Below are 72089 nucleotides of genomic sequence, written 5' to 3' on the forward strand. Positions count from 1 at the left end.
CAGACGGTAACATCACTCGACTCTTGCAGATCGTATGTAACTTCGCCAAATATATGGAAAGAAATGTGTGGCTGGACAAATGAACCAATCGCTCCATCAGAGCTTAAATAAAAATTACAACAGAAACATACAGCTTGCTTTAGGTGCTGATATACAGGATCTGATGAGCAGAAACAATATAAATGCTTTGCATAAAAGAGAACGATTTAATATAGCGTGATAATGTAAGCGAAAACAATGGCACTGAATATATACGCCGAACGAGACAAACATTGTAAAACAAAGCATACTAATGTAAACAAGGTAACTGCCATGTAAATTAGCCATATAGTTTTGACATTGTTAACTGACCATAAAAAAACATAAATCGACTAGACACTAAAATGAGAAAAATGTTAGCACTGTATCGAATAACATAGATAAATAAGTGTATGCCTAGGCTGTATCTGTCTAGAAGAGTAAGTTGTATAGATCTTTTAGAGATTTCTACATTGCGCCACTATTTTATGTACAGAAAATACCTGATAAGCTCCCAGAATTCTAAATCTAAATGGTATATAAATATTGCGCCATCAAATTAACTTGTATTACGAAACTGATCAAATATCTTGGACAAAAATTTCTTACAAATGAGACAGTCTATGCTGATGGCTCGAAAATCTCACAAAAACACACCAAAACATCCATTGCACAAAAATATAATACGGACAGAATGGGCGAATCAAGTATTTTCTGGATGAATTAATCGAGATAAAAAAGGTTATATAAAGTGGTTAAAAAGAGGATCCCTCCATTATAATCATGGTAGGATTTTAATGGTTGTCCATTATCCAGGTTAGATGACCAATTCTTTAAAAAAAAATGAGAGGCTTAGGAAATGACAATAAGTGAAGGTTGTGCCAAAGAAGAAATAGAATAAGGGAGTAACTAGCCATCCATGGTTAAAGTTTTACTTGATGAACGCAATAAAATGTAGTTTATATCGCCATTGGATCGGGTGTAAAATGTTAATCATCAAATGTAGCATCAAGTCCTGAGAAAAGTCCATCAGAAAAAACAGTTGGAATAATTCTTTCACTATCCACTATGACTATGCAATTCTTCACAAATATATAGAAAACGGAACCTTTTAACCCGACATAGTAATATAGGATAAAAAAGAGACAAAAAGACCTTAGTAAAGTTTAGTTTCCCAAACGATGTTCGGTAAAACCGAGCTGAGAGAGATAAGCCAAGGAAATACCAAGTGTTTTATACGACATGAAAATAAACGCAACAGTAAGATCTCCATTATTCCAGTGATAAAAAGAGAAAACGAGCACATGAAAACGAATTTCATCAAGTACTTGATAAATGTATTCCTTAATCCAAGTACCAGAGAGATATAAACAATTATACTTAAAAGGAACCGTTAGAATCTTAAATACAGCTATCGGTTGAAATATCTGCAATAGTGTCTGGTGTCCGGAAGGATTCTTTATCCCCATCTACAACAAAATTATAAAAAAGAAGAAAAAAGAAAAATAGAATTATTTTACATATTAAATATTTCATATACAGTTACTTTTGATGAATTATTATTTGTATAAATAAATCCATGGATATTAACTTGTAAATAAAGGAGTAAATACGCTATTAAACTACTACTACTACTACTACTACTACTACTACTACTACTACATATGGGAAGATAAACAACTACACGGAAGATCCATAAGAATAATGGCAGATAGGAATAACAAAAACACTTGGAAATGAATGAAAAAAAGGACACGTAAACCGGAAAACTGAATCCCTGATAATTGCAGCACAATGTAACGATATTAGAATAGTATTAGAAAACGAGAATCACAAAGTTCTATGGGACATGAGCATTCAAACGGACAATCCCATCCAAGCAAGAAGACTAGATGTCATAATAATTTATAAGAAAGAAAAGTCCTGTCAAATCGTAGACTTTGCTGTCCCAGCTGACTACAGGGTAAATATCAAAGAAAAGGAGAAACCGAACAAATACACAGCACTAGCTAGAAAACTAAAAGGGATATGGATGATGAAAAAATCAAGACAATACCTATAATAGTGGGAGTACTGGGAACAATTATGAAAAGCTTGAAAACAAAGAATGGGAGAAATTGGAATCATAGGAATGGCTTGAAAAGATACAACTTATAACAATAATGAAACAACTTAAATATTAAGAAAGAAAAAATCCTGGAATGCGGAGACTAATAAGCATGAGCCACATGCGCGGGTCAGCAAACTGTTGCAGAGGTAAAACATGAAGAAGCGTTGCATGGCAGCAAGAATATTGAAGCTGCATATCTATAAGTTCTTTTATCTCTCTGCCACCCCCTTCTTCGCTGCTCCTTCGAAAGAATAATGTCAAATAGTCGAGAAGGCTCAAGAAAGATGGAAAGACCGAGAAGAGAGCGCTGATCAGACCTCCGTTGGGCAAGTGCGAATAGAACTAGGACCTTGGGGAGGATTATTGCCTCTCATTCCGATGGAGACCAATGGCCGCTGTCAGCGAGAAACCAATGGTAAATTGTCGTTGCGATAACACAAATTCATTTGCGAATGTCATTGAAAGAGGTGGAGAGTACTGAGAATCTAGGAAGACTTGTTGTCACTCGGCTTCCAGGGAACACCATTGATTCTCTTCAAGGACAGATCCTTGATGAGCAGTGTGAAAGCTCATTGAGAACTAATAATAATAATAATAATAATAATAATAATAATAATAATAATAATAATAATAATAATAATATCCTTTTATCGTTTTTAATCGCGTTTTAATATTTTCTGTCTATATTATTTATATTCCAAAATCGAAAAATATATGAATTTGTGAACGAGCCATCTATCACCTGAACACCAATTATCTATGATTTACGCCTTGGCAAAATGTGTTTTTTTCTGCCATTGCACATGACAGTTGGCAGAAATCACTCCATTTCATTTTACTCATGTTATTTTATCTTTCTTCCCATCAGCGGATCACCATTTCATACGAGCGATTTTATCTACGTTGGTCCATGTCTGACATTGTGTTTTAAGATGCTTAAAATAGAACCGAACATGACAAAACATCCTGCAAAATCACGTTTATTAGTTTGTACACATAAATATGTTTCACAAATTGTTATTGTATAAACTTTAGCTATACGTCGCCTGTATGTTACTGTAATGTGTTTTTAGAACAATTTCTAATCTCTCATTATTATGTTTAATTTTATTTTGTAATACGTATATATATATGCGTGTGTGTGTTTGTGTGTGTGTGTGTGTAAAGATAATGTTAATATTTATTTAAAACAATACTTTTTCTAGTTATTTATCAATAAAAGTATAGGAAAATGAGTATAGTTTACACGGATAGACCTGCGTTAAAATAATACATTTTTAATGAACAAAATGTTAAATTATCTATATATATATAAAAGCGAAAATGTATGTATGGTTGTTTGTGTATATGTATGTATATGTATGCTTGTGTGTCTGCTAAAAACTTTCGACACACGCGACGAAAATTCACAAACTCGGTATCATATCGAAGCCCCATCCTTCGCTTGAAAAATATCGAAGAATTGGCCAAAAACGTTAACTTTTTCACCCCGAAATCGACAATTTTCCACAGGGGGGACGGGTCAACAAAAACGGGTTTCTCGTAACGATGGCCGATTCTACGCATGCGTTAGATGACATCATGACGTCGTGACCATATTTACTTTAAATAGTTGAAAATCCAAGCAGATTTCATCTCCGTCGCTTTAGCGCAGTTGGTTAGCGTGTTTGTTTATTATTTAACCGTTTTGGGTTCGAATCGTGGTGTGAGATGGTTTTTTTTTTCGATTTTTTAAATTCAAATATTGAACCCTGTGTTATTTAAGCCATTTTTCACGTAACGTTCGTTTCCTATTTTTTTTTTTAATTCGCTTTTTCTTAGCGACACCCGGGTATCCACCGATTTTTAAAATTTTAATATCGAAACAGGCTTATTCAAGCCATTTTTCACGTGTTCGTTTTTTTATGTTTTCATCGTTCGTTTGCCTTGCGTTAGATTTTTTTGTGTTTTTTTATGTTTTGATCACCCCCCCGCTTAATTAAAATGTTGTTTTCTTTTCTTACTTCGCCTGATGACTTTCAAACATCTTTCACTAACTAATTATGGCTGGCCGATCCCCCCCGCTTAATTAAAACGTTGTTTTCTTTTCTTACTTCGCTTATAACAATGCTTACATCGTCATGGTCGTCGTCGTCGTCGTCGTCGTCACGCTCAACGACTTTCAAACATCTTTCACTAACTCATTCTGGCTGGCCGATTTTATTTTCAAACTTCGCCTCACGGCTTCGGGTTCGATCTCCCCCCCCCCGGTTTCTTTTTTATTTAACACCACACACACCTACAAACACACGGACAACGCCGGGTACCCCTCGCTAGTCTTAAATATACGATTATGTTTTTGTGTTTGCACAATACATAGTTATTATGATCAGTATGAATCACCCTTCCAAAATGTCCTATTTAACATTGGAGAATAAAATAAATATAACAATAGTGTCGATTCTTACACGCCCAAGACTACATATATTCGAATTGTTGTGTTATTTGGAGGAAAACTTGCAGATAAACTCATACTTGAATAATTAATAAATAAACACTTCACGAATTTGAATATGATGTGATCTGTTACACGAGTCATTAATGCATACATTTCAATATGTGTCATCGACATGTCTCTTTTCTCTACATTTGTGTCGTTCAAATGATGTTCTATTCGCATTTCATGTGTAATACATAGGCACTTCCGAATATTGTTTTCACAAATACGTCAACATGACATAAGGTGAAAAAAAACTTTAATGTTTTATTCGGTTGATTCGTGCGATTTTCTTGCTGTAAAGTGTTGTCATTTTTCTAAATGTGCTGCAGTATGGGGAATGAAAGAATCTGCTTATGTATTTTCCAGCTTAATGCTGTGCGATTTCATCGATATGTGTTATTATTATTCACTTGTGTTTACAAGCCAAAAACTGCAATATCGATAGTTTATTCACATATCGGCAACTGTACTTAATCGACTTAAATGAGATAGAGTGTTCCACGTTTTTTGTAGGATTTTGATGGCAAAGGTCAATAAGTTTCAACACAACGGTTATCGACTTCAATGTCACTATTTCGTATTTGTACGGTGGCTAATTTACCGCTATCTTCTACTGATCCTCTTCAGCATAAATAATATCCAGCAGTTCTTGAAACTATCTTGAATACTATATTTCGCGGATATTACTTGTAACATGTGTCACGTATCATGCATGATGAATTCAGATTTAATATATTACAAGGTCCATGCATTTTATGTTTGGTCACAACTTTATGCAAATATTTATCAAAGTTAACATCAGGTATTTCAGCGCGTATTAGATTATCGATTTCGGATGGAATGATTTTGTTACAGAGCCAGATTTGTACATGCGAGTGTGATAGCCCTTTTTTGTTATTCAACAGAATGCATCCAGCAGCACACAAACCTCAACACCTTGTTTTACCATGAAATCTATTAGCGATTTCAGCTTCTGCATGAAAACACATGCTCTGATGTCATGTCTATCCTCTAGATTTATCATATTAGCAATGAAGTGATATGTTTCTGCACCATCGCGAAAATTATCAGATATTGCAGTGTATCTTAGTATCGATTAATTTCAGCAAATTTTGTCATTGATCATTTCCTATATATATATATATATATATATATATATATATATATATATATATATATATATATATATATATATATATATATATATATTTCAGTATATGCCACTGATCATTTCCTATATAAAGGGTGGTCGCTAGACAAGCGTGAAATTTGAAGGCCAACTTAGATCATGAATTGAGTTGAAGGCCAACTTAGATCGTGATTGCTATTTTTGGATTTGTACCGTTTGAGTGTTGTAAAAATAAATCTTTGTTTAACGCTGCAGTAAAGTGCACGGACGACATTTTGATTATCTATGAATATAATATAACATTTGCCTTTGAAAAACTTTATAAAAAGTATTCTTTGTAAAAATAAATCGTTGTTTGAGGAATTTCTTGCTTTTCTAGCGACCACCCTGTATATGAATTTCCATATATTTCAATATCCATATATATGTCATTGATCATTGCCCATATAGTTCCAGATATCCCATTGGTCATTTCACATATTTCTCTAGGTTAAAATATATATTTGTAGGAATTTATGTTGTTCATCTGTGGATAGAAACAGAAATCCGACTTTATGGTGAATTTGTCCTTTCACTTCAAAAGTTAACAATAATTGAGATGTACTGATTTTTGAAGCGAATGATTTCATTTGGAATTTGTATTTGCTGATGTTAAAGAGAGTATGTCTTGATTCAGCAATATACCCAGTAAGCAAAGTTTTTAGTTGTGTTGTGGTTCTTCAAGTTGAAGCAGCTTTATTTTATTGGCAGCACAACACATTTTTTCCTTCTCCTGAAAATTACAGTGCATTTCAAAAGAGACACACTTCAGTCATAGTACAGATGGAAACATGGCGGCTCAAACTATAAGCATCAGCAGAGTTGTAAAGAAATGCTAGTCGATCCAAATCATGTGATTGGCGAAGATACAGTCGTATTTCACACTGATATGCTGTTTCTTATTGACGTATTTCACCAAATCACAATGTCTCACATTAATTCGGCTGAGCGCAAAGCAAATCTGAAAATCTACTATGCAATTTTCGAACCCGCAATAATGCATCGTCTAGTCTGGGTTTACGTAGGTTTGCTGCTTCACTAGTATGTATCTCAAGCATTTTTGTCTTCTATGCTTTTAACTGGCAACGTACTGCTTCCGACCTGCAAGTACGACGACATATGATTGATTATGCGTGGTGCATTTAAACTAAGAAAAATATAAAGAAAATCCTACTTAGCCTTTGAAGTTTACAAAATACAAGATTGAAAAATGTGGGATATTAATTTTTCTATAGGAATGTATGCGCGCATTCCTTGAAAATTGTGAAATTAGTATTTTGTTGACTATTTAAAATGATGAAAACGATGAAAGTAAAGCTTTTTATTCAGATCGATTGAACAAAATTCAAGATGAAGATATAGAATCCCAATCATAAACCTCTCTTATTAATTCATCTCTAAATCGATTATAAGCGTAATAATAAAAGTATTTAGTAAACCAACAAAATGGCGAATCGATAATAGTTCAGTTAAAGAAATAAAAAACATTTAGGATAAAAAGAATGAGAAATTTACATATTAATAAACTGAGAGGTAAAATACGGGGATTCATTATAAATATCCATATTGGTTTTGCTACATGTTTCGGCTTCATTTTTATAAATGGAAATATAACTTTGATAAGTTTTGGTACAAATTGCATGCTATACATTCATAAAAATATAAAAACATATGTATATAAAAAGAAACACATTATTTACGAATAGTCCTCTGCAAGTATCATGGCGTTTCCCTACTTCTTTTTTAAAGTTTACATTTTGTGGTATTGATATTACAAGCTATTTTTTTAATCTAAATAAAATACTTGAAGAAGAAAGTATTTTTTGTTTAAAAAAAAACATAGGCGTTTTTTTTTCTTTTTATAAATATTTAGCTGGAAAGGCCTAACTGAATATTCAATTATTTTTATAAGGGTTATAAATAAACAAGTAGTTTTGATTTGTTGTCCAGAATTAGTGTATGAAATCGTGAACGAATCTTGTCAGAAAGATAAAACAAGGGATCCTATCCACCAAAAATGTTAAAATGTTTGTACTTGAAACTTGAAATTGAACATTTAATCTTAAAATGACTATCGCTTAAGCCCAGCAAAGAAGAAAAGATAAAGAAAAAAATATAGATAGATAGATAGATAGATAGTAAACAACAAAATAAATAATATATCTATAAAGAAAGAAAAACATAAGGATAAGTATTAAAAAGAGAACAAAATATACTAAACGCATAGAAAATAGTATAATATATATATATATATATATATATATATATATATATATATATATATATATATAATTAAAAAGTACTGTTTGTTAAGGAAAACTAAAAATATAGAGCAGTGTTGGTTTGGGGCATTTACTATTATTTACTGGCGAGCACTGTTTGCAACTGGAACTCGTCGGACATGATAAATGTTGGCCTCCTAACTGAAATTGCTGTTGTCTAGCATTATATGTGTACGAATTAGTAAACGAAAAAGGAAAATGTTTGCTTGTCGCTTTCATTGTATTTCAGCTATTGCCGACACATTGAGTATATATTTTTAGTAATATTTCATTTAAAATGCGTTCGTATTCGCAGAAAATTAAGTAGAAATGTTTAAAAACATTATAAAAAATTAAGAAATAAAAGAAAAAGAAACGGGAAGTGTACAGTTCGCTGCATATCGGTTTTTCCTGAGTATAATCGATTTTGATTTTTTTTAATCGTGTAAAATATTTTTTATATAAAGTATATAACATTATGCTAGGGTTTAATGAAAACGCTTTAGCAAAATTTTAATAAAACCGGTAAAGTAGATTTTATAGAAAAGCGGTTATTACAAAGGAAAAAGGTACCTTTATATTGATACACACACACGCGCACGCACACACACACACACACACACACACACATATATATATATATATATATATATATATATATATATATATATATATATATATATATATATATATATAGCGTTATGTTCTATTTTCTGGAGACAATTACATTTCGGTATGAATTATCTCCTCTGAGATTTTTAACAGTTTTCTTATCGTTCGAAATTCTAAGGACGTGTACAAATATATGCACAGAATACATTTATGTGGTTAACGTATCCCAATTTAGTTCAGTCAGACACTCTGGTAAGTTTTAGATATCCTTGATTAGATAACCATTTTGTCATGAAGATTTAGTATATCTATCAAATTTGTTTACGGAATATAGGGAGATTCTTTAAAAAAAGTACGAATCAGTATATATAACGCTCAATACTTGGAGCATAACATAAATATTATTTTAATATATAAAAGACTTGTTTTTCTCGTCCCAAATGCTCATGTATATAGAGCGTTCATAACAGCTTTTTTTTCTATACGATGTTATTACTTAATTGAATCGACAAATAAATCCATATATACGTATACTTATTCTAGCTTATTTTACAGAATCTGTAAATGATCGCACTCCCAAAAAACAAGACTACTCGTTTTATTTCATTTTTACAACGTTTCGGTCGATATAAACCCCGACCTCTTTCAAGCGTATCTTGTCGAACTTAGCAATGTTTCTCGAACTCAGGAATTTTGACGGAAGATATGAACGGAACTCTTTATTTAGTTCTCGCCGATAGAATGTCTCGTTCCGTCAGCCATGACTTAAAAGAGATCATAATTAATTTGCAATTGTATTTTTCACTCGCTTACACTGAGAATTCAAACTTTTGAAGAATATCGCTTTAACAATTGATTTTTCCAAGTTCTCCTGGCATGGGTCCTCTCGAATTACTTACAGCTCATGGCGAATGGAACGAAAGCATACTACCCTCGTGAAGTAAGTAAAAGGATCCCGTTGTAAATTCCATCCCAATTCTCGAGTCCGACAGAAATATTTCCGCGTTCGACAAGATACACAGGAAGAAAGTCAGGCGTTACATTGACCGAACTGTTGTGAAAATAACACAAGGTTAACACAGTAATCCAATGAATCCAAATAATATGAATAACGGATCCTCATTTCAAAAATTCAGAAAGAAAAACTACGGCTGTTATAATGGGATCGCTGTCCTGGAAAATATAGTGGGCACTGATGGCCGTTGCCTAAATGAAATCATCTGACTTCAACTGTCAAGTATAGTTTGACAGTGACAGCTAGCAGACACCACTAACGGTGATTATTGTCAATGTTGGTGACTGGCGATTAGTGCTGGTTTGGGGCATTTACTGCTGTTTACAGGCGAGCATGTGTCGTAACTGGAACTCACCGGCGGCCATGATAAATGGCTACCTCTGTTAGAATGCTCCTAACTGACATTGTCTCTCACTGACATCCACGTGCTGGCAGTGGATGCCTTTAGCGGACAGTGATGATGACTAGCAATTAGAGCTGTATTAAGGCGTTTACTTGTGGACCGTAGGTGCCTTTACAACTGTCCCTGACGGTTTGGCCTGACCTGTTCGAGACTGCTTTCAAATGAAATTGAAACACAATTCCTCTGCAATTATCGATCATAACCAGTGTTGTGTCCGTGGACTGCTTTGAAATGAAATCGACAGTGTTTACAGTCACTTTTTTGAAAGGGCGGGCATTAGTGGTCAAATCACTAGTCTTCAAATTTCGGAACCTTCTATCCAGCTCTGGGCCCAGTCATCCATGATGGTCATTGCTCATTTAAGGGGGTTAGTATCACTTCATATTAGTGTCGGTCACTGTTGGGCAGAGTTGTTCTTAGGCTGTAATTGTTTTATTGATGAATACGTCCGTGCACTTTTTTTCGAATTGATGATTTTGTTGGTCATCCGTAGATGAAAATATGTCGTCAGAATTGTTGAATGCATATGTAAACAATACAGTGCGAAACTTAATATTTATATTTGTAGATTTATTATGTTAGTATAAATCACTTATATGTGAACGTTTCCTTTTTATGTTAAGATATGTAAAGCCACAAAACAAATGGGGAAAAATACGTAAACATGGTTGCCAGCGATTATTAACAATATTAAAGATTTGTTTACTAAGAGTAGCATACTTTTTATATGCCGAATACTGAAACAAATGTACTTAAATTAATATTAACACAATAAAAAAATAAGTATATTGATATTAATAGCGAAAAGAATAATAGAATTAAAAATAATTAGCCAACGTCGGAAGTTTTATACGATAATCCACTGGTCTATAAAAATTATATAACAATAAAAAAATAACAGTAATAAGAAGACGAAAAGCATAATGCTATGATATCTGTTTAGTGAATTTACTGAATTGCCATAAAAATCAGTTGATGTATGCAATTAAGCACGAAACAGAAAAGGGAACCGTTAATTATAATAGAATCAATAATTTCTACAGCGAAAGTATAAACAGTAATAAACATAATATAATAACAATAGTAGTAATATTATTTACCAGTGCTGGCGCTTTGTCGGCATGGAGGCTGAGAAGCCGTAAAAATCCTGCTAAAACGGTTTGTCTGATGAAGAAAACATCCAAATATGAAAACGTATAATGTTACTAGTCTTGCCTTATATTTGACTACTTTCCTGTGTCATGGGGCAAATTACAACTGGGATTAAAAGATTCGGTAATTTCGGGGTTTGTGGGAGAAGTAAATGTAAAGAGGAAGAAATATTTGCTACTGCTTTCTTAGCTTCTTAGCTACGTAATCTTGCGGAGGTAGTAGCAAAGATTTCTTCCTTTTTACATTTACTCCTTCCACAATGAGGCAAGGAGGGGCAATTATAGTTTTTAGAATGAAGACGAAATGTGCGTATTTAAGTTTGAGAAGACGTTACATTATTAACTTTGAATTGTAGGAGCAAAATATTTGCATGGGAATTGCCTTTTTGATTTCTTTTAGGTTCGAAATTTTATTTTATATGAAATAGCATCATTTTTTAAGTCTGCAGCGTTTATTTTTTTAAGTCTTCAGCTTACGATCCATACTATATTTCATTGGATTTTCAAGTTAAGGGAAATATTATTGTAACTTTAGTTTATTAAATGATTAGGTCAAAATACAGAATAGTGAACATGTAATGAACATGTGATGATATATATAAAATACACACTTTTCTTTCGACTTGCCACAAAAGGTTTTTATTAAAATTTTACAACGAGAGGCAATACTGTTTACAATAAAATGACGTTGACGACTTCTGAAAAGCATAGTTTCATGTTGAATAAGACTTCACATAACTTGTTTTAAAATATGAATTTTGTCAACGTGAGAAACATGCAATCTTAAATGATGCTCAAATCTTTCAATCTTAAATCACTCAGGTGGTAGACCGCTACTTTGAAAATGCTAATTTTTCTCTGATCGAAAGTATTTAAGCAATAACATTTTACTGCAGATATCCCAATCCTCACCTCTGAACGCATACGCCGTACGCTGGATTTGTTTGGTGAAACTAGTACGGTTGCGTTCGTATATCCAAATTCTCCGACAACACCTGGTACGAAGGACTTGTCGGCACAATAAATTCGTGTAGCATATCTCGAAAAAATATAGTATAACAAAACCTTTTCTTAGCTGAAAAATCTAGGCCCTTCTCTCTGAAGATCTGTTAGTTTGGATAATCACAAACGACCTCTGATGAAATCCCCTCTGAGCTCTGCAAGCAAATTGAATAAACATATAAATGTATGAACACAACCTCCAGTCTTAGTGTGGCCCCCCCAATCTGAATGCTACACAAATGGATAACTATATTTAATGATACCAAATACAAAGCTTCCATTAACAATTATAATAAACTTTTCAGAGCACGACATTGACATTCTCAGCCTTACACTGATAGTTAACACATACTATACATTGACAGTTTACAGCAATTGGAATAAATACATATAGGATCCTGTTAAATCTGCTGCCGATTCCTGCAGTATTTGTCAATATATCTCTATCAAACTAATATTCGAACATGCATCCGGATAGTGCCCCAAAACCCTTTCAAATGGTGAAACATTCACTAGTCTTTCCTTCATGGATAGTACAAATATTTCTCTCTAAACCGAAAAAAATCCCGCGCTTTTTATCAGTAATGATATATCCGAAGTATTTCCACAGAATATGGTCCAATTAACATACTACAGCTATACTCCTTCAACGTGTAAATACTCTCCACAATCTCGATTAAAAGAAAAGAAAACGCCACATTAGTGCAGAGAAAAGTTTTAATACATCCATTCTCACCGCTTGTTTAAAGAATTCTCTACATGCTTTCATGTGTTCACGACTTCACAAATTTGAGTGTAATTTGAACAGCTCACTTATGCTTTCTATAAATATGATGTCCACAACTGAGGAGAAATATGCTCTGTTCTCGTGTAGAGAAATATAAAATATAGAACGTCATTTTGAAAATATTAAAATACTAAAAATCCTAAACAATTTCGAAAACATGCAACTAATGTACACACTATGCAATTTTAATTTGCAAACTCGATGAATGCGTGCATTTCGAAAATATCTCGTAATATAAGAAATGGGCGTGTGTTCTTAAATTTCATAAAATACAGCGAAACTGCCGAATTATGAAATAGGAAACACAATATTCCTTCAAGATTACGATGTTTTATGCAGTTATATAAAGAAATAATTTTAAAAAAAACAACAAAACCGGCACCTTTTCTGAACGTGGTGATGCGACTAAGAAGTTTTCATGGTTCGTTGATTTTATTATAATTGTCCTTGTTTAGGCGTGAGAGAGCTGGCCCAAATTCAACGCAGCTCAACGCAAAATTCTGTTAACCATATCAACCAGAATTTTTGAGCCTTGTTTGTCTAGCAGACCGTGAAATACTTCAACAGAGAATGTCTGACTTTCCTTATCAATCTTTTATTCTGTTTCTCATGTTTTAAATCTTTTTTTTCTGTTTTGGTACGTTGTATTCTTTTTATTTTCTTTTTCTCATGTTGTATTCTTTTCATTTTGTTTTTTTTTTTAAGTTGTATTCTTTTCATTTTATTTTTTGTTACGTTGTATTCTTTTCATTTTATTTCACGTTGCATTCTTTCCATTTTATTTTTTGTTACGTTGTATTTTTTTTATTTTATTTTTGTTACGTTGTATTTTATCATTTTCTTTTTGTTACGTTGTATTCGTTTCATATTCTTTTTTGTTACGTTGTTATCTTTTCATCTTTTTTGTTACGTTGTATTCTTTTCATTTTCTTTTTTGTTAGGTTGTATTCTTTTCATTTTTTTGTTACGTTGTATTCTTTTCATTTTTATATTGTTAGGCTGTATTCTTTTCATTTTATTTTTTGTTACGTTGTATTCTTTTCTTTTTTTTGTTACGTTGTATTTTTTTCATTTCCTTTTTTATTACGTCGTATTCTTTTCATTTTTATTTTGTTACGTTGTATTCTTTTCATTTTCTTTTTTGTTACGTTGTATTCGTTTCATTCTCTTTTTTGTTAGGTTGTATTCTTTTCATTTTCTTTTTTGTTACGTGGTATTCTTTTCATTTTCTTTTTTGTTACGTGGTATTCTTTTCATTTTATTTTTTGTTACGTTGTATTCGTTTCATTTTCTTTTTTGTTACGTTGTATACTTTTCTATATTCTTTTTTGTTACGTTGTATTCTTTTCATTTTCTTTTTGTTACGTTGTATTCGTTTACTTTTCTTTTTTGTTACGTTGTATTCTTTTCATTTTTTGTAACGTTGTATTCTTTTCTTTTTTGTTACGTTGTATTCTTTTGATTTTCTTTTTTGTTACGTCGTATTCTTTTCATTTTCTTTTTTGTTACGTACTATTCGATTCATTTTCTTATTTGTTACGTTGTATTCTTTTTTTTTGTTACATTGTACCTTTTCATTTTATTTTTTATTACGTCGTATTCTTTTTATTTTCTGTTTTGTTACGTTGTATTCGTTTTATTTTCATTTTTGTTACGTTGTATTCTATTCATTTGCTTTTTTGTTACGTTGTATTCTTTTCATTTTCTTTTTGTTACGTTGCATTCGTTTCATTTTATTTTTTGTTACGTTGTATTTTTTCATTTTCTTTTTCTTAACGGTGTATATGTTTCATTTTCTTTTCTTTTTTATCACGTTTTATTCTTTTATTTAATTTTTTGTTATGTTGTATTCGTTTCATTTTCTTTTTTGTTACGTTCTATTCGTTTCAGTATCTTTTTTGTTACGTTGTATTCTTTTCATTTTTTTTTTGTTACGTCGTATTCTTTTAATTTTCTTTTTTGTTACGTTGTATTCTTTTCATTTCCTTTTTTTACGTTGTACTCGTTTACTTTTCTTTTTTCTTACGTTGTATTCTTTTCATTTTACTTTGTTGTTAGGTTGTATTCTTTTTTTCACGTTGTATTCTTTTAATTTTTTTATGACGTTGTATTCGTTTCATTTTATTTTTTGTTACGTTGTATTCTTTTCATTTCTTTTTTATTACGTCGTATTCTGTTCATTTTATTTTTTGTTACGTTGTATTCTTTTCATTTCCTTTTTTGTTACGTTGTATTCATTTTATTTTATTTTTGTTATGTTATATTCTTTTAATTTTTATTTTTTGTTACGTTGTAATCGTTTCATTTTCTTTTTTTCGTTGTTTATTTTCATTTTTATTTTGTTACGTTGTATTCTTTTCTTTTTTCTATTGTTATGTTGCATTCGTTTCATTGACTTTTTGTTACGTTGTATTCTTTTCATTTTCTTTTTTGTTTCGTTGTATTATTTTCATTTTTATTTTGTTACGTTGTATTCTTTTAATTTTCTTTTTTTGTTACGTTGTATTCTTTTCATTTTCTTTTTTGTTACGTTTTATTCTTTTCATTTTTATTTTGTTACGTTGTATTCTTTTCATTTTCTTTTTTGTTACCTCGTATTGTTTTAATTTTCTTTTTTGTTACGTTGTATTCTTTTCATATGTATCTTGTTACGTTGTATTCTTTTCATTTTTGTATTGTTACGTTGTATTCTTTTCATTTTTATTTTGACACGTTGTATTTTATCATTTTCTTTTTTGTTACGTCGTATTCTTTTCATTTTCTTTTTTGTCACGTTGTATTCTTTTCATTTTTATTTTGTTACGTTGTATTCTTTTTATTTTCTTTTTTGTTACGTCGTATTCTTTTCATTTTCTTATTTGTTACGTTGTATTCTTTTCATCTGTATTTTGTAATGTTGTATTCTTTTCATTTTTATATTGTTACGTTGTATTCTTTTCATTTTTATGTTGTTACGTTGTATTTTATCATTTTCTTTTTTGTTACGTTGTATTCTTTTCATTTTCTTTTTTGTTACGTTGTATATTTTGCATTTTTATTTTGTTACGTTGTATTCTTTACATTTTCTTTTTTGTTACATTGTATTTTTTTCATTTTCTTTTTTGTTACGTTGTATTTTTTCATTTACTTTTTTGTCACGTTGTATTCTTTTTATTTTCTTTTGTTATGTTGTATCCTTTTCATTTTTATTTGTTTACGTTGTATTATTTTACTTTTCTTTTTTTTACATTGTATTCTTTTAATTTTCTTTTTTGTTACGTTGTATTTTTTTTATATTCTTTTTTGTTACGCTGTATGCTTATCATTTTCTGTTTTGTTACGTTGTATTCGTTTAATTTTTATTTTGTTACGTTGTATTCATTTCATTTTACTATTTTGTTACGTTTAATTTTCATTTTCTTTTTTTACGTTGTATTCTTTCATTTTCTACATTTACGTTGTATTCTTTTCATTTTCTTTTTTTAAGTTGTATTCTTTTCATGCTCTTTTTTACGTTGTATTCTTTTAATTTTTTTCTGACGTTTTATTTTTTCATTTTCTTTTTTTACGTTGTAATGTTTCATTTTCTTATTTTACGTTGTATTCTTTACGTTTTCTTTTTTTTACGTTGTATTTGTTTCATTTTTTTACGTTGTATTTTTTAAAAAATTTTTCTGAAGTTGTATTCGTTGCATTTTCTCTTTTGTCACGTTGTATTCTTTTAATTTTTTCTGACGTTGTATTCTTTTCATTGTATTTTTTGTTACGTTGTATTCTTTTCACATTTTTTATAATGTTGTATTCTTTTCATTTTCTTTTTTGTTACGTTGTATTCTTTTCATTTTCATTTTTGTTACGTTGTATACATTTCATTTTCTTTTTTATAATGTTGTAATCTTTTCATTTTCTTTTTTGTTACGTTGTATTCTTTTTATTTGCTTTTTTGTTACGTTGTATTCATTTCATTTTCTTTTTTATAATGTTGTATTCTTTTCATTTTTATTTTGTTACGTCGTATTCTTTTCACTTTCTTTTTTGTTACATGTATTCTTTTTCATTTCCTTTTTTGTTGCGATGTATTCTTATCATTTTTATTTTGTTACGTCGTATCCTTTTCATTTTTATTTTGTTACGTTGTATCCTTTTCATTTTTATTTTGTTACGTTGTATCCTTTTCATTTTTTGTTACGTTGTATTCTTTTCATTTTCTTTTTATAATGTTGTTTTCTTTTAATTTTCTTTTTGTTACGTTGTATTTTTTCACATTTTTATAATGTTGTATTCTTTTCATTTTTATTTTGTTACGTTGTATTCTTTTCATTTTTATTTTGTTACGTTGTATTCTTTTCATATTTTATTTTGTTACGTTGTATTCTTTTCATTTGCTTTTTTGTCACGTTGTATTCTTTTCATTTTTATTTTGTTACGTCGTATTCTTTTAATTTTTATTTTGTTACGTTGTATTCTTTTCATTTTTTGTTACGCTGTTTTCTTTTCATTTTTATTTTGTTACGTTGTATTCTTTTCATTTTTATTTTGTTACGTTGTATTCTTTTCATTTTTATTTTGTTACGTTGTATTCTTTTCATTTTTTATTTTGTTACGTTGTATTCTTTTCATTTGCTTTTTTGTCACGTTGTATTCTTTTCATTTTTATTTTGTTACGTCGTATTCTTTTAATTTTTATTTTGTTACGTTGTATTCTTTTCATTTTTTGTTACGCTGTTTTCTTTTCATTTTTATTTTGTTACGTTGTATTCTTTTCATTTTTATTTTGTTACGTTGTATTCTTTTCATTTTTATTTTGTTACGTTGTATTCTTTTCATTTTCTTTTTGTTACGTTGTATCCTTTTCATTTTCTTTTTTGGTACGTTGTATTCTTTTCATTTTCTTTTTTGTTACGATGTATTCTTTTCCGTTCTTTTTTGTTACGCTGTATTCTTTTCCTTTTTATTTTGTTACGTTGTATTTTTCATTTTTATTTTGTTACGTTTTATTCTTTTCATTTTCTTTTTTGTCACGTTGTATTCTTTTTTTTTTCTGACGTTGTATTCTTTTCATTTTCTTTTTGTTACGTTGTATTCTTTTCATTTTTTATAATGTTGTATTTTCATTTTTATTTTGTTACGTTATATTATTTTCCTTTTTATTTTGTTACGTGGTATTCTTTTCATTTTTTTTATAATGTTGTATTCTTTTCATTTACTTTTTTGTTACATCGTATTCTTTTCATTTTCTTTTTTATAACGTGGTATTCTTTTCATTTTCTTTTTTATAACGTTGTATTCTTTTCATTTTCTTTTTTATAACGTGGTATTCTTTTCATTTTCTTTTTTATAACGTTGTATTCTTTTCATTTTCTTTTTTATAACGTTGTATTCTATTCATTTTCTTTTTTGTCATGTTACATTCTTTTAATTTTTTTGTGACGTTGTATTTTTTACATGTTCTTTTGTGTTACGTTGTATTCTTTTCATTTTCTTTTCTTGTTATGGTGTATACTTTTCATTTTCTTTTTTGTTACGTTGTATGCTTTTCATTGTCTTCTTTGTTACGTTGTATTCGTTTCATTTTATTTTTAGTTACATTGTATTTTTTTCTTTTTTGTTACTTTGTATTTTTTATTTGATTTTCTTGTTACGGTGTATTCTTTCTATTTTCTTTTTTTTCACGTCGTATACTTTTCATTTTCTTTTTTTCTCACGTATACTTTTCATTTTCGTGTTTGTCACGTTGTATTGTTTTAATTCTTTTTTCTTTCTGACGTTGTATTTGTTTCATTTTCTTTTGTGTTACATTGTATTCTTTTCATTTAATTTTTGTTGCGTTGTATTCTTTTCATTTTTTTTATTACGCTGTATTCTTTCCGTTTTATTTTTGGTTACGTTGTATTCTTTTCATTGTTTTTTGTTACGGTGTATCGTTTTCATTTTATTTTTTGTTACGGTATATTCTTATCTTTTTGTTTAGTTACGTTGTATTATTTTCATTTTCTTTTTGTTAGTGTTCCTATTTTTCTCTTCTTTATAGTTAGGTTGTATTCCTTTTATTTTCGTTAGTTTGTTATTGCTTTTATTTTATAATGCTTTTACGTGTATGTGCCTATTTGTATTAATTATTTTACGTATTTTTATTAATGTTCTTGCGTTTATTTATTTATTAGTTCATTTCTTGTTCCTACTTATATTGTCTCATGTATACATTTTTGGTCAATCTGTAATTTACGTTTTCATTTGCTCATCTTTTCTTACATTGTCTTTCTTTATTATTCTTTTTAACTGATGTTATTTTCCCCCACTTTACATCTTCATTTCTTTATTTAAGCCTTGTGCAATTTACGTGCTCTATATTTTGCTTTAGTATCTTGCTTTTTATTCTTTTTCATATGCTTTGCTCATTTTTAATTTTAATCGATAATTGCATATGTTTTTATTTCATTTATATTTACTTCATCATAAAATATACTCATATTTATATATCATATATATTTGTACTTTTATTTTGTTTTGTACTTCTTACTTTACACCTACTAATTATTTATTATTATTTATTAGTTTTGTACATATTTCATACCAATTTTATGCTCTTTTTTAAAAATTTTGTTCCATGCTCATTTATTTATTCCAGTCTCTCGGAGATTTGTGTTTAAGGTTTCAATTATATGGGGGGGTTTCTGTGAGAACCTTTATCTTCTCTCTTTCCGTTTTTGTCTTTGCATTCTGTTTCATTTTCTAATTATTTCTCCTGTTCTTATTCATTTTTCTAACAATTACATAATGTTTATTCCTGTCTGAAATACATTTGTTCCTGATGCAAGAACGATTTAATAAAACAGACGAACATGGCCCATCGTTCTACTTGCCTAGAAAAATACATTTTGAAACTAACGAATGAAGTGCTTCGTATAATACAAAAATACTTCTGCCTTTCACTTTATGTAGATGCCAATTTTCCTCAAATAGATCACATATGATAGGGTGGTATTATTTCATAAAATGTCAGTATTAATTGTGTCTCCTCGTAATACTCATTTAGACTAATACATTTTTGTCATTGTCATACTTATTTTATTATTATATACGAGTATATAAGGATAAATCCTTAAACAATAAAAACAAAATCAGTCTTTTTTCTTTGTATTTCGACACGTTTACAAAGTAACATTTTAGAAATGTCCTAACGAGACGCGGTTAATGGAAGACCAGATTTTATATCAAAGAATTGTGGTCCATACTTTCTTGCTTTTCACGTTCGTGTAACCTGATTGGACGCTTTCATTTCTTAATTATATAAATAGTTCAAAAACAGATAAAATTCGCCTCTTTATATGTTACTCATCCAAAATTAAATATTCAAAACATTTTACTGATTGTTATATTGAGGGTTATCCGCATAACGTTTTTCTCGATAAAACCTGTTTGGGATTCCCAGACTTGGATAAGATGTACCTAAAGAAATTTTGAGTTATATTGATTGAAACGTTCTGCGAATAACACTCAAGACAGTAGTTAGAATAATCCAAATTATAAGAAATTATCCTCATCTAAAAACATTATTATTATTATTAAATTATCATCCTCATCTCAAAACCTGAGAAAAATTTTAAAGGTTTTATAAAAAACAGTTTCTTCATCGAATCACTCATATAAAATGATGAATTCTACTAAGACATTTTTCATTTTGAGCACTCTTTACGTGTATCAGGCTATAAAATATTTTACATCATTGTATTTTATTGATGCCGTCTTTAACCACGAGGCAATTTCCTTAATACAGCATTAGTGTCGTAATGTATTATGTAATCTGTTATGCATTGTAATACAGTTTTTCGATTCGACATCTAGGAACGATGTATTAATGAAGTTGCCTATTAAACATTGCACGCACCTACGATCGCTAATGCATATTCTGCGTCTATTTATCCATCTATCTATCTAACAATCTATCTACCTATGTAACTTTTCACAATCATAATAGGTCAAGAATTATGCCTGTCATATGATGTATCTATCATTAAGAATTAGACTGTGATTTATTTAACCTTTCCTCTTAAGTCTCTATTTCTTAAAATAAGTTTACTTCTCAATCGTTTTTATGAGAAGTCATCTAAAAAGTTGTTGCACAATAAGCAACCAATGTGGTTCCGGAATATACATATACAGGTTGTAACAGGCCACGTGGCTCAGTATGATTAAAAGAAAAAACAAAATAGAGAGAGCATATGTTTCTTATATGCATAATTGCACAATACTTTGGGGTATACAATATTGTGCTTAAAACAAAAATGGCGAAAATAGATATGGTTGATTCAAATAAAGAATGAAGTCAGCAAGTATGAAACGAAAGACGAAACCATAGAGACACATCTCTATTTCATCAAACTACGGCAGTTTCAACACTTCTTGTGTTAATAATTTTTATATATTGTATAAGAAATTCTTAATTTATAGAAATTTAAATAATAATGTTCATTTTACATATTATTTTGTGTGCGAAGTACGAAACCATTTAAAAGTATTTTGTTTAAAAAGAATTGCTTGTGTTTGGACAATTATGGTTACATGAAACAATAAAGAAATAATAAACTTTCATTTGTATCGTCCTTTAAATATTTTTTTTTAATTTAACAAAAAACGTTTTTATATTTTTATTTTAAATGTTTTTGTTTGAGCACTTGTGTTATCACGAAACAATAAAATAATTATTTTTTCTCTAAATGAAGTTTTTTTGAAATAATATATAAAATATACACAAGATGTGATGAAACTGTGGTAGTTTTTTAAAATGTACTGATTCATGTTTCCTTTCATGCTTTCATTTCGTATTTGCATTGACTCATTTCTTTGGGAACGCAATTGTAAGAAATTTCCCAATATTTTGGTTGTTCTGTTTATTGTGTAGTTATAAAGATTGCCTGGACGCACTCTAGACCAGGCAACATATAATTGTCCATGTGAGAGTTAATCATTGTATTCATGTAAATCATACAGTTGTAACAATTTTCAATTAGCTTTGTAAAAGCAATGCCGTTGTAATATATTTTAAACACGGCGAAGCCAAAAATCTTTTCTTCTATTTTTCTAAAAATATAAAGGAAGCAATATTTCATACAATAATATATTGTTATGAATCTAAAAACATATGCGAACAATTGTAAAATATATTTATTAAAGATATAATCAAGTATTATATATTTATGTAAAGTATTAAATGTAGGCAAGTAAGTTATTTATACTAGAACAAGAAGCGGTGTATCGTAAATGGAATATTTTAAGACCAATTCTAGGTTTTAACTTAACGCCGGTCCTAGCGGACTCCTATCCGATCGCATATATATTTTTGTTACGTTAAAGCCTACATTTTTGGTTCTAATATTGCGTTGATATAATATATATATATATATATATATATATATATATATATATATATATATATATATATATATATGGTCCTGGATATGACTTTAAACTATATCCGATGGTGAGACCCCAACTTGCGGGCTTTGTGGAGTGTGGAGCCACCCTTTAATGGCCATAGCTCTCAGGTCCACACTGACCCGGAGTTTTCGTCCCTGTTTGGTTCCCAACTATGGGATAAATAGAAAATGATTTGAAAAAAAAACAAATATATTACATTAAAAAAATCTTTAAAATAACTGGATTTGGCATTAAATAACCTGAAAAGGGTTGATATACTATAAAACAAAAACAACCAACCATATATGTATATATATATATATATATATATATATATATATATATATATATATGACTGGGGTGCTATCAGCTAGAATCGAAACCACAACATACAACTTTCGAAAATTGACACACATACACACACAGAGACAAAGGACGTTCAAAATTCTTAATATGATCTGACTGGAAATTCTCTTTAGTTGTTCTGCCTGTTTGTTCGATTTTCCCGAGAATTACTTAGCTGATTTGCCTGAAATTGTGTATAAAAAAATTCATATGATACCGTGTAGCGACCATTCGATGCACTGTAAGATATTAATAAGAATCAGTAACCACAATACATAGTTTTTCTAGGTTGATGTGGTTGTAATTTTGTAAAGACATTGGTCATGATAATATGCAGCCAATTAAGTTCGATGCACAGTTAGAGATGATTAGAAACTGTTTAATGCGAAAATAAGCAATAATTCATCCAAATTTAACCAGTAATTTGGAATAAATACTCATTTTCAGTCAGTGGGCTATATTTTTTCTTATTTTTCACGAATTAGGAAGTTTAGTACACATACACACACAAACACAAACACACACATACATGCCACTACACACACAAACATCGATGAAATGAAACATAAGTAAAATATTCTTCATGTATATCTGAAATTGTCATTTACTTAAGATTTTATAAAGCTTAATTGGCAAAAAAAAAACGCCGGTAAAAATAAAATAGATGAAAAAACAATAAATAAAAGATCTGCGTTAAGTGCATATATGGACCATTATACACCCGTGTCGTCGTCTTGTATCCCCCGTCCTTGCTTGCCGTTGCGAATGCTCACTCGAACGATGATATGTATATTTTAATGACATTTCATTACAAAGAGTAGCGTTATCAGAAAAACAAATAGAGCAACGATTTCTTGCGTGTAAGGTGGAGAGAGAAAGCAAGACATATAGTTATACGCATAGTTCTGCCGCCAGAACTCGTTACAATGGAGGTGACATTCCGAACACGTTTTAAAGACAAGAAAATAATCCCGTCTGGAAATCACATTGCTTCGTCCGTTTGTGATCTGGAGTCACCCCTGACCTTTACGGTGTCACTTAAACTATATAATTCACAAAATGACAGTCGTTTTGTCACATCTATACAAGTAGGTAAAATTCCTTAAGTTAAACTTCAATACAATGTATGTGAGTTATATCTAACAGGATTACGAAATATGAAATAATTAATTCATATCTTTTGTTGCATTAATTGTTCTCTGTCAAATTTATTTCTGATAAAGTAATGGTTTGTTTACATGTCTGTAATATAATTAATTTTGAGAATCAACTGGTGTAATCATTTCAAAACATAATTTATATATTCATTTTGCGAATGTATCGCTTAATTACATCCATACACCAGTTTCAGTTATATAACCAACGTTAAGCAACGTTGAGCCTGGTCAGTAACAGATAGATGACCATTTTGAAGCATCAAGCGCTATGTGTAGGAAAGCGTCGACGCCTCACTGCGAAGAAGACAAAAAGTTTACATCAAAATCTTCCGTGATCAGGATATATATAGGAATGGTAACCACTTGTGAATTTAATCTTCTTCCAGTAGACGAAGGTAATAGGAACCGCCTCAGGTTAAGGCTGCTGTTATACATAGTTGATTATATATGATGTAATCGTATATGTACATATTTAGAGCATATATTCCATGACATGAGATTCTTGATTGAAATAAGATATGTCCAAAACAAGCAAATTAAATGACTTTATTAGATTTGTAAGAAGAAACCCTATTTCAAAGAGAATTTCCGCCTTCGCGAGCAATCAAATACCGAGGTATGTCGAATTATATGCAGGAAATACGTTCAGGGAATCACTAGGGATAATTGCACTTAAAGGCAAGCTTAGAATCCTAAAAATATATCCCGCTTAGAGACTTTGCAATATCGGATGAATGCATGGCATCCGGTAAGATGCTACGTCATCAGCAAAAACAGGGTGAAGCGATTAACACAAACTACTAGCAAATCAACTCAACGTTGATTGGGTATCAAATATGTGTAGCATAAATAGTAATACTTTGAGAAAGTATACAGCAATTTCTAGCCTAATTCAGATTAAATAGTAAATCTACTTACAAACGAAAGGCAATAAGCCATTAATAGCATTTTATAATGTGTGTATGAAAGTATTTGCAGGAAATAATGACATTTTTATATGAAAAGGATATTGCTGTGACTAAAGTGAGCATTAGTTGGAGTGACAATCTTTTATGTAGTGTAACAGAATTCAGTCCTAATTTTATTATTATTTTGTTTTTGCTGGGTATGGAGCATTCTACCAGATGCCAAACATGCTCTCATGAATTCAGTTACTCCAATCGAGAGATCTTTTTAAGATTCTAACCGTCACTTTAAGTGTTATTGTTTGTATTTCTCTTGCAAGTAGTTCACCGGGTATATTCGCCAAATAGTATTTGAAATTCGTTCTAATTAGCCTGTTAGCTCCTATAATGACTGGTAGGATTGATACCTTCTAAGGATTCCAGTTTCTTTTCATGTCGTACATAAGTCCTTGGTATTTTGTTATTTTCTTCCTCTCTGCTTTGATTAAGGTCAGCATCATTAGGGACGCTTACTTCAAGTAGGGTTGCTACATTCTCCTTCTTGTTCCACATCACTATATCAGGCTTAACAGCTCCATTTTCTAAGAATGTAGCTGTAGGAATTTCGTAGTCATAGTGGATGGTGTATGAGTTATTTCCAACTACTTTCTACTCCACTTATTATGTTGTTATGTGATACGTTAAATATACAAAATTTGTTTTTATCGATCATTTAAATTACGTAACAGTCAGTGGGGTTAAGAGGTGCTGCTAGTTTATGCCTATGGTACTCTTAAGCAAGAGATATTCTACATTATACTATCAAATCTCATGGTTATTCCTGCTTCTTTTTTTTTCGATTATCGATTTTAAATTCATCTGAACATTTAAGTATATAAGCTACCAGTTCTTTACATTTAATCAGTTCTCTCGTTAGTTTCCAGTCGTCCGTTTAGTGATACACACAGAGTTTGTCATTTGACTAATGTTAGTAGACTATGTGATGTTTTATTATAATATCATTTTGTTTACCCTGACGACTTTTCACCTCTTTCCTTATATGATCATAATCAAAAAATTTTGAAGATGTAATCCTTAAGATTATATTTGTTTTTATAATAGAGGTTTAAATAAGTCGATGGAGCATTGAAAATTGAGTTTGACGGATGTTGTTAATAAAAATAGTATCACTACATCAGGGTTTTCTCATGCTTGCATTCCCTTGTGTAATGTCCTTTAGTCAGTGTTTGTTAGTCTCTTCACAATATTATTGATTTGTGAAAACTTTCCAATGGCAACAAGCAATACATTGAAATTTTCCAGCGAATGGTTGGAATGTTTCACAAGAAATTTGTCTTTCCGCTATAGTTATTCCTTGAAGTCTGTAATTAGGATGTTGACAATTATAAAATCAATTATCTGCTGCTGTTGTTGTTCAGTTTCTAATAATGACAGTCCTTGAGTCAGTTCGTCGGATTAATAAACAAAATCATCTAATGATTTCTCAGTTTTTCTCCGTATCATATTAATTTCAGGTGATTCACACTGCAGTTATTTTTGCTTAAAAGATTTCAAGGGAATGAGTTTCCAATGATTTATACCATTTCAACCCTTCCTTACCTACTTTTAATGGTAGGTTTCTCTGTCTTTATTCTCTATTGAAAACGTAATATAAGTCTAGTCTGTACTTGAAAGGTTTGGACGTTTCGGTTCTGTCCATTGTTTTTCAATCCATAGATAGGCATTAGTCGCCATTGCGAATGCGTTCAAGTGCATGCAGTAAACGAATAAAGGTATGATAGATTTTGATTGCTCTGCATATGTATGTGTTAGGGTAAAATATTTGGGATAATGTGTGTGTGTGTATGCTAGTAGCTGTCCACCTGTGTACGCGTAGGGAAGTCGCTTACAGGTAAAGGGATAAACATAATTTGGGCATTATCTAAGCAGCAGCGGACAGGGAGAAAGATAGAATGAATTACAAAGGAAAAGAAAATGAGAGAAAATGGTGATTTTACGTTAAGCCGATAATGGCTAAATAGACATTTCTGAATAAAATCCTCGCATTCAGGATATTTTTCTGCTTAGATCTGAATTACATTTGTAGAAGCTTCTTTCTTTTGTAGAATATTTAGTTATTTGATCTTTCCAAAAATCTTTTTCGGATATAAAAGTTGTATGTTTTGTTAATTAAGCGTGTTTCCCGCTGCCGTTTTGTTAAAAGTTGTTGAATTATGTAGTAGTAAGATATAAAAAAGTCGTTATTTTATAAATCGATTGTCATTGAATTTGAAAACAGAGAAAAGTCAGTTTGCACTTGACCTAGAAATGACGCTACAAAGTACACAGAGTATTTCTATGTTCAGAATTACATTGGATTTTAGCGATGAAATAGTTTACATAATATTGTTACAACTTCAAATCTGTCCAAGGAAAATAGCTATTATAAAAATGGTGTATATTTCATTTCTGAAGTTTGCGATTTCTAGACAAAATGATGACGTCACAAATGAAACTAGTTAAAGAAAAAGGGTAATATATTTTTAAAAATATGGCCTCTAAAGATATCCTAATATACAACTAAGATTTTATTTGTTAGAAATTTTTCTTTGATATTTTGTTTACTTATTTGGTACTGTGTGACGTGATCGACCTGCGGGAGCGATTTGCCCCTCATTGGGGACCGCATAACTATGCTAAGATTGTTTTAATAACTCCCGAGTAATGGAAGACATCCCAAGGATTAAAAATAGAGGATATAAATATATATTTTATTTCATTGTCTCAATAGATATATTTGTTTATTGTTTGGAAGTCAGAGATATATATTTTTTGTTCAAAATTGACGACAGGAAATTGTCTGCCACCGATGAACTCAGTGCCAGCCGATGACGCATGGGGGGCTCATGGGAATTTAATGTTGATTTGAATCTCTGATTGCAAGCTAGCGACAAGGCTGGATTGCACACCCGCAGTCTGGGTTTTTCCGTAAGTGTGTGGCGTGATTTGATTGGCTGAGGAAACTTTCAACCTCGAACACTCCTATTAATGCTAGCGCTTCGCGAAATTAGTCAGTTTCCAGCCAGGAACTCGAAGTAACAATACCGCTCCCTGAGACGTGACCCCTCCTCCAACCCGTCTGAGACTATCTCTGAACAGAAGAGAGATTTCAGACTTTTAAAAACTTACTAAGAACTGAACTATATATTTGTAAAAAGATCTGTAATATATTGTGTGAAGTAGAATAGAATTCAAGCGTCTGCTGTCCTTATTGCCTGCGCGAGTATTGTTATTCGTTTTCAGCATACCAGATTCAATGTGACGCCTCCAGAAATACAGGACGATAAGAGTCGAGTTTCACGAATTTTTCGAAGATCAGGGGTCCTTACGTAACTTCATAGGAGGGGAGGTGTAACAGGTGGTTCCGTGACCAGGATATTGATCCGAAAAAAGGTGAGACTTAATACTTCTCATTTTTGTTACCACGGACACAAAAACAAAGACAGAAAGAAACAAATATCTCCACGACGAACGCAGGAAAAGAAAAGACGTAATAAGAGAGATAGACGGATAGACGGCGACGGTTGAAGAAAAAAATAAGCGTGAAGTCGGAAGGGGAAACCGTAAAGCGAACTAAAAGAAAACTTTCCACGACAAAGAAGAGAAATACTTTAATAATAGTAAGAGACAGACAGACGGAGACGGTTGAAAAAAAAGAAAGAATGGACAAATTCAAAGAGAAAAAGAGAGAAGAAGAAAAGAAACTCAGAGACATTTCAAAAAAGAAGAACCTTAAGAGAGAAAAGAACACTAAAAAACATAGAAAAACGCTCGGTTGAAAAAAAAAACGTTAAGACAAAAGAAAGAATGAAAAGGACACATTTTGAAATGCAGAGACAGGGAGAGAGAGGAGAAATCGAAGAGCATTTTTTTCCTCTTCCGTTGACTGCAAGAGCGCGCTACGAATCAACGATGAAGATAGAGAGAGAAAGGAAAAAGACAACAGAACTACGGTAAGCGAACCTTTTGTTCTCTGTTGGCTGTCTGCAATTTGGCTTAGTGATAGCGGGAGAGGGAGGAGAAAGAGAAAGAGTAAGAAAGATTATATGTGTGCGTGCAAATGGCTGTGTGAACGGGATAATCAGCACGAATAATCATATAATTGAGTTGGAGAGGTGCGTGCTTGCAGGCCATAGTAGTAATATTAGCAAGTTAAACGAAGGAGAGGGTGATTTTTTTTTACACAGTGATCACCATTTATCAAGGCCCGGGAGCCACTCAGGGATAAGGGTTATTGCAAGTACATTACGTTAGTGTGGAGATTTGATGAAGTGTTTACTTAAGGGGGCGGTTCATTAGGAATTTGTTAACATTGGACTTGAAGACATCCAAGTTGTAGTCCGGTGGGAAGCAGGCAGACGGAGCAGAGTTCCACAGGTGTGCAGTTCTAAAAAAGAAGCTTTGTTCATGGAATCCGCGTTTTGATTTAGACACCGATATAGAGTGGGGGAAATTTTTCACAGTGGATTCAGCTAGACGGGTGTTTTTCGTGAAAGATTGGCGATGGGGGACCAGAGATTGGAGTTCAGACGAGCACTTGCCATGGAAATAACGATAAAACAAGGATAGGCTCGCAACGTCTCTTCTGTGGGAGCTAGGTTGCAGGGTAGAGAAAAGGGCATCCCCCACTAAGCCACGAAGTCTATTTTGTACTCTGTCAAGGCAGGATAGGCTGTTTTTAGCAGCTCCTGCCCAGATATGGCAACAGTGTTCCATCCTTGGACGTACTTGGCTTGTATATAGATAGAGAATTGCATCAGTAGTGAGATATCTTCTGGAGCGGTAGAAGGATCCCACCATCTTTCCAGCGACCTTGCCAACAGACTTGATGTACGTGTTCCATTTCAGATCAGGAGTAAAGGTCAAACCCGGAAGCTTGTCAAAACACGGGGCCTCACCCAGACGAGAGCCATCCATCACAATTGATGCCAGATGGGGATCAGAGCGTTGATGATGTAAGGATAGGAGTTTGGTTTTGGATGCATTAAAGGTAACCAGCCACACCTTCCCCCACTGAACCACGCGCTCGAGATCAGAGTAGAGAGAATCAGAGAGAACTTTGTCATTTACAGCCTTTGATATCTTGTCGTAGATGGTCGTGTCATCAGCATAGATGTTAACGAATGATTTAAGTATGTGTTTAGGGAGGTCATTGATGTAGATCAGGAAGAGAGTTGGGCCTAGGATTGACCCCTGAGGGACTCCAGCATTTATATTGCAGGCCTCCGATTTTTGTCCATCTACCACTACTCTTATGAGCCTATCGGAGAGAAATGATTTAATGATTGAGAAAACATTTCCAGTTATACCGTAGCTGGAAATCTTGCGAAGTAGACCCTTATGCCATACCTTGTCTAAGGCCTTTGATATGTCAAGAGCAATTGCCCTAGAAAGGAAGCCTTTGTCAAGCGATTCACTAATCCTGTGGGATATAACCTCAGCACATCTGCGGTAGATCTTGCAGAGCGGAAACCATATTGTGTGTCACTGAGAAGGTTATTCCTGCTGAGGTGGTTGACTATTTCTCTATTTAATATGGATTCCAGCAATTTATTCATAACACACAGGAGACTTATTGGTCTGTACTGAGAGGGAGATGACTTATCACCTGAATTCTTAAATACAGGGCAAACTGATGAGGTCTTCCAGGGAGTCGGAAAGCACTTCTCCTTAAGGCAGCGCTTAAACAGTTTCGTAAGTATGGGAGCAAGTTCTAGTTGAAGCTTTTTTAACACTATAATTGGGATGCCACCAGGGCCAGTTGCTTTACTGGAATCTAGGTGCTTGATTATCTTGGCGACCTCATGCACGGATATTTGTATGTTACCTAGCTTGTTCTGTGTTATAGGAGGAAATATGGGGAGTTGATGGCTTTCGCTGCATAGGGTAGAATTAGTAGCAAAGTTCTTTGCAAATAGTTTGGCCTTGTCTGACGGTGACGTTATGACCTCTGGTCCATTGATAATGGTTGGGATAGAACGCACACTTCTGTTCAGGATCCTATTTGTTATTTGCCAAAACTGGTGGGAACCAAGCCGCTGATCAGCTACCTTGGATTTAACAAACTGGGCATATATCTCTCTTGCATTTTTTATTACTCTTTTACAGTGGTTGCTGGCAGTCCTGAAAGCAGCTTTAGTCTCAGTGCATCTAATATGTTGGTAGCTATGGAAAAAGTGATTTCTGTGCGCGATAGCAGCAGCACATTCTGGGGAGAACCATGGCTGACTGTTAGGTTTTTGTTGGAATTTTTTAGATGGTATGAATTGGCCAATGCCTACAATTAACCATTCGGTCAGATCTGATACTATAGAGGACACTGCCTTTTTAAACATGGAGTGCAGAGGTAAATCAGATATGAATGTACGGAGGCTATCCCAGTCAGCCATAGAGTATCGGTATACAGTACGGTGGAGGGGTACATCTGGGGGCTTCTTACATTTCGTTTTTATCTTAACTGATACGACGGAGTGGTCGGAGGATCCTAGAGGAGAATGAACGGAACATGAACATAGCTCAGGGGAAGTTGAGAGAAAAAGGTCTATGAGGCTTGCATATTGACCGGGTGTATCGGGCACACGGGTGGGTTCACGAACAATCTGAGTGAGGTCATAAGCAATGGCAAAATCATGACAAAACCTCTCCTCATCATCTTATTTGAATGGGTCAGCTATTCCACGTTATGGACGTTGAAGTCACCACGGATGTGGATGTTAGCCGAGGGATGTGAAGAGAGTATGTGGTCTATTTTCTCAGATATGCTCTTAAAGATAGTAACTCCGCTGTTGTGGGGCCTATAGAGGGCAAATATAAATGCAGTGGTGTTAGCAAGTGCAACCCTGAAGCACATATAGGGTAAATTAGGATCTTCTCTAGAGATATCCCTGCCACACGGGAAGCCATCCTTAATGTAGGCACATATTCCATGCCCATGGCGATCTTGGGTGTCAGATTTAGTTGTTAAATTAGAGTATCCGTTAATTATGAACTCATCTAGGGAAGTGGTCGGCCCTATTCCAGTTTCACTTAGAAATAATATGTCCGGTTTCGTCTCCTGTAATTGGGTTTCAACCTCTGGAAGGTTGGAACGTAGACCCCTTATGTTGGAGAAGGAGACCTGGTAGTAGGGGTCTACGTTGGAAGATGGGGTTCTAGGTTTAATCGAGTTTTTATTCTGGGGATATTTCATGTTGCGGTTTTGGGATTTGTTGAATAGGTCGGCATAATTGGTAAGAGCAGTACAGAGAGGGAAAGTAAGAGAGATCTGTAATATTTTTTGTGAAGTAGAATAGAATTCAAGCGTCTGTTGTCCTTCTTGCCAGCGTGAGTATTGTTATTCGTTTTCAGCATACAAGATTCAATGTGACGCCTCCAGAAATACGAGACGATACGAGCCGAGTTTTACGGAGTTTTCGCAGATCAGGGGTCCTTACGTAACTTCATAGGATGGGGTGTTACAACTGTGCTCATATGTACACGTTATGACGTCATAACCAGTTTTAATATGGCATGTTTATTTTTAAAGTAACCCTGACATAAAGTAAACATATTAATTTTTTTCATTAATTAAATTCATTTGCGCAAGAAACGATAAAATTTTTGCAAACATTACTTTGTGTTTTTATTATTTTTGTTATTTAACAAATTCCCCTGCATAGACTTAGTCGTAATTCGAAACTCGACTTACCCTAATATGGATATAAGGTGTAATTTTTTTGGTTTAGTTAAGATTGGAAGTTCTTTATTTACGAATCCATTCACCGGAAGTTACGTGAGACAATTTTTTAGCTAGAAATGACCAAAGCGGTATATAATGTATCTTTCTTTTAATGCAAATGTAAAAATAAAAGTTTTATTTAAACAGTCGTTGTTTGAATTTTTATTTAAAAAATTATGATCTTTATAATAAATATGTTTACGGATTAATAAAAATTTTGAGCCAGAGCAAGATTCTAAAAATATTTACATCCTTATTAGGTGGCAGTCTTGCTGTTAGATATGTAGGTTGTAAGCCTTCTAAGACTATATATTAAAAGACAGAATATTTTATATGATAATCCAAAATTGACACAGAAAAAAAAAGAACAAGAAACATGCCTATCAAGAATATAAACAAAAAGGTTGGAAATCTTGTATGTTGATGAAAAACATGACAAAGTCAATATATTTTACAAGAAAATTGTGGATGAAAAGGGAAACATAAGTCGAAGAAAAGCTACGGGGCAAGAACATCATTAAGCATTTAAGAATGAGATTAGATGTAGTAGTATGGGGGCATCTCACACATAGAATGATTTTTACTGTGGAACAAACTGGTGTTGTTCTATCAGATGGAGTTATCGATATGTTAGAAGAAAATAAGAGTTATGCTAAATACTGTTCTTTTAGATAACACAACCTCAAATACTGAATATAAATCAGAGTAGTTAGTTACTGATCCTTACACTAGAATAAGCTTTATTTTTTTAACTATTTAAATATATTTATGTGAACGAAGTTGTAGATTATTCAACGGTCTACTCGGAAAATTATGTGGCAGGAATTACCATCATTTGCTACGAGTTGTTTTCTTACGAACAGGTAGTTTTCTAGATCGAAATTACTCTACACTAATAGAAAAAAATGACCGCAATGGGGTCCAAAGATATTTTTTTGGAGTATGTTGTTGAAATTAAAAGGTGTAACGTAGAACCGAAATATGCAACATAGAGGATCGATCTCTGGCAATTCGAGTACACCAGAAAAATATTCTTCAGAACTAACCAATAAGATACACAACTTGGTTAGATTTAGTGTAGAAGTACATGCAGTTGAAAAAGATAAAATATTTCAACTCTAAATTTTTTAAGTGATTCATCAGATAAAAAACAGAATTCAGAAATTCAAAGAAGTGCGTTAAAAGATGCTCGATTTAATACTTTTTTGCCGTTTTGCCAGAGAATATTTCGCAATGTTAAAATCGGATGAACTAGAAGTGAGGGCAAAAGTTGTAAATAAGGTTTTAGCTATTAGGCAAGTAAACATTTATTTAGATACAACTGATCAAATTGCATACCTCTGCTTATATGCTCATTTTAATTTATATTTTAATTTTATTAGGAGAAAAATAAAATGTGTGTTCATTTGTTGAAGTCAATTAAATAAACTGATTTTTTTCAGGAGTAAAGAATAAATTTGGAAGCTTCACATTGGATACGTCGGATAGATCTTTCTCAAAGTGGAATTTCAGAGCCAGAGAATTTATCTGATGATGAACTTCGGGAATTATTGATGAATGACAGAAAACAAGAGTTACTTGATTTGCCTGTCGAAAGGGAATAAATAAACATATAAAACCTGCCAATCAGTTTCCGGACTTGAGGCAAGACATAGATATACAATTGCTAATTTTTATGTTGTGAAATGGGACCAATTTTACTTCTCAATGTTCTCATAGAATTAGGTTTTACGCCATGGAACACAAATAGCTATGTTTTTTGTTTTGCAATTGTTTTTAAAGAAATATGGAGAAATCCCTTGTAGTAAATAATATACGTTGTATTTTATGTTAAAAGGTTTTCAAACAAAATAAAAATTTCCTTTTGTACATTTCTTTTACAGTTTTAAAACAATAAAGTAAATTGAAGCATTTTAGGTCATGGGGCGTGACATTTCTAAATTTAAGTATATTTAGTATGTCAGTTATTATATGATTTATTTAAATAAATGTACACACTCTTTGTTTTGGACAGAAACTGCAAAATACCAAATAATTTCAAATAAATCTTTCAAAAACGAGAATTTGAACGTAAACAATCTCTAAAATAAAATGATTATCTAATAACTAATGTTTAAAACCTGTTTTAATTATATATATATATATATATATGCAGCATCCTTATATATATTCTATATATATATATATATATATATATATATATATATATATATATATATATATATATATCTGTGCAGCATCCTTATATATATATTTTTTTAATTCTACATATATATCTGTGCAGCATCCTTAGCTGAAACATTTTACATTTTCAAAAACAACGTTAAAAAATTCATCTACTCTAATACCCATGTAAATGAACACACTCTCACACACAAACTGACATGTATATATACCCGCACACACATATATATATATATATATAACATATATAAAATATTACATGTATTGTAAAGATGTGAGTCATAATTAAATCAAAGAACTGCATTTCAGTTAGCATTAACCAAATTACTACCGCAATCAGACCCTATAAATATATACTAATCTATTTAGCATCCCATTGAGAATAGATTTTGTGGACCAAAATAGAAGTGACTCAATTATCGTCACAGCCAAACAAGGAAAACGCGACACTGCATTTTGATACGACTGACCTTTAACGAAAGAAGTCAAATTTAGCTTTGGCTAAGTCTCATATGTGTGTGTGAATTCTGTGCGCAGAACCTTTCTGGAATGCCGCCAATATTGACGATGCTAATTTGCATTCGACCATTGATGCGTGAAAGGAGTAATTGCTCTGACTATTAAATATTCATTAGAAGAAAGTCGCAGGATCAGTATTAGACGGAATGACCGGACCCTTTGCTACAATTAAAAGCGAATGGAAAAATCTTTTGTATAAATTCTGTGCCAGAGCGATTTATTTCTATACAGAAAAGTTCTGAGAAGTTTAAATTTAGTCGGCACGATTACAAATAGATTACAAATAGATAGCAATTCCAAGAGGTCGGAATGTGACTGCATAATTTTCAAATAGGATTTTATCTCAGATAGGTCAAAGGTTACTTACGAGACAACCTGTAAAACCATCAAACGGGGTTCATAAGTTGTCATATTTGTAAGTTTATCTTGCATAACACTTCGACTTATATATGAGAAAGTTATGGATACAGACTTCACTAAGTTTGTACGCCTGTTTTACTTCCTGCACCCTAAGCAAGGCGCCTTGTTACTTGAACGTTATGTAAGATCAGGTCTCAGATTGACTATTGATAAAATGATAGCTTACTAACTCCGTTTACCTTTTTTTTATCATTTTGCAAGAATATCTTTTGAACGCAACTCCATTAATAATGCACTTTTGCGTCTATGTGTTTGTCAAGTGCATATTTACAAGGATCGGGATTTTATTTAATGTAAGGAACTGTACTATTTAGTACGAACTCTAGGTATTGCAAAGACAGGACATACCTATTGACCCTAGTTCTTTTTGACCTTTCAATTTAATTGCAATTGTCTGTATCTTTTTTGCACTTAGTTAATCGGCTATATTTGCCGCGTAATTTTGGAAATGATATATTATTAGTTTGATTGCTCCCATGATTTGAATCATTGTGATCTTCCTAAGATCCCAGTTTCTCTTCATGTATTATTGGACAGAAAATAAATGTTCAGCCAACTTTAAAAATTATACATTAACTAATTATCTATATATTAATATAATGTATATCAAAATAAAAAATGCAATAAATTGTATAATTACTCATTTATAGTTGCTGGCATATATTAATCTCCTTGCAAGTTTGTGACGCACAAGATCAGATGTGGATAAACCAACGCACTAGCATAAACTCACTAAAAAATCTTGGAGACATCTCTTTGTATGAGCGCCTCGTGCGATTGATCTGTTCTCAGAGAGAAGGTGAAGTTTTAGGAGGCGGCCTATCTAGGACTAAACAGACAACCATAAAAACCCACCGAACAGTTTTTTTTATAGCATGTACACATTTGATTTAAAAAAAATAATTGTTATATTGAAAATAACTGCATTTATATATTCGTTTTTGTTGTTTCAGAATATTTTAGGATTCATAACTTGTATTATTTCAATTATTCACATTATTGTTCTTCTCTTCGATGTTATATATAACGGATACAATCCTAAATAACAATTAGGTGTAAGTGATAGTTTTCTACAAGTGATACTTCAATATTCATTACAAATAATACTAAGGATATTATAAAGTATTACTTATTATTTGTCCCAGGCATAGGCTGATGGAACGAGGACAATATGCCACTATCGAGTCAATAAAGTATTGAGTTCAAAATAACGTGTAAATTGTCGAATTCGGTATAAATATTCTCCAGTTCGATAAATGGTTACTGAAGCAGTGAGGAATTACATCAGTTATGAGACTAATATGTAAAATGAGAATATTAGTATAGAAAGTTACAATTACGTATATTATTTTCTTGCTTGAGAAATTTTTTATTACATAGTCCTTTATATTAGGTAGAGAGCGACGCGCTTGCACGATATCTATTTGATATATAAAATGAATATTTCAACTAAAAATTCGATTCTAATTACTTAAAGATTTTATATGCAATGAAACTAAGATAAGAATAATAGAAATAAAAATTCGTATTTAATCAAATCAAATTTTCAATCGTAAGATGCATAAGAATTTCAGCATTAATTCGTGAGGAAAGATTTTGTTTATGTTATTAATTATCTTATTATGTGTTTGCAAGGCTACCCGGCGTTGTTCGAAGCCATTAAAAGAACAAAAGAAGTGAAGTTACGTCGGAACTAATCTATTCTACTAAGAATATTAAACACTTATTAAGTACCATCTGCCACTTCCCATTCCATACAGTCGATTTTCTTGTATGAAATATTTTATCAAACACATGTTTGTTATTTTTTTCCGAGTAGCACCGCCTTAAAACACCCATGCTTTAACCAGAATATTAAACACTTGAGGTTTATTACCTGATCTTTAAAAAACCCTACTATGTATAAGATATAAAACACCTTTAAAATTAAAGAGGCCTCCAAAGCTTTACTAAAACTAAATCCCTATATCCAGGATATTTATCACTTTGGATTATGACAGCCGCCAGGACAGAAAACAAGTCAAATGAATTCCGTTCCCCGACGGATGCCTTGAATTTTAGGAGAAAAATAAAAATTAGCAACGAAAGGTGTGTTTTTCACCCCTAAAACACCCTGGGGCTTAAGCCCCAGAATTTTCCTACGGTCAAATATAAGGTTTCCAGATGTATGTTCATGTTGTCTTGCTTTTGGGTAATTTTCAGCAACATCGAATGGCCAGAAAAGTGTTTGTGTACCGGAAATTGCTATTATTTGGCCGTTTTGGCCCCTTTCGATCTCCTGGGAACGCAACCAGAATATTATCAGGGTAAAATATTACGTTTCCAGATACAAATCTATGTGATCTTGTTTTTAGGAAATTTTTAGCAAAATCTAATGGTCGGAAAAAATTCTATGGTCCGAAAAGTGCTATATCTTGGCGATTTTCACCCTCTGGGGACGCAACCAGAATTTTTATCAAATTTCCGAGAATGTTACATTCCCTCCTTTTGGTAGTTGTAACTTCATACGAAATTTCACAAAAAATGTAATTAGTAGTTATTGAGAATTTTGGGAACGAACGGACGAACGGACAAAGTCGGTGGACAAATGAATTGTTAAAATCACTTATTTCTCTACGTAGGATATAAAAATATATATAATATATAAAATATAGTTTATGAGAACCAGCAATAGAAACAAAAGTGCAGAGAATTTATTTATCCTATATATTGATAAACACTGCCACTGTTTTAGAGTATTATTAAAACCAAGGTAACACTATCACTTCCTCTTTCCAGGGTCCGGATCGCTTACAATATGAGTTTATGAAATAAAAGCACTAATAAAATCAAGATGTCCCCTCTAGATGAGAAATTATTTTGTTTCTTTTTGGGGGTTAATTCCTTCTTTATCCAGAGTATTGAGCACTTACGAATATATCTCCCGCTCAAGACCAACAAAAGGACAAAGAGGTTTATTATCCCTGACAACACTATATTAAAGCATATGAAATTAAGGAAACCAGCAGAGCACTACTTTTCTTCTCGAACCGAAATGCAATTGTTAAATGTATTTTTTTTAAAAATGCTTACAATATAACATATATAAATCATATTTATTCTTGGATCGTGAAATTTAATAGAATTTTCTGATTTTCAGAATAAAAATTAAAAAAAAAACATTAAAATGTGGTTTAGATTTTGTTTACTTTTCTTGTTGAGACATTTGGCGTTGGTATGCGTTAGTGAAGCGTTAACAAATTTGAAGCGACAGAGTTCTCGATCGGCCATTGTCGATAGGAAACCTGTTCGTCACATAATAGATTCTTGTCGATAATCACCTTCAGTTTTTCTACATGTTCATTATTACCGGTGCCCTATACTGTAAGCATTAGTCGCCGCTATATCACAAGCGCGTATAGACGATGGAATGCTCCGTACAATGACGTCCGTGTGAGTTATTTTTTTCCACAAACTGTTATAAACTGCTCGTAGCATCTTGGTAAAATCAAGCCTCTTGCTACAAACCATGTTCAGTCGACAATTGAAGACCTTACAGAGACATTCTCACACTTTGCAGCGAATGAAGCTAAATTCTCAAATTTCTGAACGAAGCCGAAAAAAACTATTTACCAGCAGTAAAATCTTCCTCCAATAGTAAAGCTAATAGACTGTGGAGTACTATTCCATACATTTTTAATAACTATGTACCTACAAGTCATTCGGAAAATATGTGACATCTGTGTGAATTGTGTTCGTGTTAATTATATTATTACTTTATAACCAAATTAACATCAATAAAATGAACGCTTTCCTTGATAAATGATTTTATGTCAGATAAGCAAAAAAGTTATTTTAATTAAGTTAATAATTCAATTAGGAATGACGTTGGTGTGCGTTGCTATTTTGCTTTATCCTTATACTTTATATAAAATGGTACAAATCAATTTAAATAAGCATTCGGTTGGAAAAGATAAAATCGAGACGTCAAAATACAAAGAAAAGAAAATAGAACAACAATTGTGAAGATGACGAAGTATAAGAAAGTAAGAAAAGTAGAACACTTGCAGAAAGTAATGGAGAGTAAATAAATTTTCACTTGTGATATATTCATTTTTATGTGACAACCAAGGAAATAGATCTCAGATCCCGCAGACGGTTTTTTTTTCGTACTATTAGTATTATGTAAAGTTATTTTTATATATAAATAAAGTGACCGAAAATGGTCGCAGATTACCTGAATACTTCCTTCTAAGTTGCTACGATAATAAAGTGCAGGGTGTGGGGAGCGCTGCTCCTTGTCTTCGATTACTAAAGTTAGCGTTAATCTTAATAAGTGTTTTAGCGCAGGAGCATCAAGTATCATCGATGCGTGTTTGATATGATTAGATGTAGTATTGAAAGATTGCGAACACTCTAAGAATGATGGTCAATCGGCCAATATATAATATATTAGTTATGAAGATTTATAATTTGCATATTCGAATATTGAAGAAACAATAATTGTGCTTCCATTATAAAAATTGGTTTTGTTTTTGTCTGCCTGAAGCCGAAACTATACAACGTATTAATATATTTTAATAGCAAATTCAGTTTACTATATAGTGCCATAATGATAATAACCCTTTCTAGAAGCTGAGGTTCTCCACAAATGTAGGGTCTTGTGCTTGACTTTAATGGTTCTCTTTGATTCGTTAAGAAATAAAAAAAAATGACAGCAATAAGTATATTTGTCACGACAAAATCAATCACATACCAGTTGTTTACTTGCCATTTTGATGCGATATATTTTATAATAACAGCTAAAATAATATAAAATTTCGCTTTTGAATACAACTATTTTCATATTAAAAATTGCTGATATTCATCATTTCTAATCACTGACATTTTGAACGTATTGATAAAATGCAATATTTAGTTCTTGGTATATTTCCAGTGTTTAATATAAAACTTGGCAGCCTCATTCCATGGTATTGATTATGTACCAATAAAAAAAAATCACATTATTTACGAGCATTTCTTATTGAGAAATCATCGCTTTGATGATCCAAGTATTTTGAGTCATACAGGTTTATACAAAATCGAAGTAGAATTGATTTATACAGCAATATCCATCAATCACTAGATATGAGTCAGGAAAATGTGAATCAAAAGAGTAGTAAAATATACCGAAGTAAGATTGCCTTTATTACTGTGCCATATATCTACAAGCTTCTTTGTTGAAAAATACATCCTTAAGATGATTTGACCGTAGGAGATTTACTTGCTTTCATCGATTATTCCAGATGATTCAAAAGTACAAAAAAACTAATATAGTAATCTACTTTGTTTGGGTCGAACACACACTTCCAATTGAAAAGCGAAACGTTATACATCGGAATGACATGTTATTTTATAGCCAGAGTAACATCTCCACAAGCGTTTGCTCGTTTTTCGTACTTTCTAATAAATCATGCATCGTAAAATCAACGTTAATATCTGAATTAATCGAGTTTACATAGTTGATTTCCTCTAAAATATCCAATATCTGTATTTGCAGTCTGTGACAAGATCATTGAATATTTTAAGATTATGCTTGTAACAATTGCACGTCGAGAAAATTATTGGGCAGTTTCCGTGCACATTCCCTATTTCGATAAAAAAATTCTAGAGTTCAAGTTAATCTATGTAGAATATCAGAGGTGACATCGACCGTAACTTGCGAGTAACACTCACGATAAACGAATAATCTAAATGATACGAATTATCAATCATAATCTAACATAATTCAGAAACATGAAAGCTTTTTCAGTTTTGGAATTAAATAATTTTAAAAAAATTAGCGCAAAAAAAATTACTATGTGATTCTAACAATTTTTGGAAAAATAATATTCGTCCGACATATTATTTATTTTTTTTTTAATTTTATAAAGAAAGTTTAAATTTATTTAAGTAACTTTGATCTAAACATATAGAACATAAATATTATAAAAAAAAACAAATTTTAATTTTACGCAAAAGCATATAATTTCTTTGTTAATGTTATTTTCGCATATCTAAAATAATTATATTCTAAAGAGTCTCAGGAGGCGACTTCACCAGGCAGCGCTTCCCTATTACGATAAGGGAGGATATGAAGGTGTTTCGTTCATTACGTTCTGTACTCTCACTTTCATGGTAAACGAAAGTAATACTGCAACTTTTACCAGTAATTTAGTACTGCCCTTGTGTTATATTCTTCTTAACTCCGAACTACGAAACTCTATTTGTTTCTAACAATACAATTCACACGTGCCTTAATTTTCTATGCGTCATCACGCTTATTATCTATCTCTCCTTCTTTCTCTTTATCTCTCTTTCTCTCTCTCCCTCTCTCTCTCTTTCTCTCTCTCTCTCTCTCTGTGAGCGATATGACATACGACATTTCGCGTGTCAAATTTCCTATCATTCACAAAGCACTCGCTAACTCAACCGTAAGAAATGCATGTTTTAACTGATTTATCCATCAATGGGTGAAGACAGAGAACAGAGGTCTTGGTGGAATCATTTGGCTTTTGATTCCCAGCTTCCAAAATCAACAGAGATTAGACTATTGCTGTCATGATCCAGCCTCTGTTGATATTGCGGTGGGTATTTATTTCTGTGCAGTTCTAGGAGATCCACTCTCCCAGGCTTTGCCTTCTCTCTTTGAGAAGGGGTTAGTTTATTACTAATCACCTTCGGTTCCCTTACCGAGGAATAACGACGGGGCTGCTCAGGCACTTTTGCGGGTCAGCGTGTCCCTCCCCTGGTGCGCTGACTTCTCAATCTCACTTTCAGATCCTGGTTTCTAAGTTGTCTTAGTGGGTGAGAGCTAAAACTACATTATCGATGTTATTCTTTCAGTTGGTATGGCATAAAGCCATTGTTTATTTCTGGTTCCATTCCCCTGTTTAGTTCTGTATCATATTTAATCCTTACTTATTTTCAGACAAATAATAATATCCGGTATTTACACTTGAATGTGGGGAATGAGTTGCTTCCTGGTCTAATATGTCTCTTCTTTTTTTTTAACTTAAACAACTAGCTGATATAAGGAACCCGCAAGCTGTTCTTTTGTAATGAGAGTAAGGGAAGCAGATAAGATTAGAATAACATCTCTAAGTTAACTAGAAACTGAAAAAGGAAGTGGCTTACGATGATAAGGAAACTCTTGATTGAAGTGTTAATGAAAGCGAAAACGAAACTAATTAGTCTTACTGAGTAGATGCACCTACACGCACGCACACACACACACACACACACACACACACACACACACACACACACATATATATATATATATATATATATATATATATATATATATATACTAGCATGGGCGCCCGGCGTTGCCCGGGTGTTTGGATGTGTATGCTGAGCAAAAAAAAGAAAAGTGGTAGTAAGAAGGCAGGCTCGAACCCGTACCGCAAAGGAGGAAAAGAACGGAGTAAAACCTAACGCTTATGCTGTTACGACCACCGCAAAACCGGAAGCGACATTTTTAAAAATTAAGGCTAGATAATATAAAGGAGATATAACTTTCAAAAATATCGGCGAAAAAAGTGACCCCCCCCCTGTAGAAAAGTGCCTAGTTGAAGGGGAAGATATTAATGTTTTTAGACAATTTTTCGATATTTGTCGTATGAAATATCGAACTTTAAAACGATACTGATTTTGAAAAAAATCCGTCGCCTCTATTGAAAGTTTAAGGCAGACATACAAACAGACATACATACATACATTTATATATTGGTAACTAAAAATTTTCGACCCAAACTAATAAAAAGGCTTGCCCTATCTCTGAATACACTTTATGTAAAATTTCAAATGTTTAGACCAGAAATTGTGTGAGTAATTTGATATAGACCGCAGACGTCAATTTTTTTAAAAATTTGACCCCTATTATGACCCCTTAAAATTTATAGTTTCGGGCTTAAATCACTTTATTAAGTTAGATCCAGGTTCAAGGAACCTATATCTAAAATTTCAAGTGTCTAGACCCAAAATTGTCGGAGGAGTTTGGTAGAGTTCTTAAAGGTCAAATCGTTGAAATTTGACCCCTTAACAGCCAAATTTCTGGCTGACACACGTCACATCGATTTTCCCAAATCTCAGTACCCGGTATTTCAAATTTTGAGTCTATAGACTAAAAATTGACAGAGTTATTGCGTAGGGAAATGTACACAGACAGACAGACAGACAGACAGACAGACACGTTCACTTTTATAGATATATAGATATATATATATAGAGAGAGAGATACATGGATATATATATGCGTGTGTGTATGTGTGTGTGTAAATATATGATGAGAATAATGGAAATAGTATTCCGAAAAGATGGAGAGATTCAAAAGGAACAAACCAAGCCACACGTCCATCAACGTTTCGTCTTTATTGTAAATCTTCTTCTGGATGAATACCTTCACTCAGAAGAAGTTTTAAAATAAATACGAAACATTGATTGGCGCCTGACTTATTGGTTTTCTTTTATATGCACATATATATAAGTTTAAAAAAGAATGATAATGTAAACAGCCAAATCTTATAATTTTTTATCAACCTCATAAGCAATGGGGCATTTACTACTAGCGCATATGCAAGGATACATTTGATATTTGCTGACTGGTTTATGCTTTTTCTTCGGTAGGGATTTAATATATTTTCACTGACAATATTGTTGTTTCATACGTTTTGCGTATACATACTAGAGATTCCGGAACCTAAGTGCTTTTGTCTTATCTTTTTTCTCATTAATAAGATATTTGTTTCATTTAGGTTAAAACATAAAGAGCACATCTAGCAAGACATAGCTTCCGCTAATCTCCAGGATCTTTCAATTACTCTAGAAGTGACATTTCAAAGAAACTATTTTTTTTTCAAACTTTCGCTTTTTTAACTTTTTTCTCAAATTGGGTCTTAATCTTCGTCGTTGCTGTGTTAAGTTTACAAAAACGAAAAAAAGAAGAGAAATACTCAAATAAATAAAATTAGACGTCTTCTTTGAGCTTTGTACAACTAAAATATTCTGACAGGCTCAACTTTGTCACTCAATATCCTGAACGCAGCTGTGCTTTGCCAATGATAACGCCAGTGAGGAACGTTCCTAATTTGGATTTCAGATGCATCATCGGAAGCCACAACGCACAAAATTTGGAAGGTTAAAAGAGTAGATTATTTTATTTCCGTTATATGTCTGCCTCTGTTGTACTTTAAGTAGTTGTTTACCATTAAGTGATGCGTTCGACAATGGCATTTTGCATAGCTAACCGTAACGTTAGTCTTATCACGGTTCACATTAAGACAGCACTCGTTGGAGTAGGTACAGGAGCATGTGCGCACATTGAGTGAGTTTTCTTTATAAAATTAATTTATTACTAAATTTTATAAAATTAATTTATTACTAAATTCCTGTAAAATAACTTTTACAAGTGAGCGTCAGTGCAACTACCACGCTAATATTAGAAACCATATTCCTTTCTTTATAAAATCTGCATTGTATTGTCACCTTTATAGTTGAAAAACATTTTTGTTTATCGGTTACACATTTTAAATATCATTTCTGTGATTTTTCCACATTTACGTTTAACACGATCATTTTATTGTTCCGTCACGCCCAGTTGTACAAAACATTGGAACTGATATAGATTAGAAAAGCTACCTTAAGAAAACCGCTTTTTTTAGACTAACAACACACGTGTTGCTAGGTAAAATGGAAAACTCAAAAGCAATGTTCCTATCTTAGAGCCCTATAGAAATGCTTTTATCCAGTTTTGTAAGTTAGCTATATATATATATATATATATATATATATATATATATATATATATATATATATATATATATACTAAAGTATTTTGTAAGAGTTAAATAATAAATAATGTTAATATTCATACGAAAGCGTATATTCGAAGTCGCGTATTTGAGTATAGACGTGTTTTTTAAGAGACAGTAAGTAATAACGCCCGTATACATACAGTCAAACGGTAGATAATGTTCCATGTGAATAATAAGCATTCATACACTTCAGCTACCTTATCGCCAACCGAAAGCCCACCTGGCAATACAAAGAAAAGGATCAAAATTACGTAGTGAGAAGAGGGTGTAATGAAACCAGTTGATGTCAATTTTTATTAAGAAAAACTTAAAATTCGATTTCGCTCAGTACTCCTGCACAGAGTAGAGCGCCCCTTGCAAGAATAAGTAAACCTATTCCCCCTACAAAAGATAATGCTTAGGAGAAAATTATTTGCATTCAATGAAAGTAACAAAATAGTTGAAAGTCATTCTAGGGAATGCTTAAAACTGTCACCAAGTTATATCCTCACTGATGGGAGCGGCTTAAATATCCACTGGCCATCAAGAGACAGGATAATATCTGAAAACATAATCTCCCGTTATCTGGTGAAGCACAGTTGATAGAGACGTTGAATCTCTACGATTCCAGGAGAGAATTGTCTTCAATCCTACCCAAAGCCGGTCAGAGGCTTACATGGCCAAAACGTGGTGAGACGACAACAACTATGGAAGGCAGTAATTGCAGTGAATGCAGTCAGGAGATTCAGAGTTCCTATCCGTCGCGGTTACCACCTGACGAAGGCCAGAAGGATAGTTGGCCGAAACGCCGTGAAACAACTAAGAAAAATATGAGGATAATAGTCAGCAATAATAAAAAAAATTAATAAATAATACTCATCTCAATGAATTCCAATTAAAATAATAAAATCCTTATATTTTTGTTATCTCAGCACTAAGCATGAATCCAGGTTACAATATAAAATGTCAAAGAGATATAATAGCGGAAAGTCTTTACACGCAGTAAGCGTATCAAGACTTTGAACATCAATATATTTGTTAGGAGGCAGGTAAAAATATTTCCCCAAATGTGCTGGCCGTTTCTATTGGTACTTTATCACGAGTTAGAATTCTTTAAGCAACAGAAAAAAACTGCCCCCCCCCCCGAAAGGAATACGTAGAATGCATGATTTGATACTCTCCTTGGATCTAAGTGGAATATACCACGAAATCCCTATTTTTTTATAATCTTACACTAACTTTAAATCGGGGTGGCAATGCCGAAAAAATAGAAGTGAGAAACTCTAACGTAACGACTCTTTAAATATTAGTTGAAATCGAGAATCGCAGGAATCAAAACATTGAGAGTAACTGAATTTGTATCAGAAATATTTAGGTCCTATTTTCATTTCTAAAAACTTTTAATTTTCCATTACATGATATGAAATGATGTAAAATGATTGCTTTTTTATCACCAATAAAACTAGCATTTATCGATCATAATGATAGAAAGACGATCTAAATTAATTTTGCTTGTGTAGAAAATAAAACTTTACGTACATTCTCTACGTAATTTTGGAAATAACACAATTGATTTCAAGCGTTACGAAAATGCTTAAACTTTAAATAAAACATTCTCTTCAAAAATAATATACTGTCAAACATGGTCTGGACAAACTCATTACATCATAAAAATTTTAATTCATGTCTATTACTTTTTTTTTGTATTACATTTTCACCTCAAACAAGGCACATTGCCACCTTAGTGTAGGGGGCTACTATCAGGGGCAGCAACTGCTGGGGCACTATGTTTGGGCAGCAAGATGTCAGTTCATGTTACACTTGAACTTCTGCACGTCAGTACAGTTAGGGAAGCAGGGACCTGGAATGGAATTCCAGAGTCTAGCGGTTCTGGGAAGAAACTACTGGAGTAGAAAAATATTTTACATCTAGGGATCTCTACTGTGTGGGGGTGGGATTTAGCTGCCTATTCGGTTTTTCGAGGGTGTCTACGTCGTTGGGGCACAAGTGTGTGCAGTTCGTAAGAGCATTCACCATTAAAATACTTGTAGAACAGGCAGAGGGATGCAACGTTTCGTCGATGGGACAGAGGCTGAAGCTTAGATGCCAGTCCAGGGCCTATCAGATTGGTGACTCTCTTTTGAACCTTGTCTAGGAGTGAGAGACTAGCAGCAGATGCACCAGCCCAAATGTGACAACAATACTCCATACATGGGCGAATGGTGGCCTTATAGAAGTACAGGATACTTTCAGGTGTCAGTAGAGAGAGCCTACCTTTTTTGCAGCGGCCCTGGCAATGTTTTCTAATATAATTGTTCCAACTCCTGTTTCCTGTGAACGTTAGGCCAAGCAGTTTGAAAGATGTACTCTCAGACAGGGGGTCACTGGCCATTACTATTGGTGGCAGAGAAGGTTTCTTGTAATTATTGAAGGAAACCAGTTTAGTCTTGGCAGCATTGAATGTAACCATACATTTATGTCCCCATTCCACTACAGATTGGGGGTCATCCTCTAGTGTTTTTGCCATTTCTTTAGATATGTGTTCATTTATTTTCCTGTCATGCCTGTTATCTCTTTAATGGGATTCTGTTCAATAGGTTTTTATTCCAGCAGAATATTGTCCGATTTCTCCAAGTATTGACAAACTTCACAAAATGTAGCAAGATTAGTATAAAACAAAACGTTTGACATTTTGAACATTGAGTTGAGTATAATTATGGAATTTGTAAATTTTAAGATTTTCACAGTTCTCTATTAGAACACAATTTGGCGTACTTTTCCGTTGATTTTGTGTTTCGGTGTCGGAAAACAGGTTGCGGAAAAGAAATGTAAATGTATAAAAAATGGATATGTAAGTACAGATATGTTTGTCGCGGAAGGTATCTTTTAGAATGTAATAAAATCAAAGAATAATAAAGAAAATATTTTAGAGTATTACTGAAACAATTCCACAGTTCACTTCTATCGTTAATTTTTCATTCAACTAAAAAGAGGCACGTACATGGACGACTCGGAAAGACAGAGAAAATTTTCTATACATGTACTTGGGTTATTTAAGTTCTTAAAATAAAATGTGTTTTATAAAATAAACATTAAAAATAATTACCAAAATGTATTTACATTATTTAGAAAATATAAAAATATATTCAGAGTATCTAATAAAATATTAAAATTAGTTTTATTATTGGGTAAAATATTCAAAGTGTTACTATTATTTGTTAAATATTTAATGAAGTATTATTATTTGAAAAGAATATTCAAAGTATTTAAATCAAAGTAATTTTTGTATTTAGGAAATACGTAAACTACTATTCTTTTTTAGCAAATACACTTTTACTACTATGTTTTATATTTCTAAAATCTGAACATGTCAAACGAATATGTTTGTAAATAAATATTGTTATTTCTGTTCTGAAGTAATATTTACAAAATACAATAAAATTGTGTAAAGTAAACAGTCTATTCTGTGAAGGCAAAGACACATTATTTCAAAGATACATTATGAATAGGAAAGCGAATACACTTTTGTTTAAGCTTCATTATTTTGTTACTTATCCACGAACTACGTGATCTGATGTTATTAATCCTTGAAAAATAACTAAAACCTATTCTTTGCTGATCACGTAACAACGCTGTTGACTTGTACAAAAATATTCCAGTTTTTACCTATTTTCACATCTAATATTGTTTTGAATAACTTGGAACACATACGCACCTATATATTTATATATATATATATATATATATATATATATATATATATATGCATATATATGTGGGTGTGTGTGTGTCTGTATGTGTGTGTGTGTCTGTATGTGTGTGTGTGTGTGTGTGTGTGTGTGATAAAATTTGTCTGTATCCTTCGGAATCTTGAGACTACTCTTCTCAGGTTGTTATTTTCACAACGTTTTCCTCGATGTAATCTTCGATCTTTTTTATATGTTTTTTGTTACTGTTTAACTCAAGAATGTTTCTGATGTAATCCCTAATTCTGACGTATATATATATATATATATATATATATATATATATATATATATATATATATATATGTATATTTTTTGTGGTACCAAATTTTATTACAGTTTTTAAAAGGATAAGTGGAGTCATTAGAATTTGGGGGAAGATCGATGCAGGGAGAAAAACCGACACTTCTTTTGACTAATTCTGGGTATTGTTGTCGAAGTATCTGATGCATTTCACCCATTTGTCGACAGTACTTCTCCATAATGGTTTTTGCCTGCATTCAAAAAAACTATAATGAGTGAGATGTTCTGCTTTTAGTGCAACGCTGACTTCGGGAAGTGTCGTGAAGCTTCATCGCCGTATAAATTTCTTAACCGCTATGGTGCTGTGCGTTAAGTAGTGGTTCCTGAGCCAAACCTTTCGTTAACATCGCTAGATTTTCAGCAGCTTTTCGGCCTAGCTTAAATTGAAAGTAGAAAATTGTGCGAATTTGCTTTTTATTCATCATGTATTCGACGTTCTAAAAAAGAACACATCATTCTTTTTAAACGATTCTTATTCAAACGATTAGATAGATCGAAAAAGACCCTTCAAAATGATAAATAAATTGCATTATCACGAAAACTTATTTTAAAATACATTTGAAATAAAATTTAAAAATTCTGCAAGAATTGTCTTCTCAACCTAATAATTCATGCAGATTTCATAGCTTATTATTATAGAGTCAATTCTCTATAAATAGTTATCATGATAATTAGCTATAGAGAATATAGATATTTATCTTGATTTCAAAAGTTATAAAAATATTTGACTTGGGTACCATCCGCTGGAACCGAAACCAGAACACTTAGCGCCACAGCATTACCTGTTTTATTTTCTCCGCCATCGTTATCATCTGAGTCATTGACGCATGTTACGAAATATAAAAAAATAAGCGGCTTTGAGCTATGAATGATTTATTTGGGGCATGTGCAAAAGTAACGCCGCGATAATTTTTTATTTCACTGATCCTACCAAGATCAACTGCTTGTTTTCAATTTTGATCACTTAGCAGCAACTTTTGCCGGTTAAAAACGAAAACAAAGTTTACTACAGGTACATATGCTCGATATATAACATTTCAAATCTGTAGACCAAATATTCAGAAAAGTGTTTGGTAGATATTTTTCACACACACACACCGACAAAGTTATATATATATATATATATATATATATATATATATATATATATATATATATATATATATGGGGGGGGTTGTGTATATATATATATATATATATATATATATATATATATATATATATAATATATATATATATATTCGGGTGCTACAACGTTTTTGTATTAAATTCAACGCAATTATGCAGAATGTAGAAAATATGCATGAATGAGCGAATGAAAGAAATCATTTAATAAATAACCATAAAACATGAACAAGTAACTAATTAATAACTTTTTCAAAGAATTATGCAAATTACTAAAAAAAAAGAATTAACACGTTTTTAAAGAATATTGAAAATTACTTAACCGTCTATGTAGCTATTCACATATCCATGACTGAGTATATTAGGAAGTAAGTTTTAATAAAATAATATAATGTAAACAGTAATGTTTTATATCAATGTCAGAATAAAACCCAACTTTATAGGTATATATATATATACATAAATCAAGTATATTACGTAAATCACATGAAGAAATGAAAAAGAAAACTAAATAATACGATATTATATTTGGAAATTCATTTTGCTAATCATAGTAAAATTATGCTCCTAGTGGAGTTCAGAATTATAAACGCTTACCTACATCTATAGATCAGATATAAACTTCAACCACATTTTTTATTTCGTTCTCTTTTTTACTCTCTCTCTCTCTTTCTCTCTCTCTCTCTCTCTCTTTCTCTCTTTTTCTCTCTGACACAGACACACACGACTTTGAGCCTTAAAGCGTAAAATATTTATTAGGATCCAATTTAAACTATGACTAACTAATTTATAAAAAATAAGTAGAACTTTAACCAAATACACAATCGGTTTCCGTAAATCTACACACATTTTATAATAACACGATTACAAGGGAGATTAGATTTACTTTCTAAATATGATGCCACGACAGTATAAAAAGCATTAATATGTTGTTACTAAATTAGTTCAGTTCTGCCTCTTGATTCCATATTGGTCATTTTCATTGATCAGCATTTCTATGGCACCGCTTTACAGAATCGGTAACTTTTTAATTCAGTTTTATTCTTTGATTGAACGTAACTAAACATAAAATGCTTGGCACGTGTAAACGATAAAGCTTTTCCAATGTCGAAATATTCAGGGAAAAATCGATTATGATAGACGACATGTAAAAAAAATCGATTATGATAGACGACATGTAAAAAAAATCGATTATGATAGACGACATGTAAAAAAAATCGATTATGATAGACGACATGTAAAAAAAATCGATTATGATAGACGACATGTAAAAAAAATCGATTATGATAGACGACATGTAAAAAAAATCGATTATGATAGACGACATGTAAAAAAAAAGACAGGAAAGCACTCTGACAATTGTGCCTATGATTTCAAACAGCAAACAAAAAGCGGTCGAAATGGGTGAATAATATAACTTTAATAATGGGACGATTCCAATATTTTTCTGATTCCGATACAATTACCGATTCCATACTAAACTTCTGATTCCGATACCGATTTCTATACCCTCCAATATTCATTCCATTTTTTTAGATTCCCGATTCCGATTCTGATTAATCGTCTCAACCATAATATATATATATATATATATATATATATATATATATATATATAGAGAGAGAGAGAGAGAGAGAGAGAGAGAGAGAGAGAGACGTATGGAGTTATTTTCATTCGTTTGCCAAATCGTTTATCTCGCAAGTTTTTTATCATGATAAATCTACTTCGAAAATTAATGATCTCGTGGGCGACGTTAGTCTGACATCTTGGATACAAGTTTGCAAATGTGGCGACACACTTCATTTAGAAGGGAAATAAATCGCAATAAAAATAAATAAACCTAATGAAAAGCAAATCTTTTATTTACATTGTTTAATATTTATTTATTCGGAACATTTATTCTTTCGCCATCGATTTTTTATTTGTTGGACTTATTATTGTTATATCGCGTTTGGTTATCGGTGATAGGATATAAATTGATATTCTTATATTTAGGCTGTGTGAGGTTTAAGGGCTCCATGAAATAACGTAATATGAAGAAAATCGAAATAATATATTTACTCTCGTGTTTCACTTTCCTTAATCAACCGATTCTATTTCGCTTTCGCTTTAGAAAGATCGCTTTAACAAAAAATAATAAACTAAAAGGGAATATATTTCAAGAAGCGCTATACTTAAAACGCATAATGAAAAAGAACTCATGAATGTCTACAGCAATGCTGATTGAGAATATCTAATTTAGCGTTCCTGAATTAAATTGAGCAATGGGGAAAATACACTTTTAATTTCAGTAAAAAAAAATATTAAAATTTCCCCAGAAATAACAATTTACAAACTGAATCGCAGACAATCTATCCTCGCATATTTTCACAAATTTGACATTGGTTTTGGTAGAATACTCTTCAAGCCGTAATCAGTAGAGACTCTCTGATATTCTCATCAAATAGATTTATTTCATTATCCATCGCCTACATATAAATATATATCATTTCATGTTTATTTTTAAAGAAATACATTGATGTTTCTCATAGAATATTTGTGTTCTAGATTTAACAACGACTTTATGACAGAAAATGTAGTTATCTATTTCTATATTTCTTACTCTCTATCACTCTCTCTTTCTTCCACTCTCTCTCTCTCTCTATATATATATATATATAAATTAATATGTATATATATATATATACATATATATATATATATATATATACTTGCGGTCAAAACATAGAATAGAAAGCATCGACCTCTGACAGTGAAATGCCAGAATCCTTCCAGACTCTGTTACAGAAAATCGTCTAGTTGCCATGAAGCTCGCCTTCTACAGCGTTGATATCGCTTCCTTAAGTGACACAAAGTCTGCTCGCTCAGGGTCACTTGAGGACGTTTTCTAGGGTTACAACTTATCCTTGCAACGTCTCCCGGGGGATGCCCGTCGCATTCACGGTATCGGCTTTGCCATCGGGCCATTACTGCTTTGCCATCTACTCGAGACACAAGCAGCCGTCGATGAATGTCTCATGAAGCTAGGCTTCCACAGACCAGGAGTTTTTATGCCCTCCTGATCAGTGCCTATGCTCCCACGCTGGACACAGAAGAAGACGGGGAGGTCTATTTCTATGACCATATCACGGCTACCATCAGGAACACTCCAGATAGGGATAAGATCATTTTTTTCTGGGCGATTTTAACGCCAGAGTTGGCAAAAAAAATATGAGATGGCACAGAGTCATTGGACGACATGGAGTTAGAAATGTAAACAAATAATCTTCGATTTCTGTCCCTCTGTGCGCAGCTCACTATTACCAACACCATAGTTCAGCTACCTGACATGTACAAGACGTCCTGGATGCACCCAAGTGTAAAAAACTGGCATCTTATCGATTTCGTCATCATCAGGCACTGTGATCTGCGTGACGTGCTCTTGATCCGTGCCATGCATGGTGCTGAATGCTCCACTGATCACCGCCTGATTCGCCCAAGTCTCTGACTAAACATACGTCCTCCTGCCCGTCGGCAGAAGCCAAAACGGCGACTCCACCTGTTTTTTTTTCTAAGGGATCTGGCAATCTCAGCCAAATTGTGTGATGCCATCACCGATTCTTTCCCTGCCCTCGCTGCTGTATCAACTGTGACCACTACTACCCTTACGGCAGAATGGCAAGAAATCTCAACCGTTTTTCATGGTGCCTCAGAATCCAGTCTTGGCTACTCTTAGATGCGACACAAAGACTGGTACGACGATTGTACAGGTGACATCACTTCCCTCATACGTGAGAAAAGTGCCACTCATAATGCCCTCCTTAGAACTCCAGCATCTTCCACAGTCCACGTGTATTTCTCTTCCTTCCTAAGTGCCATGTTTCAGCAAGAATTGCGTTGGGGGGATGAATGGTGGTTGAAGATTAGGAAGATCCAAAGCTGTGCGGACTTTAGCGACACCACGGTCTCTACGAGGCAGTAAATTACGGACCTCTGCTCGACCTTAAAAAAAGATTTGTGGCAAAATTTGTGACAAGGTGACAATGTGACATTGGCGATATGTCGATGATCAGTAGACCGTCGACACTACTCCGCACGCAGTGAAACAGCCATTTTTGTTGCTTCGTTCGACACATTTTAACCTAGTCCGATGTATCACTGGTCCTCCCTGTTATGCAAAGAGTCCAGTTCAACCTTAACGATTGTATAACTATTACTACTACCCTCCTCCATCGTCCGTTCTCATCTAACTTCTAGTGTCGCTTTTGCTGCCATAGAACTAAGATTGAGTCTGCGACTATAATCGGCAGCGAGGAGCTAATAACTTTTTTAAGGTTACCCCACCACTTATTCCTAATTATAGCCTCTGTATGATTATTATCAGCTGTTTCCGGAAACTATTCAAGTCGAACAATGACGTGTTGAACTTCTAGTTACCAGCCATCTTCGGTTTAACACTCTCTAAGTATACTCGGAATCCAGGACTGCGTTCTTGTCTCTCGCTAAAACTATCCGACGAGATGAATTCATAAACGGCTCGATCTGGCGAAAAAAAGGGACAAGCTCGGTACGGTTATTGGGCGCAAAACCCAATAAATCGAAATGGCACATCTTTTACGGTAACATCCAGAACGTACTATCTTCCTTCCGGATCTGCAAATACATGGGCACACGACGCATCAAGAGTGCGTTTTACTAGCCAGGTGACCCACCTTGAGTGAGCGTCAAAATTCGCTGAATACAGCTGAAAATCTCTAAGCAGCACACCCTGATTATCACTATGAATAAAATGAGTCTCCTGCAAACAACATATATCCATTTCGAGACGTTGAAGGTCGCGTACAACTCGGAGTCTACGAGAGGTGTTCATCAAACCTCGGGCATTTAAGCTTGCTAATCTCCAGGCCAGGTTGAGATTCCTGTAAAAAACATTGACGATGTCAAGACATCGACGGCTGTCCCCAAGGAACCGGTCGTAATTTCATTAGTGATTGGCCCGTCTGGGGACAGACCGCCAATATCTAAGGGAAAAATTAGTTTTAAGGCTCTATATAGCGTACGATGTATTTTGATGGGGACCAAACCAACGCATGACTTTTTTTTTAATTCAGCGATTTCTATATTATTAAAACAAGCTATGTGAAGAATAAATCAAATGCACTATTGACGTCGTCCATCATCATCCGTTAGATTCACCTCTTAGTCTGACAACTATTAGTATGCGTTTTGCCTTTTTAAAGTTTTCTGGATTAGAAATCGTTTTTGTTCAAATTGTTAAAAGCAAGGAGGTTTTTATACTCTTTGTTATTATGAGTTTTCATTATAGTCTATCTTTCTGGGGTAATCTAACAAACATTTACCTGTGTAAAAGGGAGCGAATTTTTCCCTTGCTCTCTATTGCTCCAGAAGACGGTTTTCGATGGATTTTTTTTTTGGGGGGGGGTCAAATAGGGTGAGGAAAGGGAAGGGGAGATGGTGGAGTGTGCATGTCTGTTTTCATAGGAGAAAGGGGGTGTCTTGAGGTGCGTTTGCTGGGGTAAAAAATGGGAAAGGTTTAAGAGTTTTTGTTTTCTTGGATGGGGGAACCTAGCAGTGTCATTATTCCTCTACTAGGGAGAGATGAATTTACAGGGTGTGGAACTTTTGCCGGGGATCTTTTTTTCTTTGGGGAGGGAATCAGGCTTTTCGTGGAAAAGGGAATGTGGAACGGGGATGATATTTTTTTGATTAAATTTTTTTTTTCTCCTCTGCAAATCTTTTCTCGTCTTCAATTTTAAGAATTCTTTAATTTTATTTCCTTCGTGTTCTTTGCTAGTCCTGATCTCGATTTTTTTCTCTTTGGTGAAAGTTTGGCCGTATGATTGGGGGGAGGGTATTTTAGGGGAATAAATTTACGCATTTATTTTTTGTGGATATTTTTTTCCGTGTTGCATGTTTTTTCAAACTCGTCAAGGGAGATTTCAAATATTGAAACTGTCGTCCGCCTCCTTCACATGTACTCCATCCATAGTACATAATCTGTTGTTATTATTTCGTTCTTTGATAGAGTGATGCACTCTTCCTCTGATTTAAAAAGTACATCCCACGTGTTGTAGATTCGTTCGACTCAGGCCTACTGTAGCTATTGGTTTAGTAACGGTTTTCTTCGTCGATCTAATCAATTTATAGATTTTCTTTCAATTACGAAAAGCGAAATTGTTGTCTTCGCAAATTCCTGAAGTCTTGGTTTTCTTAATGTTATGCCGGTTTTGGTTCCGTAGCTTAACCACTTTCTAGTCTCTGCGATAAACGTATGCACGTCGATCTTCACTTTTGGAGATTTCTTCCAACCATTATTCTGCGCTTCATCCTTTTTCACCTCATCAGTCGGCACACAGCTGGCAGTCACCATGGCTGGCAGTAAGCGAAAGAGAAATGAAAAATAATCCGGCCCTAATATAAAATGACGAAGAAGAAAGCGAAAGAAAAGCAATAACAAATTTTACAATAAGAATTAACAAAGGTATAACATTAATAATAATAACAACAACAATAACGATAAAGATAAGAAGCGCAATAAGTCATAGTCAGGTATGATCCCTCACAGTTGGGAGATTCCATTTATAGACGGGGCTGCAAGGAACTGAGCAATCAAATTAATTCACGTTCGGAAATCAGAATTGCTCCATAAAAATTAATCCTATTAAGCAACGTTGTGTATGTTACTTTTTTCGTGTCAACACGAGAAGGCTCTTTTGCTGCTTTGCTGCAAAATTATAAAGTCCAGATCCTATACGGAACAACTGTCAACTGAGAATTCGTCATCTCTAGGATTTGTATAGAATAACTACCCATTGAAAACTCTTCTGAAACTAAACATGGCTTACAAATCGAGACTATCTTTCTACCCCTCCCAACCAAATTCAGATCTAAACACTCCAACAGTTGACAAAGAGAACCCCCATCCTTCACTCTTCCCTTCTCTTCTCTTCTTTCTTCCCTCCTCTTCCTCTCTCTCAATATTTAATCCATTCAAGCGAGAAACTCGCTTTACCTACATAGACTAGGTCGTTTTAGTAAATAAGCTAAGAAAAATAAGTTAAAATAAAATATCAAAAAAATATATAAAATAAAAGTTTATGTAAAAGCTACAAATTATTGAATAAAAATAAACGAAAAATATAAAGAAAAATCTAACATTAACTACAATAATGTGAATCAGTCAAAACACTCAAAACAAGCTCTATATATATACAACACCTCCTATTATTTGCTGCGGTACAGCTATTTAATTCGTTTGTTTTCACTTTTCAATCCAACATGCTTTGAGTATATTTTTAACATGTACCATTTTAAAAAGAAGTTTCCTAGAAATATATTATGGAAATTTCAACATAAATAAGTCATTGATATTTAACACAACTGAATAAATATATGTATATAGACAGACATATATGTATATACTTACTGGTTTGCAATACGTCACTTGTTTTCGCCTTTCTTCCTCAACACCAACTACATTTCATTCCTCACACTGTGATACCTTTTTAAATTTCTGCTACATACCTTCTAGATTTCTTCTACATACCTATAACACAAAATGATTTAAGCAAACTACATCTCATTTATATATATATATATATGTATATATATATAATATATTTATACACATACATATATATATATTTATATCTATAATATAAAGCTTAACATCTGTGTGTGTGTCTGGTCACGAATAGGCTCCTATATGGTTGACTATTATAGAAAACTGATCACATATAATGATAGAAGATGTATCGAGACACAGGAATGGGCATGTTTGATCTGACATAATGATGATTCATTAAAATTGTGGGATCTGCGTACGCGCCTGGCCCACAAAGTTGGAAAAAATTTTTTTAAAAAACGTTTACACGTGTTTTTGATATAGATGCACATAGTAATACTTTGATAAGTATGTTTTAACTCAAAGAGGGATGGTATAATAAAACTGTTGTGTCTGTGTTCGCGCCTGGCCTCCATAGAATGGAAATAGGCACAAACTCTAATAAAGAATTTTCATATCTATCTGCGTAAGTATACTTTGATAATTATGTTTCAGTTTGAAGAAATATGGTATAATAAAATTGTTCGTTCGCGCCTGACCCCCATAGAATGAAAATATGTCAAAAAGTTTAACAAAGTTGTTTTAATATTGATCCACAGAATATTGTGATAAGTGTTTAAAGGTGAACAGATGGTATAATAAATTATGAGATTTATCTATTTTATTTTTACTTTCATCATATTTTGCTTTGGTTTTGATACACCCAAATTCGAAACTACCTCTTTACAACCCCTCCTTTTCATAAACTATCATACATTAAAATCATAGTCCATTTTCTATATATATATAGAGAGAGAGAGATAGAGAGAGAGAGAGAGAGAAAGAGAGAGTAAGAGAAAGAGAAAGAGAGAGAGAAATGAGAGAGAGAGGGAGAGCGATAGATGGAGAGGCAGAGTCAAAGAGAAAGGGAGAGATGAACAGACAGACAAAGATGAACATTTAAATAGTTATAGACGATAGTTCTGATTTGTTTTCAAGACATAATGTGGTCTCCTATTTTGTGAACGTCATAGATTATATTTAAAACTGAAAAAGATTTTTAATTAAAAGGAATATAAACAAAGCAGAATTGCAAGCAATGTTTTTGAGAAAATGTTTTGTTTGAGACATTTACGTTTAAAGGTAAGCACCTGAAGAGATGTAAAATTTGACAGTAACAGAAATTATTGGACAAAAGTTTTTGTGAAGATTAACCACTTTTTGTGCAAACTTTCTAGAAACGTACTATTTGATGAGCAAACACCTCGACAGAATAAATTCGGTGGGAAAAAGAACCAATGTGTTGAAACTAAACATTTATCAGAAATGTCTACAGAATTGAAACGTGGATTACAGGAAAAGCAGTGCAAAATATTGTGCCAATCGATCGACAGTAAACAGATTCGCCAGGAAATCCTCATCCAATATTGATGTTCGTTAGATTGATCCCGCCATCTAAAATCGAACTCATTAAATTGTATAAGGCGCTGTCATTATATACATCAAGCCACTAATATCAGACATTCGGGTTTCTGACAAACAATACAGATGATAATATTATTTGATAAATTAAGATTGGCATGTTAAGATCTTTTAATGAGTTAAACGGATTCGTTTAACAAAATTACAACGTAGAAATCACAACGTTGAAATCACCAAGCAGGGATTCTGGATAAACAATAAATTAAATATTTAAAAACTATTTTTCAACTAAATTTTTATTTTCAAGAAAAATGTAGTAATGATAAATATTCATTTATAGAAATTTAAAAAAATAAATTAGGCTGACCAGAATATTGAGTGTTAAATAAAATTTTAAAAACAGCCGTGTCTGTAAATAAGTAATAAATCGGGAGACGACATATAGAAAAAATTCCAGGATGATTATCGCAATCAGAAGATATCGAAAAATACACTTAGTTTACCAATATGATAACACGTCTGTATATATCAGTATAACACAAATAGTAAAACGGAGAAGTATAACTAATATCTGTTACTTTCTCTTGGTTGTATTTAGTCGGCCATACATGCATATATATATATATATATATATATATATATATATATATATATATATATATATGGGGGTGTACAGAATGTTGAAAATCACTTAAAACAGAATTTACTTCTAAACAAAATTTCTAAATCAAATTTCTAAATCAAATTTCTAAATCAAATTTCTAAATCAAATTTCAGAAAAGAAAACAATGGCTCATTTTAACCCCCACTTTGAATTTTAATCAAATACCCTGCTGACACCCTACGGTAATTAGTTCAAGCGATATAAATAGATCTATGAAAGACATAAAAGAATATTAAGGAGCCTTCCCCCAAGAAAACCATTGTTAGGTGACACAGTTTATACGAAGAAACGTCTGGCATATTTGAATTACTTTACAAACAATATATTTGGAACGACCTTTCAAAAAGTGAATGTTACATTACATTTTGATTTTACACAAATTAATATTTCCTGACAGACATTTATTTGACTTACAGTGAAAATACTTCACTGTTTTATATTACATGAGCATAGACATCACGTATTTATACATTTTCCAACCGTCTTAGTGGTTTATATTAGATTCTCGGAAGACGCCGAGGTGATCTTGTAAATAGACGATCGACTATTACATTTTAAATCAGATGTCTATTTAAAGAAGTTATTACTATGAAAGAACATTATTATAGTCATCGGTATGAATATTAGATCGTGTTACAAGGACAAATACGGTTTATAAATTTTAAAATGAAGTAGAAATCGTCGAAACAATATACAAATGAAGAGTTATATCAAATACACAAACGAAATAAGTTTTTAAACGTAGGTATAAAAATATATTTTGTCAGTAAAAACGCAACTGGGGGGTCACCGATTAGGTCTTTGTAGTCGAATGACGTAAGCACAAAAGATTATACAGACAAGTTAGTTAGTTAAAAGGGGGATTTGAAGAAGAGACTGTGAAGCTCTTTGGCAGAGAATGCAAGCAAACTGCTGAACTTGAACAAATATGTCTATCCATTCACACGCACAAAGGTCCGTACCTACGGTCAAGAGTCTAACTTCTTCGGAATACGCTCAAGAGTCCATCAAGGCTATATTCTTTACCCACTCTCTTCAGCTATGCTATCGATTGGATCACTTACAATTCTCTATCCAATTTTTCAGGTGTCATGGTGAGCTATAACCTACGCATCTCTAATCTAAACTATGCTGATGATATAGCTATCCTAGGCGAAACATTTGATGACATCCATTAATCAGATGCAGATTTTATTTCTTCAAAACGCTTCAAAGATCAACGCGGTAAAGATCAACACGACAATTCTCCTCGAAAGTCCTTGAAGAGATCCAAAGTTTCAAATACCTGGGCTCTATTATCACTGCAACAGACCAAGGTGAAGAGTATATTGGAAACCGTATCAACAGTGCCCGTGTCAACTTCTGTCGTCTTCGCACCTGAGTCTGGTCCAGAAATAAAATCAGACCCGGTACAAAAATTCGAATATACCAAGATCGTGTCTGCACTATTCTCCTATATGTATGAGAAACATGACCAGTACGAGTTTGTGGCCTGCGCAGACTAGCAGTTTTTGGACCACTAATGTTTACGCCGCATTCTTCGGGTTTGCTGACACAAATTCGTCCCAAACATTACCATCCGTTCGCATCGACCCTCCTTTCGAGACGTCTCTGATGGTCCCACACTGCGCCGGCAACCAGATGACCTCATTCATGCTTAGATAAACTTAGAACCAGTTCTGGATTGGAAGAAACGACGCGGTGAAAAGCTGAAAACCTGGCTAAGCACGGTGAAGCAAAATGTCGATCTTACCTGTGTTCTCGCCTCTCTGCTGATGGTTGTACCTGTTATTTACTGCAGCTTTAAACCGACGTGACTGGGCGATGTCTATACGGGATGCAGAGAATTCAGTTCGAGGAGCTGGCTCAACCGACCCGTGTTGAACTCTGGCACTAAAACAAAATCAACAATAACAACATCAACAATAACAACAACAATAATAACAACAACGGCAACAATCGATAGTCAAGACGGGATTTAAAAGTCAAGGGAAGAAGTCTCCTTTATGATGCTAGGAAGCGGCGTATTCACAGTAAGACAAAATGTGAACAAAACGTTGTAATATCTAAAAATGTCCAGACAAAGTAAGAGAATAAATTTTGTTATATATAAATATAACTATTATGCCATGCCTTCTTTGAACAACTTTTTCCAACGCTTGTGCCACAACTGCGACGCCGTGAAATAACTCGTCAAGCTACAACCACTAGTAACTATTTTCCTTACACTCTATATGTACCTAAAACTAAACGCAAATTCCACCAACAAATCTTATTTCAAGACATGTAACAAAGCGCAGACGCGCGTATTGTGGTTGTATGCAAATGCTGACCCGTTTTTGAAGTGTTGTTACGACAAGAAAGTAAAAAATATATATATAAAAATAAGAATGTGGGCATAGATGAGGAATGCTCACATTCGAGAGAATAACGGCCACGTTAGAGACGTGGGTGACGTCACAGTCGTAACAAAAAGTCACGCATGGCTGGAGAATTAGGAATAAAGTTATTTCCCGATAACCTGAATCAGCGGGTGGAGTTTTTTTTTCTTTGTTTCCTTTTGAAGGAGTGAACAACATCTTCGTTTCCAAGTGATAGCACGTATGAAACTGTGTGCAACCTTACATAACTTCCCCCCGAAGTGATAGCACGTATGAAACTGTGTGCAACCTTACATAACTTCCCCCGAAGTGATAGCATGTATGAAACTGTGTGCAGCCTTACATAACTTCCCCCGAAGTGATAGCACGTATGAAACTGTGTGCAACCTTACATAACTTCCCCCGAAGTGATAGCACGTATGAAACTGTGTGCAACCTTACATAACTTCCCCCGAAGTGATAGCACGTATGAAACTGTGTGCAACCTTACATAACTTCCCCCGAAGTGATAGCACGTATGAAACTGTGTGCAACCTTACATAACTTCCCCCGAAGTGATAGCACGTATGAAACTGTGTGCAACCTTACATAACTTCCCCCGAAGTGATAGCACGTATGAAACTGTGTGCAGCCTTACATAACTTCCCCCGAAGTGATAGCACGTATTAAACTGTGTGCAACCTTACATAACTTCCCCCGAAGTGATAGCACGTATGAAACTGTGTGCAACCTTACATAACTTCCCATGAACGGAACATTGTTTCACTGATGTGCTTCCTAGCGAGTTTTTGGTATCCCTCTCCCATTAATTAGTCAAACTCTACCCAATTCGTACCAAAAACGTTTACTGAGTAACTGTTTCCCTGGCCAAGGTTATTAAATCTTATCTTTGATTAGCATCCACTAAATAAAAATGATAAATAAATTCACATACAAATTTACACATCTATTTACTAGCTTTTGGTTTTTAATGAGGTTATTTTAACGATCAAAATGTATATATTGATTGTATAGTAATTTATCAAGACACTATTGGTAGGTGAGACAATGTTTATCGAAGATGTCATATCCTCCACCGGAATATTTGCAAGTTTCAATAGTGTCTAATAAATTGAAAAGAGATAATTTTCAACAAAAAAAAATCAGGAAAATTTCACTTTGTGATTGATATTCTAGCTGCTAAATGAAAGAAACTAATGGACGACACGCTTGAATGAAATGATAACAAAATGCATAATGACTGAATCATTGAAGAATTCATTGTTCTGCATAGATTGAGATCTGAATAGCATTAATAAGACAATTTCCTAAGGCAATGTGTGAGGCAGACGATGTCGCTTTCATTACTTTGACTCATTTTAAAAACTCACATGTTACAATCGAATTGTTATGATAACTCAATGTGCGAAATACTAGTTATGGAAATGAAAATAAATCTGTGCGTATATCTGTTCTATCTCTTATAGATAGCATAACAAATAATACTACTACAAATAATACTACAGCTACTACTACTACTTATAATAATAATAATAATAATAATTATTATTATTATTATTTAAATAGAATTGTAGAAGGCGGTACAATGCAAAGATAACGGAAAGACACAAGCTGAAGCAGGTGAGAAAGTTTTATTAATACAACTTACAAATACATGTGTACATATTCATATATTTCTTATACACATTATATTTACATTTGCGCAGTGGTCACCTGGGAAAGTCGGTCTGGTGGTATATCCGTGTTGTTGTTATTATTATTATTATTATTATTATTATTATTATTATTATTATTATTATTGCTGGAAAGATACAACGAATAACAATAATGAAAACAGCTAAAATATTTAGGAAGCCCCTTGAATGTGGAGACTAATACACATGACCCAGATGAGCGGACAAGACAAACTGCTTCAGAGGCAAAGCATGAAGAAACGTTACATGGATCAACGAACATTAAAGCTACATATCTATGAGTTATCTATCTCCTCTCCCATCCTATTCTACTGTCCCATCACTGCTCTCCGCAAAAGAGTGATAACAAATAGTCGAGAAAGGTCATGGAGGATAGAAAGACCGAGGAGAGAGCACAAACAAATCTCCGCTGGGAAGAGGACTGGGACATTGGGCATGCTTATTGCCACTCAAATTCCAGCGGAGAACAATGCGAGAAATCAATGGTAAACGGCTGTTGCGATAACGCAAAGTCATTTGCAAATGTTATCGAAATAAGTGAAGAGTACTGGAAGTCTGGGGAGACTTATTGTCACTCAACTTGCAGGGAACACCACAAGTTGTTTTCAAGAAGAAATCTTTACTGGCCTGTGTAAAAAGGATCTTTGTGAGCCAATAATAATAATAATAATAATAATAATAATAATAATAATAATAATAAAAAGGTTGACATAAGGAAAAAATCTCAGTGCATACCAATCAGTTCACTGTGCGTGATGAGTAAATTGCTCAAGTCCGTGATTAATATAGAAGTTGCCCCCACCTCATGAATCACAACCTAATCTGCGACATGCAATATAAATTTCGTTCTAAGAGATCAACACCCAAAATACTGACAGAAATATCACACAGGATCTAAATATATTAACAACGGCTGCGTTTCTAGAGCAATAACTCTTGGCATATTTAACGCATTTGATAGAGTATGGCTCAACGTTTTTGTTCATAAGATTTCTAGTAACAAAATAGATATAAATGGTATCTCGGCTATAAAATCATTTCTCTTTGAAAGGACTATTAAAGTAGTTGTTTATGGGAAGAAATCTGAAGCTCACAGTATTAATGTAGGCGTGACTCAGGGATTCACTCTGGCCCTAACCTTATTCCTGATCTTCATTAACGACCTCTGAAATCACATAATTTGTTCATCTGTCGATATCTATGCATACGATAAAGGCTGAAAAAGATCAGAATTTTCGTAATCAGTTCTTCTTCGATCTGGAATTGGGGTAAAAACACGACTAGTTACCTTTAATGCATCCAGAATCAAACTTCTATCTTTTCACTAACAATGTTTATATACTCTCTTTGTCCCTGTTTAAATAAAGGGTTCTCGTTATGAGAAAGACCCCTGCTTCGATAGACTTCTTGGACTGGCCTTCGTGTCTTACCCGGAATGAAAGACGTAAATTATATACCTTGTCAAAATCGCAGGAGGAATGGCGGTATCGTTCTACCCTCCCAGAAAATATCCGACTCCCGGCGCAATCCTTCACGTGTACAAGATTCAAATACGTCATAAGACGAAGTTCTCTTGCCCTCTCTGGAACTCCTAAAAACACAATTTTCTGTTTGACAGGACAGGAAACTGTCTTCGAAATTTAGTGAGGGATGCTCTTTCCGCCACTCTAATTCCTCTTTCTTATAGTAGAGACTTTGTTAGGCTATCTCTGCTCTATCGTTACTTTAATGGAGATGCTTGATTGAACATCCATCTATACTCTATTTCTGCTAAATGTTTGCAACAAATATTCGCCAAGCTGCAACAGTTGCTTACAACTTTCCTTACTTTTTATCTACGTATGCTGAACGTGAATTCCATGGTCAGATTTTTTTCTCGGACTGTTCATCTATGGAACGTTAAACTGTGATTTTGCTTTCCGGCTGAATATTACAAGGTTTTCCTAAAATGTAATGTAAATAATTTCCTAATAAACTATTCTCTGAGATAATCTAGCCCTACATAAATTTTCCCATATCTGTTCTTGATATCTCACGATTTATATTACAGTAAACTTATATCCTAGAGTAGTATACTGGCCTTGAAAGTAGTGACCGGCCAAGGAAAAAATTAGGAAAACATTAAATCCGATAAAGTGAGCTAGCACTAGTATATTTTAAAATACATATAATACTGCAAAAGTTTAGGAATATATAAAATAAAAGAACAAGATACAACTTGAAAGTCAATCAATTTCTTAAATTTCTTTTATGATAAAACTAATTATTGGTTTGAAAAGTCAAGCATCCAAACTATGAATCAAACGGCTAATATATCTTCGATCGGTAAAACCACTGACCATCAACGCGATGGTTCTAGGTTTAATCTTCGGCTTGGGAGAGGTGCTAGTCTAGCGGCACTGATGAGTTGTGATACAACGAAACAGAACTGGATGTCGATTACTACAAATATATTTTAAGACCCCCCCCTCTATGGGTAGTGCACTGTCGTAAATAATCTCACTCGCTACTTACTTGGCTGAAAAAAATGTGGGGCTCGCTGTTTGTTTATAAATAAGCGGTTTAAGCATTATAAAAGTGGTGGAAGAATGTTTGTTTAAAATAGACATTTGGCGAGGTTATTTGCGGGCACCGTTCCCGTGGGTCGATCAGTAGAACTGCTGACTATCAACACGATAGTTCTGGGTTCAATCATCGGCTTGCGAGTGGTGCTAGTCTAGCAGCATTGATGAGTTGTGGTACAACGAAACAGGACTGTATGCCGATGACTACAAATATATATATATATATATATATATATATATATATATATATTCGTTTCTTATCGTTGAGCACTTTCAGTTGAATTAAAAGTCGGTCAATTTATCTCTTATGCGTAGATCATCGTATAACGATTTGATCACTGTCTGTCTGACGTAATGAACATTTAAATTAAAATGTTTAAAATTCAACGCTATTTCACACGGTTAATGGTAGCCGAATGGATACGGCCTCCGCTAATCGAGCCAGAGATGTCTCGTGTCGCGGGGTTTGAATCGTTCGAATGGTAGTAATCGTGACACCCTGCACTGAAGAATCCCGAAAGGATGAAACACTAGTGTCTGTAGGTATTTAATTATTATAGTAAAAAAATAATTATATATATATATATATATATATATATATATATATATATATATATATATATATATATATATATATAAGCTAAATTGCTTTTGAATACTGTAAATTAACTTTTACAAATTATTTTTCGTCAAAGGAGTGTTACGTTGCGAGCGGGTCTGTATGACCATGTGAATACTGAACCAGAAGGAATATGATATATTGTCGGGATTCCGTATGACATAGACTGGTGTATATTTTATGTACACGTGTCTAACTCGTGTAATATCTAGTGCTATAAAAATTATGACAATAAATACATTTTAACAACATATATGTAATAAAAGATACAAATAACAGTTCTCTGGGCTTGTAAGTTAGGCCAATCACAGAAACATTCCTGGTCTATATCTGATCTTGTTTGACGGATCCTCGGGAACAGCTGCAAAGAAAGTTCAATCGCAATGAATCAACACATTTCATGTCTTTTCTGTCACTTTTATTTCCGATGTTTCCCCATTGGAAAGCTGCCTAGACATTGGAAAGCTGTCCTAGACATTGGAAAGCTGTCCTAGACTAACGCATTTTGATGCCTTTCTACTCGACGCCATGCCCCCTCGACTCGATCCATTCTCTCACTCTAGATCCTTTTGCGTCTGCTCTCTCTCTCTCTCTCTCTCTCTCTCTCGCTTCCAATCTCTGATACTTCAAATCATCGTATCTTTTCCCCAAAACTCTAACTAAAGTCCACGTCACTTTATAATGACCTATATGTAAGAGTCGTCAGATTCTAGAGGCCAATCTATTTTAAATTTTGTTTATATTCTACATTTCTTAATTTGCTAAACATCTTTCCATAAACAATACTCTCTGTAAACATTTATTTTTCTTGGATAAATTATACAAATATTACAACGACTATTATAATCGCATATTATAATTTTATCATAATTATTGACCATTTTAGCAGTTTTCGGTGTTTTCCGGTAAACTAACAACATAACACTCCTTCCCTTTTATTTTATCAAAAATATATGGCATACATGTTTTCTACACACATATTCTATTTCTTGTTAGCACGATCCTTAAATTTTCCACACCTTACTTCTAAGAAAAAGGCCGGAGCCCTTCTTATTAATTTGTATGTGGTTAGTATTTACCTACTGATCACCGCCTCTTTTTTATTCTAGAAAGAGTCTTCTTTCTAATCCCATGACATTTTTTCTTTTGGGTGTAGGTTACCCTTCCTACGACCGACGTCGTCTGCATATTTCTAGCCATGCTTCTATAGTCAAACAGAGGCACATTTCGGTTCATCAAAACTGAACGACTATCCGTTTTATGGTTCCTTTAACCATCCCTCTCCCCTGGGTGCTACTAAAGACTAGGCCCCTTGCATTTTCTATATTGATTTTACTTTAAATTCCCTATCAATTTATGACCTATGTTTGGGAATCAAACAGAAAATCTCAGCTTACAATATCAACTGGTCAGCTCACAAGGTGCCCTCTATTGTCTATTATATAACCAAATCTCTCATCTCATATGACACCTTATTCTCTATATTTTCGCTTGAAACCCTATTTCACATCTTACATATTACATCTGATTGCTTTTAGTTTTATTCTGCCTTTTTTTCTGTTATATCTCCCCCGAGTGATTTGCAAATATAATGGCAATCCCTTTTCTCCATTATCACAGTTCACCACCTACGCTGTGTTGGGAGGGTTTCTTCTGTCTCTATCCACAGTCGGGAACTGCAACCAGCCGTTGGGCTCACACGATCGGAAGTCGGAAACTGCAACTGGCACTTGGAATCATAGCTCTGTGGAAAAATACTGATTTTTATTCGTACAGCTCCCATTATTCTGCATCACGCTGACCCTATTAGCGGACAAACGACATTTTTTTTTTTTTTGCAAATCACTCCTCGAAAATAATAAAATAAATAAACTGCCCACGTAATCTCAATATTGTCTATCTTTTCTAAAATTCTAATATTTATACGATAATATTTATACGATAAGAAAAATAGAATTTTTTTCTTTTAATTTTTTAATCTTAATCATTACTCATTATTTGTTTTGTTTAGTTTAATTAGGAAACAGCGTGCAGCTTCCCAAAACAAATACAAACATTAATACATCACAAATAACATTTACAATTATCAAATACATTTACAATTACCAAATACATTTACAATTATCAAATACATTTACAATTCTCAAATACATTTACATAAACAAAGAATAAAACAGTCTATTAATAAAAAAGTCAAAACACAAAACAAAATTTAAGGCAATTTCGAATATTGAATCTTTGTTCTAATAGCAAGGCGCGTCATTTGTTTCTCTCTTTTTTGTTTATGTGATCAATAAATCTTAGAAATTCAATGTTAATAGTCCTTTTTACTGTAAAATATTAGAGCAAGGAACAAATTCAGTTTTATAACAAAATTTAGAACAGTTTTTGTTTATATTAAGTTGATCAAAAACAACATTCAAGTTTTGCTTTTGACAACAGAAAAATTTCGATTGACACTTTACCAAAACAAACATTGAAACAATTTGGCAACAATTTTCATGATAACGATACTGTTACAATTGACAGTATATCACATGTAATTTTCTCTTTCTTTTTCCTTATTCTCTTATTTCTTACTTAAATCGACGCATACATATTTTTCTCGACACCAAATTGACTCAATCAACAATTGTTTACGAACATATTTTTCATAGCCAATTACAGCATATCGCCCGGTTTTTAATTACTTAAATACATTTTCTCATCGTGTGTGTGTGTATGTTATTGTTTGCTTATACAGTTAACATGTAAACTACTGGTTCGTCTCTATTTTATGTATGCGTATGTGTGTTTTCGTCTATGTTCTCTTTCTTTTCTTAAATTACAGTTTAACCTGTAAATATTGCTTTATTTTGTCTTGTTTTTCGTTTATTCAATATAAATTTTGCTTTTAAACCCTTTTCTGTTTGTGTCTGTGGATTTTGTATCTTTTCCTTCCTAGTTTTCTAAATTCCTGACCATTTTTCCGTTGTGTTTTCAGGCTCTTTACGCGCCTTTATAGGGAGTCTTGGTTTAACACGGCACCAGAACGTATATTTTACGTTGCGAGCGGGTCTGTATAGCCGTGTGTAAGAATATGTTGTATTGTTGGGGATTGTATATAACATGGACGGGTGTATATATTACTTTTATGTGTCAAATTTGTGTAATGTCTGGTGGTATAGAAATTATGATCACAGATACATTTTAAAAATAGACATCAAAGAAAAGTTGGTTGGTTGTTTTTGTTTTACGGCATATCAACCCTTCTCGGGTTATTTAATGCCGAATCCAATGATTTTGAAGAAACATTTTTTAATAGAATATATTTGTTGTTTTCAAGTCGGTTTCTATTTAACCCATAGTTGGGACGATGGAACACGTATCAATGGATAATTATATTTTAAAAACAATATATATGTCGCTCCCTGTATGGGCTCATCATCTTAATTAAATGGAAATTATTCCCAACTCGCATTTAGGTAAAATGCACTTTCGTAATTAATTGAATTCATTCAAATCGTATCGCAAAAGCAAAAACAAATCTCTCTCTCTCTATCTCTCTCTATCTCTCTCTTTCTGTATATATGTGTGTGTATGTATATATATATATATATATATATATATATATATATATATATATATGAATGATATGAAGAGCTTATAACTCTTAAAAATGGCTAAAGTAGCGGAAAAATTAAAATAACAGCGTTGTAAAGTTGTAAATATCGCTAAAAAAACGCCAACAACAAATTTCATATATACTAGTTGGGAGCCCGGCATTGCTCGGTCGTCAAATACGCTTAAATATGATATTTGGATTAATGCAGATTTCTTATTTATTATTATATTATATTGGACCCAATATACAGTAATAACTTTAAAAGTTAAAAAAAATGACATATGCGTCACCATATCGAAACCCAAACATTTAGCTTGCAATTTATTTTTTCCTTGCATTAATGACTGAGCTATGAAGTCAGACTGAAAATTACAACATGAACCAATTGCTACAACGTCATGCAAGCATATTGGTAATGCAACCGTTCGAGCTTTATCTGGCAAATTAATTTTATTTTTAATTTTCACACTTTTGTACTGATTTCCCCGGGCTAAAACCTAGATATAATTTTCGCATGGGTTTAAATACCTTATATATTAAGTTTCATGTCTGTAGACCAAAAAGTCTAGTAGGAGTTTTGAAGTCAAATTTTTTTAAACAAACACATATACGTATACATAAATATATATAAAAAAGGTTTATGGTTACTTTAACTTTTTAACCAAATATTACGCAAGTATAAATCATGTAGAATATCTGCATGAATTTACACATAATAGTTACATGTAATCGTTTACAAAAGATTATAATCTAATAAGAAAAGGGAATTAGATAAAATGAATGTTTAAAAAAATATGCAAATTACCTTCATGTTTTGCAGATGAATGCAATTCCACCGTCCATATATAGAAATTGTTTTTTTTTTTTTACAAAAATAGAAAAAAGGGTTTTTAATATGAATATCAATACACGCACAAAAACAACTTCATACGAGAGTATATA

This window comes from Euprymna scolopes, chromosome 5 (genome assembly GCF_053919585.1).
Source record: "Euprymna scolopes isolate OS-2025 chromosome 5, ASM5391958v1, whole genome shotgun sequence".
Lineage (NCBI taxonomy): Eukaryota > Metazoa > Mollusca > Cephalopoda > Sepiida > Sepiolidae > Euprymna > Euprymna scolopes.